At 41.7% G+C, this 72,089-nt stretch overlaps 1 pseudogene; it reads right to left on the reverse strand.

The window, feature by feature from the left end:
* Window positions 1–27,050: 27,050 nt before the first annotated feature.
* Window positions 27,051–48,637, reverse strand: LOC147460050 (uncharacterized; annotated as a pseudogene).
* Window positions 48,638–72,089: the final 23,452 nt, after the last annotated feature.

The following is a 72,089-nucleotide window of genomic DNA, read 5'->3' on the forward strand; positions in this document are numbered from 1 at the left end:
AACTTGTTGATCCAAATGACCTGGAAAGGTATACATATAAGGGTAATCCAATATCTACTTAATTTCATTCAAAAATGATGCCAGAACACATATGACAGAAGATTCCACTAGGATTTTCTCTAAGACGAGAAGAGAGAGCGAGAGATGTCTTTCCCAAAGACCAAAAATTTGTTAGGTTGGTGACTAGACCACAATGACTAAGACCATTTCAAGTGGCACAATGCGTAAAGACAAAATACAATGGGTCAGGGGATCCATATGCTCATGTCTCAGTCTTCAAACAAGTATTGAGAGCTGAAGAAAATGCAAATTTCCAGACTCAATACGACGGATCTGGGTTGACATTGGAAGTCTACCCAAGCTTGATTTGTCCTTTTGAGCCTCCACCAACTTGAAATCCCCTATGTTGCACCAGTCTCTTGGCTAATCCCTTAGATCCACCTAGAGTTTGGCTCTCCCCTTAGCATCACACGATGCATACATGTTAATAAGGGTCAAGAACTACCCTTCCCATTTCACTCTTACCTCGAGGACTCTCCCTAAGGCATGGTCTAGAAAATTGTGGCTCTAGATCCTTGTCAATAATGGAGAGCACCCCACTAAACCCAAGAGAGACATTGTTGTAGAACGCTAGCTTACTCCCTAATGCTTGCTTCTGTCAACTCAAAGTATCAAACCAACAATTCGTAGTATTTTTTCTTACCTCTTTGCAAAACAACGCGCTCTTGTGTGTCGAGTTTATGCCATTCACATTCCAAGGATGAACTATCAGGTCGTCCATCAAGGAGAGCCTTAGAGTGGGACATACTCCTCCACATCTGGTGAGTTGTTCATAGCTAGAACTCTTTCATTATCCTCCTCTATTTCACCCTCAAGACTACCCTTGTGACTAGAGCTACCCTCGTCCTCCACAAATAGCCTGTAAGTAGACAACTCTAAGGTGAAAAGGTCCCTTCGATTTTTGGCCTATAAAGCCTCAAAGAAGTTTCCCAACTTAATGGGGGGCTCCTGACAATTAGGTGGATTCTCCTTGCACTGGAAGTTTCTATGTGCCAATGTTTAAACATTCTTGTGTTAGGAAATAAAACGTAGCTAAATAGATAATTGAGTAGATTACTTAATGGAGAGAGACAGATTTACATACACGAGATTATAGAGTAGAGAGAGAGAGAGAGTACACATGATATACGTGGTTCACCCAATGTGGGCTACGTCCACGGGAAATCAGCCACTCAATGGCTTTAGTACTTCAAAACAAGAAGTAGTTTACAAAGGGATTATACCCTTAATGGAGCTCCCGCCTTGCTTCACTCTCACCACCTCACGCTCACCTTGTTGCATCAACTTTACACTATGAAATGTGTGTAGAAATGGCCTCCTTTTATAGGCCAAAAGCGCTGCCCTCTCTTATGAGAGGCATCCATGTGTAGCCGCCCTTGTGTGAATAAGTCCAAATCGGACCCTCCAATCCGCCCATGTGTGGCCACCCTTGATAAGACAAGTCCGCTTTTGAATTCGGCCACCGGCCATTGAATTTGGCCACCAGCCACCGGCCATTGACTTCCGACCACCGGCCACCGGCCATTGACTACCGGCCACCGGCCAACTGAGGGTTGTTTTCCAACCACTTTCCGGCCGCCGTCCGGCCATAATATTCCGGCGAAAAGGAATATTCCCCTAAAGTTGCCCCTAGTTTTTGACTGTGAAAATTTTGGTTTCCGGTGAGTGATTTACCTTCACGCACGATGGCTTCTCCTCATAATGGGGGCCTTACAAATGTGCGCTTTTACCACAAAAAATTACAAGGGTACATCAGGCTCCATACTTTACATCTTGAACTTAATTACCAAGACTTGTTTCCAGTCTCTTGCAAAGTTTCCAAACCCATTGCACTTGAAACATGATCCAAAGAACATGCCAAATCTAAGAGGAATTAATTTCAAACCTACCCCTACATTAATTACAATGCTTTCCGGAAGAGGTTTATGTACATCCAAATAGATGCACACTTTCTTATCCACGGTCCCCAACTTTTTGTGCAATGGGACAAATAGAGGAATACACAGGGTGCTTGCAAGGTCTTTGAGATTATCTCACAGTGGCTAGATTGGTAGATTGAAAAATTCAACCCACACTATGCACATGTCCTTAAAGGCCTCTAGAGATTCAAAGGATGGGCTCCATGGTAGCATGCAGACGGGGGAGTGGTTAAGGTACAACAGGATTTGTTTCAAGACTTTGCAAGTTTCAATCTTAGTTCCTTGGTATGTAATACAACACATCAAGTGTAAACTCAAAATGTGAAGCTATAATCATATTACATCATGGTGCCATACTGGCAGTTATGTTCTACAAGATTTGTTTGTTTCTTGTTGGTAATTGCGCATAGAAGGAAAAAACATGGACAGAGTAGATTCAAACTCTTGGCTCAATCCTTTCAAAGTCCCTTTACTAACCGCCTCAATGCTTAGCCGACTGTTTTTGCTACATCCAATTTATTCCTTATATCATGTTAAAACAAGGTGAAGATTCACTATGGCCTACATACAGTGGTGCAGCCAAAGTGTGTCGATTCTAGAAGATGGCATGGGCAGATATGTATAGGCAAGCAGAGGCATGACAGAGGAATGGAGCAGCTAATAGAATCATGGGATGGCAGGTAGTAGCGGAAGAGTATGCATGATGCGGCTTATATGCCAGGGAAGGCTCCATAAGGGGCTGATTGGGGTAGCAGGTGAAGGAGATGCAAAGTGCATCCTTTGGGACTAGGAATGAAGAGCTTCAAGTGTTGAAGGAGCAGGTCCAGACGGCTCATCAAACCGAGCTATGGACCCCAAGTTATTGAAGGTTGAAGCTTTAGTGGTTTGCAGATTCTTACCAAACAGGGCAGCTGGGGACAAGTGGTCCAAGTGGGAGTTGAGGTATAGATGTGTAGAGCTCAATTTATGGAGTCTACCCGTCTTTTTGGATTGCGGATCGGAGCCATGGTTTGCAAGATATGATCATTTGAAGTTTCTTCCGGGGTCGGGTCTGAGCCCACTTGGCCGCATTGGAGAATGTGCCATTTGGAATCTTTTGAGCCTCGATGAAGTTCTAGAGCAAGGTGTGCATCATACGAAGCTAGCAGAAAGTGATTGCATGCCAAACGAAGTCCGGAGCGGAAAGATATGAAAGTAAAAAAACTGGGTGTCTTTATCCGAAGTTGATTGCACAGATGATATGATCGGGTTTTCGTGGCCTCGGTTTGGGGGCTAGGAGAGTCATGAAGTGAGGAAAGGTTGGAGGAAGGTGGAGTCGATTCAATGAGGGTTTTGCCGGGTTCGACAGCTCTACAAATGGGCCATCACGGGCCAGTTGTTGGCAAGCAGGAAGGATGGGGGAAGACAAAGGGTTTTTTTTTATAAAAAGGGTGGTTTTGCTTATTTTTCAAGGCCTTGCAGCTTGAGGCTTATGGTGATGCCACGTGGCCGGGGGTAAAACCCACATGCACAAGGGGACAGGCCAAGGGCGCAGAATATTGGCAGGGCCGTGAGGTCTCTATTGGTATCCAAGAGGTGAGAGGGGAGCTCTCCCTCCCATGGCTATGGCGCGCGAGCGCTGGGCGCTGCAGTGGCGGACTTGGTGGCAGTTTTGGCATGAGCCGGCGGCACAAAGAAGTGGCGCGCTCGAGGGGCGCCCGCGTGGTTGGTTTTGGTGATGACATGGCAGGCGGTAAGGGGCGGTGCCCGCGAACGCAAAGGGGCAAATATTTTTGAGGAGAAGCCCCCCCCCCCCCCAATAGCGACATCGCTATTGCCTCGACAAGGGAGGGGTCCCGCTGCAAAGAAGATGCCGACAAGGGCAGTTGAAGAGCAAGTCAAGGCAAGAGAGGCCAAAGGGAAATCGGGCGCCAAATGGACAGGACAAGGACAAATGTGCACACCATGGGATTCTTTCCAAAGAAAAACTATGCCAAGTGTTGGCAATGCAATCAAAATGCTAAAAGAAGCTCTAGGTCAAGGCTACGAGAGGAGAGATTCTTTTTTTTTTTTGGGTCTCCTAGGCACCCCCTTATAAAAGGAGGTTTATGTTCATTTTTTAGGGTCTTTGGACCAGGTGGCTTTTTTGCCTGTGTCTGTGAGGGGAAGCTTGAAGCTTGTGTGTTGTTAAGCTTGCCATTGAAGTTGCATAAATTGATTGTACTACTCCCTATGCAGTAATACCACTCATTTGCCCCAATCCCTTGTGTTGCTTCTCCCCACTCCCCTCCTCTTCTCTCACTCTTCGTGTATTGGCCATTGCTTATAGAGGGTTTGCCTGCAGCTTGAAAGGTGCTACAAAGAGGGCAGATTAGGAGTGTTTTGTGAGTCGGAAAGGGTGAGTTGAGTAGTGTGGGTGCATTTGTGTTGTGAGTATTTTTTGCAAGGTATGAGGTAGTTGTTTTGTATGCTAAGCGGAGTTGTTAGTGCAAATTAGCCAATTTGAAGGTGTTATTTGAGAGGTTAGGGGTGTTGTGGAATCCCTGGGCTATAGAGAGGAAAATATTTTGTGTGCTGGGTGTGTTCCCTATTCCCCCTCTCCAACGGCTATTGAAAAGAATTTCATAAAAGAAGGCATCTTTGTGAGAGAGAAAAACAGAAAGGGACACCAATATTTTAAAACATGTGGTATCACAATAAAATATTATGTTTTTTGAAAAAAAAATGCAAGAATGAACTATTTAGATTACAATATATTTCAAAGGCATAAAAATTAATGCTTGAAACAATACTCAATGTCCCTCTTCAAAGATAGAGGTAGACTAATGCAACACCCACTCACAAGAGGCTAAAAAAGAAATAGACAAATTTTTTTATCATTATATTGCCATGTGGTACCAATCTGTAAGTTTCATCCAATGGTCTAGAGATGCACCCAAAATCCAACCCTTTACTAAGGACTACTTGTGTGGTCCAAAACGTCCACCTACAGCTGCTCCTTGCTGCTTAGGTGCATGTTGCCCTACTGCTGCCAACCTAAGGCCACCTTGTTGGTTGCTCCTCGCATGCCTTGACATCCAATATTATTTCCCCTACAATCAATGAACACCATCATCACGATTTTCTTTTATTTTGTGGCATCTATTCGCGATTTTCCTATCACTTTCTTTTCTTAAATTTAAGGGCACAAATTGTGTAACTTGTTGACAAAATCATTGGGCTTCTTTCACAAACCAGTGAAGTTGCAATCAGATGCAAGGGAGACAGAGCATGGCTTACAAGGATATTTAACCATGGGGAGCTTACAAGGCTATCCCCACTTGCCCTTTCAATAGAAATCTAGTTCATATTCTTTATACACCTTTTTTTTCTCTCTAATAGAACTCCCAAAGTTTTGATGGAAAAAAAGCATTGGGCTTCAACTTTGAGCTCAAAATACCCTCATTACTATGCAATCTCTCGCCTTCCTCCCCTCATTAGATCTTGTCGCTTCACTTCCCTTCTACCCCTTTCCTTACCCTCATTAATGATAACCTCCCTTGCCTCATCGTCCACTTAGCTCCTCACAATTCTCTTCTTTACCCATTCCCCTAGCCCCGCTTAGCCCGTTCTTGCTCGGGGGGTTCACTATGTGTAAAACTACCATATCACGTGCGTTCAAGACATGTTTGTAAACCCCTTATCTGTGAATTTTGTTAAGAATATAATGTACCCTTTTCTTTTAAAATCTGTAAGTTTTTTTCAAATTTGAAAAAATAATACCCTTTTGTATCTATATATCTGTAAGTTTCAAGAACTTTAAATACCCTTCTGTTGAACTCACGTGATAGGTTACATTTTTATTAGGTGACCTACCCGGGCGTTCTTGCTCCTCTCATTCATTTGTCTTACAAGGAACTTGTTGATGATTGGCCCAACCTACCATCACCCTTTACCTCTCTCCTATTTTCCTTACATGCCTCACTTTCCCTCTCTTACTCTCACACCTTGTGCTCTTCTGCATACTTTTGCACCCAACCTACCATCACCCCTCCGCCCCCTCCCTATTTCCCTTACATGCCTAACTTTCCCTCTCTTACTCTCACATGATGTGTTCTTCTGCATACTTTTTCACTCACAACAATAACAACAATGTTGAATGGAGGACCTTACATGAGTTTTCTCAATGTGACCCTTCTTCCATAGAGAAAGCATTCAAGGTCCTTCTTATGCCAAAAAATAGTATGACTTTCACGAGACTTCCTATGCTCACAAGAGTTCCCCCTAGCCTTTAAAGGGCCTAATTGCCTCAGTTTCCCTATAGACTACTTTGATCGATGGTGCCATGGTCACCCACTTTGCAATTGTTACAACAATCAAGGGAGGCACATTATCTACTTCCTTGAATTGCATCGTGAGAACCTCCTCTTCTTTCCTCATGCTTAAGTGGTTCAAAGGCAAGTGTAATTCCCTCCAAAAAAGCGTTGATCGATGCATGGGCCCCCATGTTGTCTTGAAGGATATTCTTCTCCCAAGTGGGTAGTGGTTGGGTTTAATAACGAGTTTACTACTCAAAACTGCCCAATTAGTGTTTTCAATGTTATCAAACTAGGAATTTTGCAAAGGCTTACTCTCGTTGGAGGCCACATCCTTTAATAAATATGAGACTCAATAACAATGGTAGCCAATATAGATGTAGGCAATAACTACTCTTATAGACTCCTAGCTCGTGATGGTAGCATCTATTGACATGGGATGATACGAGATTTGGAGTTGTCGCGGTCACTAGGGTGTCCACACAGATTCCAATGCAAGAGTAGATTATCGTAGGCAATTGGTTTGAGAACCCCTCCCCCGCCCCCCCCCCCCCCCCCCCCCCAAGTAAACGACAAGGGTAGGACCAAGAGGGCACTGCCCTCATTAGGTCTAAGTGACACAGACATGGGAGGGTAGGATCTACAGTGAGGGATAACAGAAGGTGTCCAAAGTAACCTCGGGTACCCAATATTATTTTTAATGCCGCCGCCTTGCACACGTTGATAAACCACTTTTGGTTTGTACAAAATAGTGGTTATATGCATGGAAATGTGTATATAGATAGGTGTTTACATTCATTTTGAAGATTTTCTAATGTGATATTTGGTTTCAAGTATGGTGAACAATGTATATATGGCAAATAATCATGTTGTGTGTCGGTTGTCAGACACACACACATGCTTGGACATGGTATTGAAGCCTTGTATGTGGTGTCAAGTGGCTTCTGTTGGCTATAGGGAATGTTTTTTAGCTTTTTAGAATGTAATAATAAAAGCATCACTCTCATCCCACCTAAGAAGTGCGGTAACTACCTCTTTGAGGTGCCTGATATGTAGCAATGCACGATCCACCCTAGAAGTGGTCAAAAATGGTATGTGAGCATGTGAAAATGAGATTAGTGTATCAAGGACCAAGCTTTAAAAATTTGGTGGATTTTGGAATCCATTTGGTTTTTTTTTTGCGAAACATGCCCGTACAGGGTCAAAATTGGCCAAAATTGGGCCTAGAAAAGTCAAAAAATGGTGTGATAATGGGAAAAATGATGAAGCTATATATGGCTCACTCTACCCAACTTGGTCTGATCTATATATTTGTATCTTATTCTCAATATGAATCAGTATTTGGGAGCATACATGGTGTGTCTCTTGTCTCGGCTCTCTCTCTTTCTCTCTACATCTCAACATGGTATCAGAGCGGTAACAATCTCGTGACGATTCAATTCATGGTGACAAAACAGAGTATGTGTATGCGATTTGCATGTAAGATTTAGAATTGCTACAAATTTTATCATTGAGGATTGACTCTTGTTAATTGTGGTTGTTTTGTGTTAAGAAGAATATAATTAGTGTTTTTGGTGGCGTTTGTTGCTAATTGATATGGTGAATCATTGATTATATTGTTTGGTTGATTTGTCTTTTGACACCCTGAACTTCGTCTCAATTTTTGGGGGTCTTCTGCTCAAAATTTGGAGAAACGAGAAAAGGGCCATGGAGCGTAGCAACACTTTTCAACCAAAACTTGTTAGTCTCCTCAAGCTCTTCGATAGGTTTGTAGCAAACGGAGTTTGCAACACAAAGTTATGTTGTTTTAAGTGCAATCCAACTTGACATAGGTTTTTTCCTTGTGCACCTTCGTAAAGCGTCCATGATTGTTTTTTTAATATTGGCATCAAATTTTTTGAGAAAATTTAGCTTTTTGCTATCCATATGCGATTGTCAATCTTGAGTCTCACATCTCCTTTTTCTTGCTTTTTGGGGTGACATCCCTCACATCATTGGCAGAACACAATCGTCATATTTCTCTCGTTCTAAATTGCAGCCTTCACCAGATATGGCTATGACTATTCTCGTCAACAATTTTACTTCTGGCCAGCGTTTTGTTCCTCCTTTCCAAGGCCAATGATATCCAGGTTGAAAATTAAAGATGTTGTTAATTCATGAAGGTGATGAAAATTCTGATAATGTCCTTGGAAATCGTACATGTCTACCTCAGCCTATTGATACGGATCATGACAACGTGCTTATCACTGAAGGGCTTGTATTTGAAGAGTGGCATGTTGCATTTACGGATTGGCAACGACGTCATAAAATAGCTCATCGGTATATTATTTTTTTTCTTACTGATTCCCTTTTGCTTGATGTGTATGGAATGCCTACTTCCCACGACGTAGGGAAGTACCTTACTGTAAAATTTTAGAAGATATCTATTACAGAAATACTTTATTTGATAGGTTTGCTTAGCAAGTTACAACATGAAGTTGGTACTTCCATGATGGGACATATTGAGTCTTTCTATTCCATTATTAATTAATTTGCTGTTGTGCCGATGATCCTGTTCCACAAAAACAACTGATTACATTTCTCCTTGACTTGATGAAGGACTCTTCTTATGATAACATTGCTACCATTCTTTATAATAAAGATGGTCTTGATTTCGACAAAGCCTACATGTATTTAATTGAATACATTCAACATGAAGAACGACGTAATGCGGTTCATGATGCAGCTATGATTTCACAAGAGGAGACTAAGTCGCAGTAGATTGAACGTGATTTCTATTATCGAAGGTATCCATTTTCACGAGGAAACCGTAGAGGCGGCCATGGCGGTAATTTTTTTCTCGTCCTAAATTTCTTAATAAGAACTGTTCTTACTGCAACAGAAATGGCCATATTTAAGATTATTGTTGGGCACGTCAGTATGATGAAGAACAAAATATTACCACTAAACAACCACGTTTATCTAGAGACTCTTCTTCTCCTTGTGAATATTGTAGACGATTTGATCATACCACTCATATGTGCTGATAGTCGTTTTTCGGCTCTCCATAATTGCCATAGTAAGTTACTCCACCCTACCAAATTCACCCAAACGCTATGGCTATCCCTACCATTTCACTGTACATAGGCGTATGTGAGTTAGGGGGCTTTTTCCATATCTTCTTAAAAACCCTCAGCTAGCTAGTCATTGGGCTAGTTGAGCCAAAAAAATAAAAAAAATAAAAGTATATTATGGCCTCTTTGTGTGTAAATATTTCATTGTATATATGGCCTAAATATAGGGATTTTTTATAATTATTTTGGTATTTTATTTAAATATTTCTACTTAGGTGTGTGTTTTATTAAACCTATGTACACCTTCTTTCATCCTCTTACACCATAATTATATTTTTTGCCAATATGTACATACTCTAACCTCATATTTTTCCTTTATACAAATCACTCCCACATTTTACCCTCACCCTCGTGAAAACAAAAAATTGATTTCTACTCATTGGTTACTTTTATTATATTATTTACTTGCATATCTTTTCCTCTTTCACCCAAAATAATTCAAGGAGGGACCATATCATATGATTCCAATATCTTTCCATATCCATAACTCCTCCATATTTTTATTATTATTTTTACTCATTATTCTAACACCATGTGCTCATTGAGCTATAGTCCATGAATAGTCCACACACTAGTCCCACCATGTATATATTTCTTTATTCACCAATAATCCTCCTCCATGCATGGGTCAAGGGCAACTTGGATGCTTTGTATTATAATATGACAAAGGAGGGACTCACTCTTGGATGCATTGTACAAATTCAACAAAGGAGGGGGCCACTAAAAGACTTTTGCAGGCATTAAAAAAGTCTTTTTGGTGAGAATTTTCGTACCTATCTCCACTCTGAATTTAGAGCGGTGGTCAATAAAGAAATGTAGCCCACGCTCTGAATAATCACCTCAAATTTTTTCATGATTTTTGGAGCTACCAGCGGTGAGATATGATTTTTTGAGTGGACCCCAGTCTGCCCACTTTTCTCACAAGTAGCCCATAGTCTTCTCTCACCTCTTTCCACACGTCTACACACACACACACACACACACACATTCCTCTCAATCCCTCACTCAACCCTGCACCTTCAATGGTTTCTCCCACCTTCCTCACCATTAACCTCCCCTCTTACTTCCATAGCTCTCATATAAGCTCTCCATATACATACACCATCTCTATGCCTCTCTCTATTATCTCCAAAGTACAATTCCATCTTAACCCTTATATATATACATAAATTCAACATGTGTACCATGCTTAACCTCTGCAAATCAAGAGATCTCATCAATGGAATTATCATTTTCATCGTGATAATCAACCTTGGCGGCGGTGGCATAAAGAAGAGAAGACGAAGAAGAAGATCGATAGTCATTTTCAGAACCTACACAAGTAAGTCCAAAACTTCTTCAAGCTTCACCATCACAAGGATTTGCTCACTTCATTCAACCATCCGCCCCATTCTACCCATTGTAAATATATCATTAACTTTCTAGTGATTACTAACGACTAACATACTAACACAAAATAGCATTGACCTAACCATAAAAGACACCTCACCTCAAGACATGTGTATAGTAACTCTCTCTCTCTCTCTCTCTCTCTCTCTCTCTCTCTCTCTCTCTCTCTCTCTCTTACTTACTTTCACCTTATCTACCATCAATAATAATCTCTTTTGAGTCCACACCCATGACTCAAGCATACAAAGAAGGCCCGCAATGTTTTGATATTCAAAAAAATCATAATCCTGATTTGTTAGCTTGTAAATTAGGATTTCCAATAATCTTAATGAGGGGTCTCCAACCTATAAATAGGCCCCTCTCCTTCTTGTAAAACAACCTCCAACATCTCACATAGCACCCCAACACTCTATGCGTGAGGAGAGACTTAGGTGTAGCAACCACTTGTGAGCTTCACTCTTGGTGTGAGAGAAGCCTTCAAGCTAAACATTGCAAGTGAGAGAGCGTGAGTTCCTCAAATCTCAAAACCACTATTGTATATGCTCCTTCATCATCAATAAATTGAGGTTTGGTGCATCAAAGGCGTGATTCGACGTTCAAATCTTCGTCCTTCCATTTGTGCAATACGGTTTGGTGAATTCAAGGTGACTTGTGTATTTTGAGTTTTTATCGGTTGATCTTGATTTTAGAAATTGTTTTAGTGTGTTTTTCATTGCCAGTTTTTTGTCCATTGTAAGAGGGTATTGTGGTGAGAGGTCTCCCACACCCTAAGACAGTGTGTGTATGTGTTTTGGCAATGTTTAGCAATCACTAAGCATTGAGTGAGTTTTGTACAAGCTCTACGATAGCATCATAACAAACCATCTCCATTTGCAAGTCACAAATAAGGTATTACGCAAGATCCTTTTCTCTCTCTCTTCCCTGTTCTCTAGGTCTCTCTGGTCCATTTTGTGTGTGTCTTGGTGTGAGGTTGCTTGTGTGTGTTGTGTGGTGCATCTTCTTGGTTGTGCCAAAATCTCTCTTGCGTCCTAGTTCGCATACCATAACTAGGTGGTGCCCCTATCTTGTTTGGGTTTGACTGTGGGTTTGTTGTTTTGTTGTGCTTGTGGTTGCCCCAGCCCCAATTGAGCAGCACGGGAGCCTTGAGGGGTGTTTAGAGGTCGCCTCTCTTGTTGCCCGCCCCGGACCGCCTCAATTTTGGTGCCCCCACTGAGGACTGACTTTGTGCTTATTGTTTTTGTATTGCATGAATGCTTGAATTTTAGCATAATCAAGTAGATTATATGAATCATGAAAACGTGTATGACCGAGTTTAATTTCAAGGCAACAAAAATTGATCTAGAATATGGTTTGGATTAGCATAACATAAGAAAGGAAAAAAACATTTTCACATCAGAATCTAAAATTCATGTTGAAAGACCTTTCAAAACCTTGTGTATTTAGTTGATGTCATGAGAGAAAATGATTGTTTGAAACTAATCTTTGTGTGGTTCTAGCATTGAGAGACTATGACACGCTATACCTTTGATGATATCCCAATCTTCTTCGGAAATCTAGAAGAAGATGTTGATGATTTTCTTGCTGATTTTAGAATGGTTTGTCGTATCCTTGGTAAAAGGGATGACATTGAAAAAGGGGATTTTCTATTGCTATGCCTTAGAGGCAATGCTGAGAAATGGTTTTGGAGTATGTCTTCTCAGATTGAAGATGGATATATCCAAATTTCCAAAGCTTTGAAGGCCAGATTCTCTAAAGTTCCAACAACGGAGAAAGCATGGGCTTCACTACGGAGACTTCAACAACATGGTGAAGACTACTATGCTTATGAGGATATTTTTTCTCGTCAATGGGAAGGATGTGGATTTAGTTCTACATTTCCAGAGTATGTAAAAATGGATCAATTTATTTCGGGTTTGTCTCCTTTCCTAAAGACTAAGGTTACTTGTAGTGGACCCTCTACCTTTGAAGAAGCGGTCACTATTGCCCGAAGGAAGTTTCACAAGTACTTCTACATCAAAAATGGTTTCCATCATGCTGGAAGAACCAACCATCATGAAAGTGTTTCTATCAAGGAGTCATCTCCTTTGCCATACTTGTCTCCTTCTACTCCGACAAATGTTCAAGAAGTTACTTACATGCTAGCTGATTATTCAAGTGCTAAAGTGTGTGGCCAAGATTCAAATGTGGAATCTCTTTCTTCTACCTTTATCACAAGCATGCGAAAATCGACACAAGATATCTCAAATGGAATTGATGATTCAATAATGGATATATCCAACCTTTGGTGGAGGATCAATTTCTAGTCCGAGCAGACGAAGCTTTTGTGCAACATGACTCTATGGAGAATGAAGACCTTGAAGGTAACCTTGATCTTATGGAATGTTCTGAGAGTGTATCTTGTCTAAAAGAAGAGAGTGAAGAAGAAGATGAAATCATAGGTGGAGAGATCATAGACCACATTGATCATAAAGAGATGATTGTGTACATGGAATGCCAACTCCAAAACAAAGTAGAAGAGTGTGAGTTGAATCCATGTGAGGATAATCTTGAAGAAGTGTTTGAGGATGTTGAAAAGCATTGGTATGACCCATGTATGTTAAGCATGGAGGAACCTATCATGCAAGAAGCCAAATGTTTCACAAAATCAAACAGTAATCCATCAACCTTTGAAGTGGTACGATGTGAGGAGTTACAACCTTGCCAAAGGGGGGGCTTAGAATGGGATGAAGAACATGGGAGAGTAGTAAAAGATAAAATCATAAAAGGAAACTATCAGAAGGGTATCATTCTCTCCAATGGTGTTTTAGTGGGTGGCTCTTCATTCATGGGACAATCTCTTAGCAAGGAAATCCAAGCTTTTGAAGCCCCAATCATCTTCATATTGGGTTTCACCTCTACAAGGTCAACTTCTCCTCTCTTCACATATACCTTTCATCGGAGACACCATACCTTCTTAAGCGGAAGAGGACATGAATACTTGGTGATAAACGGATGTTTCCAAATCTTCTTCATTTGGTTCTTTGGTGTATGGAGGTCGCACGTTGTGATGCTTCTGGTCTTCATCATAGATGAAAAACTTGTTGATTGCTACATGTGGACATTGCATCAATCAGTACCAAAATCTATTCTCTTCCAATGTGTTGGAGGCAATAGAAACCTTCCTCTGTTATCTACCTATGTGGTAAACTATTTGCAATACCTTCCAATAGCAGCTGGAAGCATGGATCAAGCTTTCCTAAATCATGAAGGTCATAGAATTTTTTACTTGTTGATGAGCCTACCCAGGTTGAATGAATTTTATGAGCTACAGTTCAGGAATTTTCTCATACAAGCTCTTGAAGATCGTAGCAGATACATCAACTTTACACAGGAGGAAGAGCAACCAATCTTTTATATCACATTCATAGTGATAGATGCAATGATGGACAACAATAAAATCTACAAGTTTCTTCAACCGAAATCAGTAAGTGATTCCATACCATACATCTCGCTTTGGGAAAGATATTTCAAGATCTTTGATCCTGGGGGGTGCTTATGGAAACTTTCTCAATGGAGGAGGTTTACTCCGTCACTTCATTTATTCTTACTATTGGCTCGGAGAACCTTCCATATCACACAAGGTTTTTTAATCATACAACAAAGGTTCTTCAAAGATAACAGCAGACAAAGACACACGTTACATAATATACATGTTGTATGATCGGATAAATGGTACATGAATGTACCATTATCTAAGGGGGGAGGCTAATGAAAGCCGTTTTTCGGCTCTCCATAATTTCCATAGTAAGTTACTCCACCCTACCAAATTCACCCAAACGCTATGGCTATCCCTACCATTTCACTGTACATAGGCGTGTGTGAGTTAGGGGGCTTTTCCCATATCTTCTTAAAAACCCTCAGCTAGCTAGTCACTGGGCTAGTTGAGCCAAAAAAATAAAAAAAATAAAAGTATATTATGGCCTCTTTGTGTGTAAATATTTCATTGTATATATGGCCTAAATATAGGGATTTTTTATAATTATTTTGGTATTTTATTTAAATATTTCTACTTAGGTGTGTGTTGTATTAAACCTATGTACACCTTCTTTCATCCTCTTACACCATAATTATATTTGTTGCCAATATGTACATACTCTAGCCTCATATTTTTCCTTTATTCAAATCACTCCCACATTTTAACCCTTACCCTCGTGAAAACAAAAAATTGATTTCTACACATTGGTTACTTTTATTATATTATTTACTTGCATACCTTTTCCTCTTTCCCCCAAAATAATTCAAGGAGGGACCAGATCATATGATTCCAATATCTTTCCATATCCATAACTCCTCCATATTTTTATTATTATTTTTACTCATTATTCTAACACCATGTGCTCATTGAGCTAAAGTCCATGAATAGTCCATCACTAGTCCCACCATGTATATATTTCTTTATTCACCAATAATCCTCCTCCATGCATGGGTCAAGGGCAACTTAGATGCTTTGTATTATAATATGACAAAGGAGGGGCTCACTCTTGGATGCATTGTACAAATTCAACAAAGGAGGGGGCCACTAAAAGACTTTTGCAGGCATAAAAAAAAGGCTTTTTGGTGAGAATTTTGGCATCTATCTCCACTCTGAGGTTGGAGCAGTGGTCAAAAGAGAAAATGTATCGCACGCTCTGAATAATCACCTCAAATTTTTTCATGATTTTTGGAGCTACCAGCGGTGAGATATGATTTTTTGAGTCGACCCCAGTCTGCCCACTTTTCTCACAAGTAGCCCATAGTCTTCTCTCACCTCTTTCCACACTTCTACACACACACACACACACACTCCTCTCAATCCCTCACTCAAACCTGCACCTTCAATGGTTTCTCCCACCTTCTTCACCATTAACTTCCCCTCTTACTTCCATAGCTCTCATATGAGCTCTCCATGTACATACACCATCTCTATGCCTCTCTCTATTATCTCCAAAGTACAATTCCATCTTAACCCTTATATATATACATAAATTCAACATGTGTACCATGCTTAACCTCTGAAAATCAAGAGATCTCATCAATGGAATTACCATTTTCATCGTGATAATCAACCTTGGCGACGGTGGTGTAAAGAAGAGAAGACGAAGAAGAAGATCAATAGTCTTTTTGAGAACCTACACAAGTAAGTCCAAAACTTCTTCAAGCTTCACCATCACAAGGATTTGCTCACTTCATTCAACCATCCACCCCATTCTACCCATTGTAAATATATCATTAACTTTCTAGTGATTACTAACGACTAACATACTAACACAAAATAGCATTGACCTAACCATAAAAGACACCTCACCTCAAGACATGTGTATAGTAACTCTCTCTCTCTCTCTCTCTCTCTCTCTCTCTCTCTCTCTCTCTCTCTCTCTCTCTCTCTCCTTACTTACTTTCACCTTATCTACCATCAATAATGCTCTCTTTTGAGCCCACACCCATGACTCAAGCATACAAAGAAGGCCCGCAATGTTTTGATATTCAAAAAAATCATAATCCTGATTTGTTAGCTTGTAAATTAGGATTTCCAATAATCTTAATGAGGGGTCTCCAACCTATAAATAGGCCCCTCTCCTTCTTGTAAAACAACCTCCAACATCTCACATAGCACCCCAACACTTTATGCGTGAGGAGAGACTTAGGTGTAGCAACCACTTGTGAGCTTCACTCTTGATGTGAGAGAAGCCTTCAAGCTACACATTGCAAGTGAGAGAGCGTGAGTTCCTCAAATCTCAAAACCACTATTGTATATTCTCCTTCATCATCAATAAATTGAGGTTTGGTGCATCAAAGGCGTGATTCGACGTTCAAATCTTCGTCCTTCCATTTGTGCAATACGGTTTGGTGAATTCAAGGTGACTTGTGTATTTTGAGTTTTTATCGGTTGATCTTGATTTTAAAAATTGTTTTAGTGTGTTTTTCATTGCCAGTTTTTTGTCCATTGTAAGAGGGTATTGTGGTGAGAGGTCTCCCACACCCTAAGACACTGTGTGTATGTGTTTTGGCAATGTTTAGCAATCACTAAGCATTGAGTGAGTTTTGTACAAGCTCTACGATAGCATCATAACAAACCATCTCCATTTGCAAGTCACAAATAAGGTATTACGCAAGATCCTTTTCTCTCTCTCTTCCCTTTTCTCTAGGTCTCTCTGGTCCATTTTGTGTGTGTCTTGGTGTGAGGTTGCTTGTGTGTGTTTTGTGGTGCATCTTCTTGGTTGGGCCAAAATCTCTCTTGCGTCCTAGTTCGCATACCATAACTAGGTGGTCCCCTATCTTGTTTGGGTTTGGCTGTGGGTTTGCTGTTTTGTTGTGCTTGTGGTTGCCCCAGCCCCAATTGAGCAGCACGGGAGCCTTGAGGGGTGTTTAGAGGTCGCCTCTCTTGTTGCCCGCCCCGGACCGCCTCAGTGCTATAAGCGTTGATTTGACACAGATCGTAATAGAGCATATGCTACTTAACATCGAAACAATATTGTACCAGAAACAAGCTGTAATGGAAATGGCCTATGAACTTTGAGAATAGCGAAATTAAGGGAATTAGAGTGAGCATTTTTGTGAGATTACTTTGAGAACATAGACTCAGGGTGAACTTGATTGATGGTAGCAAAATAAACGTAGTACTTACTTAACTTGGCATGAAAAATACTTTTGCAAGAGAGAGAGTATTAGAGAACATGACAGTAGTTGCGGTTCTCCCTCCAAAAGGAATTTGTATTATAGATTCTCCCATCAAGAGAGAGACTTGGTACAATACAATCTTTGTGTTCCTTGAGACCTTGGTGATGCTATGAAGATGGAAAGATTCATACATAATGAGCTTAACATAAACTTTGCAAAAAGCATTAACTATCACAAGCCTCAGTCCCAAGGCCTCAAACACCTTTGAAGGTGGAGAGAGCTAGCGGGGAATGAGGGTAGGGAAGAGGAAGAAGAATCATTCATAGGAGAAAGAAATAGTTCCTCACTTATCATCACTCTTCTTGGTTAGCATAGCATAATAGCGTAGGAATGAAAATGAAGAAGATGGAAAGCTTAAGCATTGAAGCATGGCTCTTGGTTAGATTTGCATTCCATGGCCAAGAGTGTTGGTGTAGGCTCTCCACTTCTCGACAAGCTTAGAGAAGGAGATGGAGCTCTTGCACGTTGCACTCCACACAATGAGAGAATGTGTGTGTGTGGGAGAGTATACCCCCTCTCAAGCTTGGTCCACCTCTCTCTCTCTCTCTCTCTCCTCTCTCTCTCTCTCTCTCTCTCTCTCTCTCTCGTATTATTTAATTATATCATTTTGATATGTGTCCTCTTTTTCCTCTTTGAGAGAAAAAGCTTAATTATTTATTTTTATGCATCTAAATTCTCATTGGACCCCTTTAAATCCTATCCAATAGGATCCAAGCACATCATGAGGGCCACATGTGGAGGATCATTTTGTTGAGATGTCGAGCTCTACATCTTGAGCTAGCATCCACTGTGGGTCTTGGCCGCTTACGGCATTTACTCACTGGCGCGTTAGGTGACCGACACGGAGAATCTCTGCTAGTGATTCTACAGCTGGACTACACTTATAGTGCCAGCCTAGTACGCTTCTAGCATGTTCACACTTAGTGACCGCATGTACATATGTGCTACTTTTCAGCGTTAGCACTTAGTCATTTTGTACTCTCTTTTCTATGAGAAGAAGACGAAGATTTCCATCTCTGTGTGGCGTGTTCTTGTCTTGTTTAGCTCTCTTGCATCCTCTTTCTTTACATGGTATCAGAGCCTGGTGCAGGCAAGAGAGGCTAAGAGAGAAAGAGCCGAAGGCGCCCCGCGCAGTGGAAAAACTTTTAGGGGTTTTTCGTACAAGTTTCTGAACAGGTCTCCAAAGTGCAGTACACAGAGATTTACTGTGCAAGTACAGTGGTTGTATGTATGCTTGATTGTGGACACTCGTTGAGTGTAGAAAGCGTTACAGGTACCACGATAGCAGGTTTAGCAGATTTGCAGGTTTTTGCAGATTGCAGCTATTTTGTCTTAGTGCTTCCAGATGTCTGACGATTTAAGTCAAATTGTTACTGAGAAGCTTGAGAAAAATAACTACCCTGCATGGAAGTTCAGAATAACAAATTTCCTAAAAGGAAAAGGTTATTGGGACTATGTAGAAAGAGACAATGAAAAGGAACCAGAGATTCATGAGGCAAATGCTACAACAGAACAAAGAAAAGGTTTGAGGGACTGGCAACAAGGCCAGAGCAAAGTGATGTATTGGCTTTATATGAGCATCACAGATGGCATGATGGGCTATCTAAAGGATGCTGAAACCCCCGCCATTGCATGGAAAGACTTAGGCAGAGTGATCGAGGTGAACACCAAGGCCAGGAAGATTCAACTAAAATCGGAGCTAAATCAGGTTAAGAGGAACAACTTCTCCATCAATGATTATGCCTTGAAGATCAAGAGTATCATTGAGGCTCTTGGATCTATTAAAGTCTCAGTGGAAGACGATGACATTGTCCGTGTATGCTTGGATGGCCTAGGAGATGAGTATGTACATTTTAGGTCTTCCATGAATACAAGAGACGACATCCCCGTGTTCCAAGATTTGATTTCTATGCTTATTCTTGAGGAGAAGAACCTTGACACATCTTCTTCTCATGGCAGAAATAATTTTGAACAGGCCTTCTATTCTAACTCCAACAGAGGTAGAGGTAGAGGTCGTGGTCGAGGCCCAAGTGGTTGCAGGGGCCAATTTCGAGAAGGTCAATCAAATCAAAATAATATAGATGGCAAGGGAAACTAGTCTCAAGGCAGGGGGAGTCAAAGAGGTCGTGGTGCAGGATCAAGCAGGCAGCAACATACTGCAGATAGCAGAGAATGTTGGACTTGTGGTGAAAGAGGTCACATGTCACGTGACTGTCCAAAGGGAAAAGCAAGTGGAAAGAGAGAACAGGGCAACTATGCATCTACTAGCAGAGATGCAGATGACAGTGAAAATGAGCGCATGTTTGTTATGCAGCATGTATTGAATACAATGACTGCAGAAAATTCCACCCAAGATGATGTTTGGTATGTGGATTCAGGTGCCTCTAATCACATGACGTCTCGTGGAGAGTGGTTTAGAGATATGCGCAAACCAGATGTGTCAGGCTATGTGCAGACAGGAGATGACACAACTCACCCCATTGCTCATGTAGGGGACATACCTCTAAATACGAAGAGTGGCAAATCAAAGTACTTAGCAGATGTACTTCATGTCCCAAACATTACAAAGAATCTTGTTTCTGTTGGACAAATGGTTGAGCAGGGTTTGCAGGTTCGCTTCAATCCCAATGGCTGTTATGTAGAAGATTTCCAGAATGGTTGTAAGCTGATCATAGAGGGCAAATGTGTGGGCAGAATGTTTACGCTGAATGTAGGCATGCCTGAGGTAAAAGCTGTATTATTTGCACAGGGCACAGGTGTTGTGGCTGATGTTGACATTTGGCAAAAACGCATTGGCCATGTCAATGAGCAGAGATTGCGCAGCATGCAATCAAAACAGATTGTAAAAGGTTTGCCCAAATTCAAGGTGGATGGTATGCATAAAGTGTGTGCCGCATGCCAGTTTGGAAAACAGTCAAAGGGCTCATTTCCACATGAGCGCAATGTATGTAAAAATCCACTTGAGGTGGTGCACACAGATATTTGGGGTCCAACCGATACTGCAAGTATATATGGTTGCAAGTATTATGTCTCTTTCATTGATGCGTAACAAAAGTGAAGTGTTTGGTCACTTTTAAGAATTCAAAGTCATGATTGAGAAGGAGACAGATATGCAAATCAAGACATTGAGGTCAGATGGAGGGGGAGAGTACTTCTCCAATGATTTTTCAGATTTTTTGCGAATGCATGGTATACGCAGGCAGTTTACATGCAGATATACTCCACAGCAGAATGGGGTCGCAGAAAGGAAAAATAGGCACATTGTAGAGGTTGCACGTGCATTGATGAATGAGAAGAACATGCCTCATCATTTCTGGGCTGAAGCTATAAATAAAACTGTGTACATTATGAATAGGACACCTACAGCTGTGGTGCATGATGTAACGCCTGAGGAAAAGTTTACAGGTACAAAGCCTGATTTGGCACACTTGAAAGTGTTTGGCTGCATAGCTTACGTGCATGTACCAGATGAGTTGCGTAGGAAATTGGATCCTAAAGCAGACAAATGCATTCTTGTGGGATATTCCCTGGAACAAAAGGGGTATAGGTGCTACAGTCCTACTACACGAGAATTACGAGTGAGCAGAGATGTAGTCTTTGATGAGATGAGCAGTTGGTACAGTAATGCACATGGCACTATTGGGACTGATGTAAAAGATGATGTGGTTATACAAAATGTGAGGCCACAGTCACAGGTTTTGAGTGGACCACAAGAGTCGTCTTCTCGTGGCTCTGTTGAGAAGCCATGGAATGGTAGACTACGTACGCAGGTTACTCCACCAGCAGGTACAGGGAATGTATCATGAAAAGGAAAGGAAAAGGTTGATGAACCTCCCTTTATGGCTGATGCATCATCAGGTTTTTCACATGTAGACATGGATTCAGATGGTTTTGAACAAAGTCTTGATGAGGAATTTGGAATTCCGGCTGTCAAGACACCTGGTGTAAGGAAAGTACAAGAAGATGCTAGAGGGCAAAGGAGTGACCCAAGACCGCGCAGATCTAACAGAGTCATAAATCCAGTTCAAAAATTGACTTATGATGGTTATCTAGCGCATCACCAAGCCTACATGGCTAAGGTGATACAGGATGTGGATCCCACATGTTTTGAGGATGCGGTTGGAAATGTGCATTGGGATGATGCAATGAATGAAGAGATGGCTGCATTGGAAGCAACGACACATGGGAGTTGGTGCCATTGCCAAGTGGCAAGAAAGCTATTGGTTGTAAATGGGTGTATAAAACTAAGCATAAGGCTAATGGTAACATTGAGCGTCACAAGGCAAGGCTTGTTACAAAGGGTTATGCACAGACGTATGGCATAGACTATGAGGAGACCTTTGCTCCAGTGGCAAAGATGACGACTGTGAGAGCTGTCATAGCAGTGGCTGCATCTAGAGGATGGATTATGCATCAAATGGATGTAAAGAAAGCCTTCTTGAATGGTGAGTTGCAAGAGGAAGTGTATATGGATCAGCCACCTGGTTATGTCCATCCAGGTTACCCAGATTATGTATGCAGGCTTCTCAAATCTTTGTATGGTTTGAAGCAGGGCTCTAGAGCATGGTATGATAGGATTGCCAAGTATCTTGTCAGTATTGGTTTTAGGAGATCTCATGCTGATCATTCACTCTATGTACGTGAGAGTGATGTGGGGATTGTGGTCATTACCATATATGTAGATGACCTTATTATTGTGGGTGACAATGCTATGGAGATTGACCATGTGAAGGGTCTTATCAAACAGGAGTTTGAAATGAAAGATTTGGGCGAGTTGTGCTACTTTCTTGGCATTGAGGTGATCAGGACTCCGGAGGGTGTATGGCTGTCACAGAGACAATATGCTTTGGACATGTTGTCAAAGTATGGTATGGCTGATTGTAAGCCAATTTCTATTCCCTTGGATGTGAATGCAAAGCTGAGTGCAGAGAAGGGCGATGTTGTTGAGGATGTCAAGATGTACAGGAAGATTGTGGGTAGTCTAATCTACTAGACTATCACGAGGCCAGACTTGAGCTACACAGTAGGCTTGGAGAGTCAGTTCATGCAGCTTCCGAGGAAGCCACATTTGGATGGAGTATGACGCGCACTTTGGTATGTGCAAGGGACTCTTGACTACGCATTGTTCTATGCAGCATATGTGCCATTAGCATTGTATGGGTATACAGATGCAGATTGGGCAGGTAGCATTGTTGATAGGAGATCTACAAGTGGCTTCATGTTCTCTTTTGGGAGTGTTGTTGTTACTTGTAGTAGCAGAAAGCATCCTACGGTTGCTTTATCGAGCACAGAGGCCGAGTACAGAGGTGTAACAGGTGCAGCGTGCGAGGTAGCTTGGCTACGTACATTACTTGAGTACTTGGGAGTGCAGGTGGACCAGTAGATTGTCATCCATTGTGACAACCTCAGCAGCATGCAGTTGGCTAGGAACCCAGTGTTCCATGCCAGGACCAAGCACATAGAGGTCCATTACCACTACGTTCAAGAGGGAGTGTTGGCGGGCGACATCGACTTGGTCTACGTCAGCACAGAGGAGCAGATAGCGGATATCTTTACCAAGGCCCTCGGAGCTGAGAAGCTTCGACGTTTCCGGACTATGCTTGGACTCTGCGACATGCAGAGCTCGAGGGGAAGTGTTGAGATGTCGAGCTCTACATCTTGAGCTGGCATCCACTACGGGTCTTGGCCGCTTACGACATTTACTCACTGGCGCGTTAGGTGACCGACACGGAGAATCTCTGCCAGTGATTCTACAGCTGGACTACACTTATAGTGCCAGCCTAGTACGCTTCTAGCGTGTTCACACTTAGTGACCGCATGTACATATGTGCCACTTTTCAGCTTTAGCACTTAGTCATTTGGTACTCTCTTTTCTATGAGAAGAAGAAGAAGCTTTCCATCTCTGTGTGGTGTGTGCTTGTCTTGTGTAGCTCTCTTTCATCCTCTTTCTTTACACATTTGAACATATTTCTTTTATGCTTCTTAAATCATTCGGTTTGAATTGAATACTTCAAGCACTTAGTCAATAAACTTTAGGAAGAGAATGGGGTCTAGGAGGGCCTCTTTATTTTCCAAGCACTTATGGAGGTGATTAACATTTTGACAAAACGGTGGACGCCATGTGTGCAAGAATGGTGGGTGTGTAAGAGATCTGTAAGAGTGGTCAAAGGATGCACTTTACCCCACAAAAGGAGGTGGAAAATTTTATGATTTTTTGGCTTTCCATAACTTCCACATATAATCTTTGATTTGAGCTGAGATCATAGATTTGCAATCTACACATCGAGCTCTTTCTATGGACATGCTACATGATATGGTTTTACTCGCTAGATTTAAAATTTCATTTTGGAGGGAAATTTGAATTCAAATAAACTAGCCGGTTTGTCTATTTGAATTCAAAAGCTATGCTTTGACTAATTTCTTAATACTAAAGGTTTAACTTCCTTAAACTGCCAAATAAAGAGGCCCTCCTAGACCCCATTCTCTTCCTAGTGAGCATGGAAACCGTTGATGCCTCTTGAGAGTCTATATTTGACTTGAACACTTCAAGAACCTTAGTCCTTTTGAGCATAAAAATCACCTCAAGATTTGGGAAATGTTCCCACAAACACTTTAAGCACTTTAGTTAGCAAGTTGAGAAGCACCTCATGCTTGGGTAGGATTCCCACCTCAAGGTCGCCCCTAGCTTGCCTAAGGTCAAAGTACTTTTTAACACTAAATTTTGGAGATCTTTAATGAAGCTAACCCTACGATCCTTAAATCTCCATTAGATGCACGTTGCTCTTTGATAGACTACCTTCTTTTGGACCCCTTTTAGACTACCTCTTTGATAGACTACCTCCTTTTGGACCCCTATTGAGATGTAACCATCTCTCCTCTTGATCCCTTTCTGAGGTAAACCTAGAAGCACTTATTGCACATTGCTCTTTGGTAGACCGTCTCCTTTTGGACCCCTATTGAGATGCTACCATTTCTCCTTTTAATCCCCTATTGAGATAGGTCTAGAAACACTTATCTATATCCTAACTCTTGTTCCCGTTCATCTTTCCATATTAAATGATCAGTTTAATATGAGAAAATCATTTGGTAAAGTTATATATTATATTTTATGACATTACCTCTCTCTTGAAATCATAGTCGTCCTTGACTATGAGGTAGAGAAGATAAAGCCTAGTTATTAGTCCATGTTTCGTAGCGGGTAGAGGATCCCTTTTTACCCTATGACATCATTCCAGAATGGATGACTAATCTATTTGGTGCTCGAGAGACTTAGCTGCCACAAGCATGTCTGCCCTTTAGTCCATATCATGCTTCCAAAGTAGAGTAACAAGTTCTACTTAGTGTTTGGGAGACCTCGTCACCACAAACATGATCCTAAGCATGCATACTTATTAAATTTTGTGCACCATAAAAGAAAGAGAGTGAGGCTTATAAGACAAAAACATTGTTCATTTAAAATTCATTTTCATTTGCTTACTCTAGTGTAGCATTGTAAGCATTGACAAGGTTCATTTATCCTTAAGCTAGGTTCATTGCATCCATCTAGCATCTTTAAAAGGATAATTCTTAAAACTTAACAAGATATCATTGGATAATATTACCGTTTCTTAGTACCTTGTCTTTATGTCGAAGAATTGATTTGGGTTGCAACACCTCTTCTTCATCTTCAATCTCTGGCGGGTCCTTCGTTATTGGTTCTTTTGGTGGCTCTCCTTTATAAGGATTTAGTAGGTTCACATGGTTAGCATTGTGAATGAGCCAATGGCAGGGCAACTTTAACTCATAAGCCATCTCATTGATTGGCTTAAGAATTTTAAAAGAAAGGACCATAGTATCTTTTTGCTAGTTTAGCATAATACTCTTGGTGGCTCATAGGATTCTTGTCCGTAGTATGTCTTATAAGCCTTGAGAAACTTTAGCACGACCCAATCATTTTTCTTAAAGGAGAAGGGTCTTTTGTGCTTATTAGCAGAAGCCCTTTTTCCCTTTGCTTTGAGATGGATATAATCTCTTTAATCTTTGGAAAGATTCTTGTGAGTCTCGGCTATATTCATCACAGCAGCAAAGATCTTCCCATGTACTTTAAGTAGTAAGGGACTTTTAGATCTTCCATCTTTAACTTTGAAAATTGCTTTCCCCATAGAAGTATGTACAATGTCATTGTATGCATACTCTATAAGAGGTAGATACTTCTCTCATTGGGACGTTGATCTACGTTCATGACATAGGCTTTTAGTAGACTCAAGAATCGTTAGATTATTTATTTCACTTTGGTCATCCGTTTGTGGATGATAGGCCAAAAGAGAAGTTTAATCTACTTCCTAGATTCTCAAAGAGACCCTTCTAGAAGTTACTGGTCATTCTAGGATCTTTCTCCTACACTATGGATGATGGCAAGCCATGATACTTGAAAATTTGAGATTTAATGAGGGTTGCCATTTGATGTCCTTTAATAGTTTGTTTGATAGGCATAGAGTGTGTTTTCTTGCTAAGCATGTTAACTAAAACAATCCAAGTTTCTTTCCTCGATCAAATTTTAATTTTTGGTATACCACGCATTTTGAAACATACTCTTGTATGTTTACTTTTCATGGTAGATCAACACAAATACATTTCTACTCCTCGAAGAGTAGATTATGGAATCCCTCTTTGCCCCACATAAGGAGAAGCATGGGATTCACCACAAGAGGTTTTGTGCTCTTGTGACGCTTTTAGCGATGGAAATACACTGGGTTTTTATAACCCCCGGCGTCGCTAAGAGTGTCGCTATTAGCATCGATAAGGAAATGTCGCTATATACGTCGCTATAAGCGTTGCTATAGGCATCGCTATATAGTGACGTTTATAGCGATGCTGTAGGGCCATCAACAGCGACGCTTATAGCGCTGCAGAGCCTAATATAGCGACGCTCATAGCAACGCCTGAGATGAAAAAAATTTGGTGGCAGGGCATTGAATGCCCTGCCACCCATCAACCAGATTGAATGTTTCATTTGTCTATTTACCTTTGAAAAAAAGTGCAAAGGTATATAGGCCCAAAATAGTCACCCACAAGACAATATAATCATTAACTCCATCATCCATAGTACGTATTTTTTGCAAAATAAAGATATAAAAATGACAAGCGTGAATTGATGAAAGTAAACTCAATGACAATTGTACACAGCAACAAAATCACGTGATTGTTAATCATTGCAAATGTAATAGTTACAAACCATTGTCATTATTTAAAAAATATACATGGTTTTCAAAAAGACGTATAAAAGTCGTCTCATTATACATAATCTATGACAGAAAGAAAATAATGCTAGGCTAAACTGACATCGTCTAATCAGACATCTCATTGCGTCGAAGCGTCGTATCTGTCGGATTCTGCAAAAAAAAAACAATAAGATAGCTTTTTGTAAGTATAAACATATAGCGACGTTTATAAAATAATACAATAAATCGAAAAGAATAAAGCCTAATACTAACCATGCCACCACGAGAAGTCAGGATGTCTATAAGGGCGTTTAAGCCCTTCCTGCCTGCGTACTCACGCTCGTACGGTATGGGATCACGTCCTGTAAACGACCACTGTCAAAACATACAAAGAATCCATTATGTTAGAATTTCAAATCCCATAAACCCTAAACTATCGAACATAGATACAAAAACACTTACAAAATTGACCTCAAATGATGCCCACCCGCCACTCCCAAAGTGGTGCAAGCTCCCTGCCTCTACTTTTGCTCTGGCTGCCTCCTTTTGTTCCTTTCACTTGTCAGGATTCTCGCGCGCTTCTTTCTTTGCATGGTTCCAATCTTCTTTGGCCAGCCAATTTGGTCTGCTCTACCCAAGCTTGATTGCTTTTTGCACTTTGGAACGCTTATGCTTGCAGTATTCGCGCATTCGAACCTTCATCACATATTCATTGAAGCGGTCATCCCGTGTTGGAACGGGAAACTCATCATATGAAGCATGCTGATGACTCTGTCTTTTAATTCATTCGATACTTCATTACAGGTGTTGATGGGGGCTTTTCACAAGCCAAGCTCCCATACCCCTCTTCTCTCGTCCCCACCCCATGAAAACCCCCTCTTAGGAAGGGAGTGATAAAAGGCATTGGAAAAAGTAATAAAAAAATAAAGTATGATTATGTAAATATATGAGAAAGGTAAAATTGGCCACCTCATGCCTCCGGGGCAGCCCATCCCCACCTTGCCTCCTTTTTCTTCACTTTTGTCCCGCCGTGTGTCCCTTTTCCTCTCCTCCACTCAAAAGGTCAACCCCCTCTCTCTTCCCCTTGTCCTTTCTCCTTTCTCTCTCCCCTCAAGCTACCCCACCTCTCACCAATAATGTATTCTAACTCACCAATAATGCACCCTAACTCACATGCAACTTATGCTATCTTCCAAAATAGTATACCCCACCCCCCCTTTCTCTCTCCTATCATATCCCATGACCCAAATACCCCCCTCTCTCTCTAAAGGGCACCATGTCTCTTGTCTTGTAGCTAAATAACCTCCCCCACACTCACACCCACTCAGTTTCACTGAAAAAAGGTGCCCACAGACCCATCCCCACCCGCTGGTTACCTGATTTTTCTTATGTCCACACACATCTGCACATAGATTCACCTCTAAACACACTCCCCTCTCTCCCCTCTTGTAATTACTTTATTCTCCATGTCACCTCTCACTTTTTTTTATCAATCCATGTCTCTCCCTTAATCTCTCTCTCATGAGACTGCTGTTCTGGCACATATACAAACAGCCAGACAAGTGGGGCCCACAGTCACATGGCCTATGTAGATAATGATTTCTTCATTTCTAAATTCTAGAATTTCTCCCCCCTCCTCCCCTATATAAAGAGGGGTCACCATTACACTAAACACACACACACGATCACCAAAGAGTACACTATGCACTGTGTGTGCCTAGTGCACACACACACACCCACACCATCACCATCACCGCAATCACCATGCTCATCTTGAGCATGACCTCTACACCCTTGGGCTATGGAAGATGAAGGGAAACTAAATGAAGGATGATGTCCATAACCCTCGTGCGAGTCTTCGCCATCAACTCCCACCTATCCGCCATGTTCTCTACCACGCTCTCCATTCTCATTCCCCTACCCTATGCTCCCCATTTCATCGCCTTATTCTCTAAATAAAGCTTGAGGTTTTGTGAGTATGTTTTCTTGCAATGTTTTGCCCATGTGAGGTGTGCGAAATCGCCACCTAGTCTTGTGTTTGGAGTGAGCTTGTGTATGTGTGAAGGGTGTGCGGATTCGCCATCCTTTTGTGGTGCCTAAGTACTAAGCCGCTATACCCCCTCCCTCACTCTCTCTCTCTCTCTCTCTCTCTCTCTCTCTCTCTCTCTCTCTCTCTGTCTCTCTCTCTCACTTGATCTCATTCCCTTTCCTCTTCATCATTACTCCCAAGCATCCATCTCTCTTGGATGAAAACTTTGTTATGGTGGTGTGTTGTTTGCGTCCTAGCCGGTCAAGCTAGGTGGTGCCCCCTGTTCGCTTTACCGTGACAGGCTCGAGGCGCGCCATTCGGTCCCCGATGTTTTAGAGGCCGTCGGGGGTTCGGGGTTCGCTTTGCTCCCGTCATTTGGTGCCCCCACGGAGGAGGGCTTTCTAAGACCCTTTAGTTTACAATGCTGAAAGTGACGCCCACTATCAATCATGGACGAATGGCTGAAGGAATTTTTTAACTGGAGGACGGAAGAAGAGGAGACGAAGGAGGCACTAGCCACCTTCATTGAGGTGCTACTACCAGGCTGCAGTGTCGTCAGCATTCAAGAGGTAAATTCTCCATCTCGTGTCGCTCGTTCTAAGTATAAATTGAGAGCATCAGGTGGGAGGTCGGTGAAGTGCCATCACTGTTGTCAACCAAGGCACACTGTCAATGAGTGCCAGCAATGAAGGCAGCGAAAGGGCTGAAGTCATCTACATCGACATTCATCGCAAAGAAGTCATTCACATCAAGGAAGGCAAGCAAACGGTGAGACCTCTTTTCCCTAAAAAAACTACAGTCAAAGTTATAACTCCAAAGTGGCCTAAAGGGGCTGCTCGAGACAAAGGCAAGGAGAAGATAAGCCAGTCTGGAAACACATGACCCCGAAGGGAGAAGCATCTGGCCAAGCAAGTGCTTCAAGCTCAGAAAGCCGGGTTGTACTCAGTTTTCCAAAGAGGAAGTCATCCGAAGCTAAGCGGCGAAAGGTCGCCTACGGATTTTCACGACGCATGCGAGTGCTACCAATCCACTTCGACAATCGGGAAGAAGAAGTGGTAAGAAGATTCCCATGTCCTAGAGAAGAGTGGTTCGGCTACTGCTCTCGCTATTTTGGAAAGAGAGTGGAGGATCTTCCTCCTCTCCCTGTACAACTTATCCTGAAGAAGCTCTCTACCACGGGAGAAACCCAGTGGGCTGGGGACGAGTTGCAACTGAATGGAGTAGAATTCATGCAACACGCCGACTATGGAAATTACCTGCAGTTGTTGTTAGCAAAGAGGCTGGGAGTGGTCAGACGCGTCGCCATCACCCCGTACGTGCTGAGCAACGAAGGAAAGGTAGAGCCCATGAAAGGCGACGACCTCTTGTGGATGTGCCGACTCATCAACACTGGCACGATAAGAGTATAAGTAAGTATTTCCTCCTCTGTGCATGATTGAAAACGGGCCAACGGCATTCCCGTTCAGATTTTTGCAGCATATGCATGTGAATATCTATGTAGATAGGAAAGTCTTCTACCAACAGCAGATCGTACACCTATTCGGTGCGACGGTACTAGGAGAAATCCTCAATTCCCTGAACCCTATCATTCTCCCCATATTAGATTACCATCATTCCTTTAATGTTTATATCTTTATCTTGTTTTAACCTATCCACCCATCCCTGTAAAAAAGCTGCTATGAGCCGCTACTGTTAATGTAATGTAAAAAAAAAAAAGAGGTTTTTAATTTCCTAAGTCACTACCATGGCAAGTGTTTCTTTCCCCACGTTCAGTGGAAAGAAGGGAGAGGATCTCACCACCGACTTTTTGGATGATTTCGACATTGTTTGTATCGTCTCCAACAAAGATGACGACGCTTCACGACTTAGAATTTTTCCTCTACTGATGAAAGTAGAGGCCAAGTCCTGGTATAATGCATTGCCCCAGGCCACCAAGAATGCATGGGATGTGTTAATGGCTGCTTTTGTAAAGAGGTTTGGTAGAGGCACAACCTCGGAGAGGCTATGGTAGTTACTGACAGAATTAAAGCAAGGAGGACTGCTGGAGTATGCCACCTACGAGTCTAAATTTGTGGACTTATGGGAGAGATGGGTTGCCTCACTGGAGGAAGGTGAAGGAGCGCCTAATTTCCTAAAGAAGGACCGTTTCATTGCTGGTCTATGGTCGTCGCTTAGAGAGAAGGTAAAGGGAAGGTTTCCTGCAACATATGAGTTGGCAGTCGAAGTAGCCCGCCTTAAAGACAAGAAGCTACGCATGTAAGCAAGAGTAAACGAGTCAGAGGAAACAAGCTCGGCCCAACCAACCCCAGTGACTGCAACAGCCAATCATAGAGTCCAACCACAGGAGGCATCAGAAGAGCAAGACCTGCTGAGTCGCATCACCACCCAACTAGAGAGTTTATATGTGCATCTGGTGCAGCAAGGGCATACACCTGGTAGGAACCCAGAACAAGGAAGAGGACAACGAAGGCAGAACCCAGAGTACCACTATTACAACTACGGGGAAGATGGCCATAAAATGTACTACTACCCACACCCGAGGAGGCAGAATTTCAATAGAGGGGGGAGACAGAATCCGATCTCTCCACCAAGAGCAAGACCTCCGCCACTCAGGCAACCAATCCCACATGTTCAAATCACACCACCAGCGGTGCAACCACAGCTGGCCACACCAATTCGACGCCAATCACCAATGCAACCACCACCACAATCACCACTTACAATCATCCTACGCCCACCATCAATCGGTACCCGCACAACAAGTATCATCAGTCTTGCAGAAGAGGTCAAAATGAGTGTAACAGAAGAAGGATCAAGTAAGAAGACTATTCAAAGAACTCAAGCAATAGAACAAGAGGTTAAAGAATCAAAAGATGCTACCCAGGTGGGGGAGGTAAGTCAAGAAAGTTGTGTTACAAATGTGAGTACATCTTTAACCTTGAATGAAATAGGCACCAAAGCGATCAATCGACAGCATTGGGCAGTAAGGATAAGAAGGTGTAAAGTGTTGATTAGGCCTCGTCAGAGTAAGAGGAATGCAAAGGTCATGAAAGATACAAGAGAAGAGGAAAACCAGCCTGTTAGCAAGGCTTTGCAGAAGATGGACAACATATCAAGCAAAGGGGAGGGCTTTGAAAACGGAAGCCTGTGCACCAGCATGGACCCAGGACAGTGTAGCAAGCTAAAGGAATCTTGCATCAAGGCAGTTTCACTTGAGGACCATAACGAAGAGGTAAGTATGACTGAAGGTTTGGAGTTGGCTATTGCTCCACAGGCTTGGTAGTCGAGCAAGACTTTATTGTGTAGTGTTATAGACTTGGAGATGGGTAATGCCTCTAGTCTACTGAAGGGTGTTATAAACTTGGATATGGGTAATGCCTCCAGTTTATGTGAGGGTGTTCAGAGTAAGTTTGATGATCAATATGTTGCCAACCTTTTAAGGATGTTCCAAACTCCTCCACAACACAGCATTGTGTTTCCATGGGATGCATCAGACCTATGGCTATGGCTAGCTGCTCTAACATATAGAGAGAAGATCAGCATGGAGATAAGAGCAAAGGAGCCATGGATAGACAAAAGTCTGATAGAATGCAAGAATAAAGACCTCATTTGCAATTTGGTACAATTTTTTACAAATAGTGCATCCTCTCTTTGGAGAAAGGTAAGTGGATTATGCTTGTATTTAAGCCGCAAGGTAGGTGGCTTGCTATTAGCATCAGTAAAGGAAGCTGACATGTTTGAGCACACCCAAAAGCAGCATGATATGCTTGCAGTTTTTTCTAATGGCAGTAAGCAGGACTTTGAAGACAACTTGAGCTCACCACACCAACAAGGCGGCCATATATGGTGGATTCTTGGTACACTCTTGGGAATCATAATTTTCAGTTCTGTCTTTGCAGGAGCCAAGATGCTCATTTCCCCTCTCGCTACTGGTGGTTACAAATTTGATCCAATTTGGCATGCAAATTTTATTGTTCGGACACTGCAAACAATGATCCTATTTTTCACTTGGGATCCACGAGGACATTGGCACAAAGTTCTGGAAGCCATGGGCTTCCCCTTTAATCAACCGACACTATTCCAAGGAACAAGTTATCACTCGGACCTGTTACAGATTCATGAATATCCCAGAAATCTCACCAATGGCCAAATGGAATGGCTAGTTCAGAAGGCAACTCGATATCGGATCCTACAGCTAAGCGGAAGAAGAAACAGATGAGCTAGAGACATGAATGCCTCTATCCAAAAGGGGAGGGCTAATGATGGGGGCTTTTCACAAGCCAAGCTCCCATACCCCTCTTCTCTCGTCCCCACCCCATGAAAACCCCCTCTTAGGAAGGGAGTGATAAAAGGCATTGGAAAAAGTAAGAAAAAAATAAAGTATGATTATGTAAATATATGAGAAAGGTAAAATTGGCCACCTCATGCCTGCAGGGCAGCCCATCCCCACCTTGCCTCCTTTTTCTTCACTGTTGCCCCGCCGTGTGTCCCTTTTCCTCTCCTCCACTCAAAAGGTCAACCCCCTCTTTCTTCCCCTTGTCCTTTCTCCTTTCTCTCTCCCCTCAAGCTACCCCACCTCTCACCAATAATGCATTCTAACTCACCAATAATGCACCCTAACTCACATGCAACTTATGCTATCTTCCAAAATAGTATACCCCACCCCCCCTTTCTCTCTCTTATCATATCCCATGACCCAAATACCCCCCTCTCTCTCTAAAGGGCGCCATGTCTCTTGTCTTGTAGCTAAATAACCTCCCCCACACTCACACACACTCAATTTCACTGAAAAAGGTGCCCACAGACCCATCCCCACCCGGTGGTTACCTGATTTTTCTTGTGTCCACACACATCTGCACACAGATTCACCTCTGAACACCACTCCCCTCTCTCCCCTCTTGTAATTACTTTATTCTCCATGTCACCTCTCACTTTTTTTCATCAACCCATCTCTCTCCCTTAATCTCTCTCTCATGAGACTGCTGTTCTGGCACATATACACACAGCCAGACAAGTGGAGCCCACAGTCACATGGCCTATGTAGATAATGATTTCTTCATTTCTAAATTCTAGAATTTCTCCCCCATCCTCCCCTATATAAAGAGGGGTCACCATCACACTAAACACACACACACACCATCACCAAAGAGTACACTATGCACTGTGTGTGCCTAGTGCACACACACACACCCACACCATCACCATCACCGCAATCACCATGCTCGTCTTGAGCATGACCTCTACACCCTTGGGCTATGGAAGATGAAGGGAAACTAAATGAAGGATGATGTCCATAACCCTCGTGCGAGTCTTTGCCATCAACTCCCACCTATCCGCCATGTGCTCTACCACGCTCTCCATTCTCATTCCCCTACCCTATGCTCCCCATTTCATCGCCTTATTCTCTAAATAAAGCTTGAGGTTTTGTGAGTATGTTTTCTTGCAATGTTTTGCCCATGTGAGGTGTGCGGAATCGCCACCTAGTCTTGTGTTTGGAGTGAGCTTGTGTATGTGTGAAGGGTGTGCGGATTCGCCATCCTTTTGTGGTGCCTAAGTACTAAGCCGCTATACCCCCTCCCTCACTCTCTCTCTCTTTTTCTCTCTCTCTCTCTCTCTCTCTCTCTCTCTCTCTCTCTCTCTCTCTCTCTCTCTCTCGATCTCATTCCCTTTCCTCTTTATCATTACTCCCAAGCATCCATCTCTCTTGGATGAAAACTTTGTTATGGTGGTGTGTTTTTTGCGTCCTAGCCGCTCAAGCTAGGTGGTGCCCCCTGTTCGCTTTACCGTGACAGGCTAGAGGCGCGCCATTCGGTCCCCGATGTTTTAGAGGCCGTCGGGGGTTCGGGTTCGCTTTGCTCCCGTCAGTGTTTAGTATGTAGTGTCTAAACACCTAAGAGCAAAGACCGCGCATGTGCGAAATCACCTTCTTGCCGTCATCATCCAAGATGATGCCGCCATTGAAGTCGACGGAGTATGACAAGACCTCTTGCCGCTGACGCGTGAACCTGGGTGTCTCAGCATGGGTCGCTAGCGGCGTGTCAACAGGGGTACGGACGCCAGGTGTCTCCAGTGGAGTCTGAGCCTCGAAGCGACAAGTGTCCACTGGAGTGACTCCTGGAGGAGTAGCTAGTGGTGTGTAGCTACGGGGAACGGGAGTCAGCCGCGCAAAACCTGGTGTCGATGGCGATGCCGTGGGTGGTGTCGGGACGGGCAAAGAAGGGGAGGGTAAAGAGCCTCATCGAACACGAGGCGGTGTCGAGGCATCGGTGGCGCCACCCCCAAAACAACCACCACCGCCACCACTAAAGCGCTGGTTCCTAGACGAGTGTGAAGATCATCTCGTCGACACCGAACCTTCGGAGCGCACTGAGGACTCTGAAACAGAGGGAGATGCAGATGGAGTAGGAACGCGTGATGGTGCGCCAGAGCGATGACGCTCCACGTACCACTGTCTCTGTTGGGGGCTGAAGTGACAAAGAAGAAAGAAACTCCTCACCTGAGCATTCTGAGCATTCTGTTAGTCCGGGATAGTCATGCATGGTCCACATTAGAATGCCTCTGATCAAAGCATTCCGTCGACCTGTGTGTCGGCTCATATCCACCACCTCTATGCCAATCCACAATTGTTGTAGCTCTTCCAATAGTGGACAAAGATACACATCCATATTCTTCACTTTATATCGCCCCGGCACAATCAAGCTTAGCCACAGGTGCCCCTTCTTCGTAGTCAACCATGGGGGAATATTGTAGTTGACGATGACAACGGGCCATACACTGTAAGATGTTGATCTTTGACCAAATGGATTTACGCCATCCATAGCCAGGCCTAAGCGCAAATTTCAAGCTTCCCTGGCAAAATCCGACCATGTTCCATCTATATATTTCCAGGCTGCACAATCTGCAGGAATCCGTATCACACCATCCAAAGATTTATTCTCCTCATGCCATGATGCTAGGGCAGCCATGGACTTACATTCGAAGAAATGCTTGATGCGAGGAAGCAGAGGAAAATGTAGCAAAACCTTTTGCGGAATTTTTGTTCCGTGGAGATCTACTCGATATCTTTCGGAATCACATTTCGGACACTTCTCCATGTCTATGTATTCCCCTCTAAAAAGAATGCAGTCATTAGGACAAGCATGGATTGAATTGTAATCCATCCCCAAGTTTCGCAAAATCTTTCTTGCTTCCTCTCGAGAATCTGGCATCACATTATCAGCAGTAGGCTGGTAGTATGTGCTCTTTGAGCAATCTACACAACATAAAAATACGGTACAATTGTGTAAAAATCTATCAGATCATTATACATTTAGAGTTTTGTTAAAGTAAACTAATTGTAATAGATCACCTGAAAAGCGTTGTGACGCTAGTGTCACTCCATCCAAACTTTGTCTGCATGTTAAGAAGAACCAGGAGCGCTTTCAATCTAGACACACGTGCTCCATTATACAATGGCGTATCGGCTTCACTTTTCATATCATCATAGAAAAGCCTTTCTGAATCCATGATCGTCTCGATCATTTCATCAATCTCGGGCTCAAACATTGCCTCGTTGGGAATGTGGTATGCATGATCATTCCCCGAGCTGTCAGAGGCTACATTTTGTGGCCTCACATATGCTGCTTGAACAAAGCGCCTGTGAACACGTCTATTGGGTTGCAAGATTGCTACATGTTGGCCAGCGTCAGAGTTCGACGAGTTATAATTGGCAACAACTCGATCTATAATAGATGGATCGAACTCGCCAAATTCGCGACATGCTGAAAAGAAACGCCTCTCGTCCGTCACACAGCATACTTGCAATGGTTACAAGGATATAAAATCCTCGTTGAGAGATAGGTGTTTCGGTTGGACGGCTCCACATCCTCATCACTACTCATAATGAGGGTAAAAATATTATAACTTGGACAACAAATTTAATCCTTTTTTGGCTTTCTTCGTCTTTTATCTCTCTCTCTCTCTCTCTCTCTCTCTCTCTCTCTCTCTCTCTCTCTCTCTCTCTCTCTCTCTCTCTCTCTCTCTCTTTGTTCACACTGTAAACTACCTCACATTCTCTAGTCATGTCCAATCCCCACACACCTCAGTCTAGAGGTGCACGGAGATCAAAACCACCGGGTTATAATCTCGTCTTTATTGATCAATGCCTATATTTGTGGGTACAAGAAATCTACACACCCACGTCTACATGATACTGCATGTAGTGGAAAAAACCCCTTTGCCTCTTCTCTAGCTATAGCATTTCACAGCATCTTAACATCTTACACTAGATCTTTGTTTGTAGCATGCAGGTAGGCCATTCTTGCAATGTAGCTGATGTCTGATCAAGGCACTTAATTCTTAATCTAGATTTGACGAGATGTGGTGTGTGTGTGTGTGTGTGTAACCCTTGGAATCGTCATCTTGCATCACTAATTTCTGTGTAGGCTCAATTTGCTCTTCCATCAGCTGAACATGATGGCTTATTGTATGGTAGCAGCAGTCGAACATGCAGGTGGAATTGTTGGTCCACATGGACTGTTGAGGCTGTGAGCGAAGGAAATTTTCTCGCCATTTCTTCTAACCTTAAATAACCTAAATCTAATCTAATATAACATAAATAAACCTAAATTAATAAACCTTAATCTAATCTAATATAACGTAAATCTAAATCTAATGTAAATAAACCTAAATCTAATCAAACATAAATCTCACTAAAAATAAACCTAAATCTAATCTAATTTAACTTAAATAAACCTAAATCTAATTTAACGTAAGTCTATATCTAACCTAATCTTTAACGTCTTTTGGGATAGTTTCCTACAATGTTAAAACTCTCTTCTTCTTGTGGGTGTGTGTGTGGGTGTGTGTGTGCCAATAAAAAGAGAAAAATGGTATAACCTTTCTATCACCCAAGTGTGGTAGATTGGTTATGCCATTTTCCTCTTGAATAAAAAGTCTTGAGTTCAACTCTTCGTCGGCTAGATTTTTAGGTCTCTTTAATTAGTTTCCTATGACGTTAAATTAAACTCTCTTCTTCTCGGGTGTGTGTGTGTGGGTGTGTGTGCATGCCAATAAAAAAAGGAGAAAATGGTATAACTTATAACTTTTCTATCACCAAAGTGTGATGGATTGGTTATGCCATTTCCCTTATGAATAACATGTCTTGAGTTCAACTCCTGTTGACTAGAAATTTAAGATCTCTTGGGATAGTTTCCTACGATGTTAAGACTCTCTTATTCTTCTTCTTCTTCTTCTTCTTCTTCTTCTTCTTCTTCTCTCTCTCTCTCTCTCTCTCTCTCTCTCTCTCTCTCTCTCTTTCTCTCTCAATGTGTGTGTGCATTCTTTGATTATGCATGTGTGTGTGCGCGTTTTTGGTTTATGCATGCTCTCTCTCTCTCTCTTTTCCTTTCTTAATGTGTGTGTGATTTCTTTGTTTATGCATGTGTGTGTGCGTTTTTTGTTTATGCTTGTGCTCTCTCTCTGTCTCTCTTGTTCTATCTCTCTCTCTCTCTCTCTCTCTCTCTCTCTCTCTCTCTCTCTCTCTCTCTCTCTCTCTCTCTCTCAAACACAATGTGTGTGTGTGTGTGTGTGTGTGTGTGAGAGAGAGAGAGAGAGAGAGAGACAGAAGGAGAGAGAAAGAGGGGAAGGGACCATGAGAGTGCGAAGAGGGAAGGAGCATACCTAGCTCTCCTTCCTCTCCTCGTGTGTGTGTGTGTGTGTGTGTGTGTGTGTGAGAGAGAGAGAGAGAAGGAGAGAGAAAGAGGGGAAGGAAACATGAGAGTGAGGAGAGGGAAGGAGCATACTTGGCTCTCCTTCCTCTCCTCGTGTGTGTGTGTGTGTGTGTGTGTGTGTGTGTGTGTGTGGAGAAGAAAGAGAGAGAGAGAGGGAGAGCGTTACCTTCTTGCTTGAGCACGCGTTGAAAACTCAGATCTGAGATCTGAGTTTTCGGACGCTCTCGATCATTTTTTTTTAACCCTGACGGCGTCGCTATATGTGTCGCTATGAGCGTCGCTATGTTACTTGTAATATAGGAACGCTCATAGCGACGCCTATAGCGACGCCGTGCTTTTTTATTTTTGAGCGTCGCACTATAAGCGTCGCTACTATTAAGCACGTCTTGTAGTGATTCATACATGAATTTCTTATTGTATTGGTGAGTAACACATAGCCTATTGCCGTTTCAAAGATAACCATCCTTCAAGGTGAATGGCTCTTTTTTTTTCTTCCCTAATGCAAAGGCTGTAGTTACGTACTTAAAGTCTTGGTCAGTAGCATACTCATTTATCATAAAAGCTAGGTCATTGTGAGCTGCAATAGACACCACACTTACCCTTGCTCATTGTGAAAGTTGATTAAGCTTGCCAGCAATGTGAGCAATATGAAATTTAAATTGCGAAAGAAAATTTATCCACCTCATTTGTTTTTCGGAAAGCTTGGTTTGCGTCATGAAGTTCTGGAGGCTTTGTGATCCATGCCTAGGATGAATGGAGCCTCCAAGAGATAGTGCTTCCATGTGTCTAGGGTATGTAGAATAGTGAGGCGGTCCGGGGCGGGCAACAAGAAGAGTGGCCTCTAAGCACTCTTCTAGGCTCTCGTGCTACTCAATTGGGTTGGGGTAGAAAAAAAAACAACAATCACACTCCCTAACCCTACACCAATTTGGGGCACCACCTAGTTTTGGATGCGAACTAGGACGCGTAGAGAGAGAGAGAGAGAGAGAGAGAGAGAGAGAGAGAGAGAGTGCTCGGGCTGCTTTGAAATGTATCGGCAATGATCAAGCAAACACAATTTTATATGTAAGAAAGAGAGAGAAGGGGGAGGGGTGCTTGTTGCATTAATACCTTCTTACAAATCTGTCATGACCAATCAAAGTGAAATTAGTATTTCTTCAACATAGCTTGAGTAAATGACACCACAACACATCACAAGAAAAGCCACCCCAATCACTGTCTTAAGGCCAGGGGAGTCCTCTCCACCCTGTCTCCCTCTTACAATATGTGGGATTTATGGCTAAATTGATGACAACACCCAAAGACAAGCTATCAAGAACTTAATGAAAACACCAAGACACTTACACATCATTGTTGTCCAATACTTCATGTTGGAAGAGAGACAAACTATCCAAGCTTAGTCCAAATCCACCCTCAATTGTTGGGGTTACACTAGTAAAAGAAATGATAGATTTCCTACTCTCAATTGAATGATCACTCTCTCTTACAATGTCATAGAGCTCCCTTACTAATCACCCCTAATACAACACATGCATATACATAAGACAATGAGCTTCCACTCAAGAGCTCCTTCTAGAGAGGTTGAGCTTGGCTGCTCAAGCTATAGCATAGTGCTCTTGCTTATGACTCCCCCCCTTTTGTGCTAGCTACACCCTCCTTTTATAGCAATTTTGAGGGCTAGGGTTACTCCTCTAACCATGGTTGGGTTAGATTTTCAGCACTTATCTAATTTATTTTGCTTGGAATTATCAAGAAGTTGGTGTGGATAGATGAAGAAGAGAGAGAGGAGAGAAGTGGAGATGATATGACTTTTCATAGTAGGTTGGTGTTAGTAAATTAGTAGAGTTAGTATTTTTATTGATTTACAAATGGAATTGGATATTTACAATGGGAGTATCCAAGTAGGATACAAATAAGGAAGAAAAAACTCTTAATAGGTAAGAAAATATGGATTTCTTACAATGTTGATGCTCCAAGTGTCTTGAGTAGGGTCAATTTTGACGCTTGTTGACGGTCCACTAGCTTTGATGGTACGTTTTTTCTCCACTCTTGACCTTCCTTGGGAGCCAAGGTAAGTGAACATGAGTAATCAATCACCATGATGCTGTCTTTCAAGAGAAGAGGCTAAATTTTGTGGTTTTTTGATAGATATGGGTAATATGGATGAGGAAAAATGATACTAGGTGGTCAATTTTGGAATGGAAGTGTGTGTAGGAGACATGAGCTCACCATGGTTTCTCTTATTCTTCAAGGTTGAGAAGAAGGTGAGTAGGGTGCAGAGAGGAGTGGTGAGAGAGGTGGGGATGGTGAGTGGAGAAGTGTGTGTGAAAGAGGAAAATGATAAAGTGGAAGAGGGAGTGTGGCTGCATAGCATGGGCAAACTGGCGTCCACCAATAAAATCATAGCTCACAGCTCGTAGCTCAAAAAAATATGAAAACATTTGAGGTGAAAGTTCAGCCCATGAGCTACAACGTTTGTTTGTATCACCTTTTCAAATTCGGAGAGCATGTGATCTTTTAAAATTCAACAAAACCGACTGTTTTTTCCACTGCACAAAGTCCTTGTGAGGTCCTTCTTTGGATGATTCTTTTGAATACCTCCAAGAGTGAGCCCCCCATGGTGCATGCATGCATTCCACATACCCTTGACCTTATTTGGTAGGTCTATAATTGAAGATATTATTGAGATCATGATATAAGTGAAGAGTACAACTAAGAAAATCAAATATTGAGGGGTCTCAAAAAATATGTACATGTCAAATATAAATAATATAGGTGGAAAAATATAAAGGGGTCAAAATAAATCTCTCTCATTATAAGTCTACCATAAAAAGATGAGTATTTTTGGTGGTCTAATTTATGAGAGTAATAGGGAATAGATGTAGGAAGGAAAAAATCACAATAGTGAAAAAATATACACATAAATAGAACTAGTTTTTTTGGATTTTTGTTGGGATGAAGTTACACCAAAAATAAGAGAAGCTTGCATGAAATTATGTTTATATGGAATAAAGAGTATGCAAAATGGTAAGAAAAAATATGGTAATGGTGAGTCAATGTACATAGCATAAATAACCCACCCTAGGTAGAAATATTTAAATAAATACCAAAATAATTATGAAAAATCCTTTTATTTAGGCCCTATATACAATAAAATATTTACACACAAATGGGCCATAATATACTTATAATTTTTTTATTTTTTATTTTTATTTTTTTTTTGATTCAACTAGCCCAGTGACTAGCTAATGGAGGTTTTTTAAGAAAATATGGGGAAAGTCCCCTAACTCACACACGCCTATGTACAGTGAAATGGTAGGGATAGCCACAGTGTTTCGGTGATTTGATAGGGTGAGGAAGTAAATTTACTATGGCAATTATGGAAAGCCAAAAAATGGCTATCATTAGCCCCCCCCCTTAGATAATGGTACATTCATGTACCATTTATCCAACCATACAACATGTAGATTGTGTAACGTCTGTCTTTGTCTGCTCTCATCTTTGAAGAACCTTTGTTGTATGATTAAAAAACCTTGTGTGATATGAAAGGTTCTCACAGCCAATAGCAGGATGTAATGAAGTGGCTGAGTAAACCTCCTCCATTGAGAAAGTTTCCATAAGCACCTCCCAGGATCAAAGATCTTGAAATATCTTTCCCAAAGACAGATGTATGGTATGGAATCACTTACTGATTTCTGTTGAAGAAACTTGTAGATTTTATTGTTGTCCATTATTGCATCTATCACTATGAATGTGATATAAAAGATTGGTTGCTCTTCCTCTTATGTAAAGTTGATGTATCTGCTACGATCTTCAAGATCTTGTATGAGCATATTCCTGAACTATAGCTCATAAAATTCATTCAACCTGAGTAGGCTCATCAAGTCAAAAATTCTATGACCTTTATGATTTAGGAAAGCTTGATCCATGCTTCCAACTGCTATTGGAAGATATTGAAAATAGTTTACCACTACATAAGTAGATAATAGACGAGGGTTTCTATTGCTTCCAACACATTGGAAGAGAATAGATTTTGGTACTGATTGATGAAATATCCACATGTAGCAATCAACAAGTTTTTCATCTATGATGAAGACCAGAAGCATCACAATGTGCGACCTCCATACACCAAAGAACCAAATGAAGAAGGTTTGGAAACATCCGTTCATCACCAAGTATTCATGTCCTCTTCCACTTACGAGGGTATGGTGCCCCCGATGAAAGGTATATGTGAAGAGAGGAGAAGTTGACTTTGAAGAGGTGAAACCCAATGTGAAGATGATTGGGGCTTCCAAAGTTTGTATTTTCTTGCTAAGAGATTGTCCCATGAATGAAGAGCCACCCACTAAAACACCATTGGAGAGAATGATACCCTTCTGATAGTTTCCTTTTCTGATTTTATTTTTTACTACTCTCCCATGTTCTTCATCCCCTTCTAAGCCCCCCCCTTTGGCAAGGTTGTAACTCATCACATTGTACCACCTCAAAGGTTGATGGATTACTGTCTGATTTTGTGAAAACTTTGGCTTCTTGCATGATAGGTTCCTCCATGCTTAATATACATGGGTCATACCAATGCTTTTCAACATCCTCAAATACTTCTTGAAGATTATCCTCACATGGATTCAACTCACACTCTTCTACTTTGTTTTGGAGTTGGCATTCCATGTACACAATCATTCCATGTACACAATCCTCTCTTTATGATAAATGTGCTCTATGATCTCCCCACCTATGATTTCATCTTCTTCTTCACCCTCTTCTTTTAAACAAGATACACTCTCAGAACATTCCATAAGATCAAGGTTACCTTCAAGGTCTTCATTCTCCATAGAGTCATGTTGCACAAAAGCTTCGTCTGCTCGGACTAGAAATTGATCCTCCTCCAAAAGGTTGGATGTATCCATTATTGAATCATCAATGCCATTTGAGATATCTTGTGTCGATTTTTGCATGCTTGTGATAAAGGTAGAAGAAAGAGATTCTACATTTGAATCTTGGCCACACACTTTAGCACTTGAATAATCAGTTGGCATGTAAGTAACTTTTTCAACATTTGTCAGAGTAGAAGGAGACAAGTATGGCAAAGGAGATGACTCTTTGATAGAAACGCTTTCATGATGGTTGGTTCTTCCAGCATGATGGTGTTGGAGCCCCATTGGTCCAACTATTGTAATGAGCCCATCTTGTAAAGCATATCAAATTCCATTTTTTATGTCAAAGACGTCTTATCGTTTTGATCCATTCGTCTAGATTATGTAAATATTAGTCAGTTAGTTAGGACTCAAATTTATTCCCACTTTGTAATCATGAGCAAGAGAACCCCATGTACATTTTTGAGCTAAGGTGACTAAAGTATAAAAGTCACCTTAGAACCATTTTTTGGAAAACATTTTTTGAATATTAAACCTGTGTTGTACGAGTCTGAGAGGGAGAGGGAGAGAGTGAGTGTGTCTTATCCTCTTCGCTACGCACTTCTCCCTCACCGGATTCATGACGCGACCACACCATCGCGGTAGTCTCTCCGAGAGCTACGCGCCCACGCCACTCATTCGCCGTTTCGAGTTGATCGCGATCGATTCTTCCTCGAGCTTGTTTTGCTTGTAAGTAGCACAAACGGTGTCTGTTTTCAATAATCAATTGCTTCATGGAATGAGAAAGAGATTAGCTACACATATATATTGATAAACTTAAGTTTCGCCCACTTTTGGATTATGACATGTTGGTCTATCGCGACAGTATTCGAGATAGCTAGGGTTCAAATCTGGTGAGATTAGACTTATAGGTAAGTATGTCCTAGTGAGAGGATGATGCCTAGTAAGTTTGATGCGATTCCGAGTTCATTGGACGTGTAAACGGTGTTGTGAGCGTTTAGGGATAGAGTGGGTTGCATTCTACCAGGGTTAGTGATTGATGCATCATAAAAGTGCGTATGTGTAGATTGGTCTCAGCCTGGCAAGCTAACGAGATTGCCTACGTGCACCTACGGGTTAGTCGTGTCATCGGATGATAAGTATGTTGCCTGTGTCGTGCTTGTGAGTATGAACAGGGGAGTAGTTTTGCCCTAAAACATTGGCGCCGCTACCAGGGACACAAGACCTTAAGTAGGGAGATCTACATCACTCGTGTGATGGTTAGCTTATTTTAGTTTTGACTAGAGAGAGCTTAAACTTTTAGAACAAGATCCAAGATAGAGTATCCTGAGGTCTAGTGGATAGCTAGGAAGCTTGTGTCTTGTCGAAGGTCTGTGACTAGTTAGATTTAGTTAAATAGGATAATGTGGAGTTATGGTTTTTGGTTTTGAGTGCTTGTTATATTTGTGAAGAAATAGAGTAGAAACACGCTATAAAACCGCAAAAAACAAACAAAAAAAAGAAACAAGTGATTGTCATATGGAAACACTAAGTGAACCTAAAGAGGCCAAGATGAGATATAACCATTAGCCAAGGGTAAACTGGCTGTGTCATGAGGTATGACTGATGTGCACAAGTTTAAGATGCAGTGTCATCAAATTTGCATCACTTCAAGTGCAATGGAGTTGTGAATTGTCAGAGAAAAGTGAAATTTGTGAAGTGATTGAGTTTGAGGTCAAAATAAGTCCAAACTTCACAAAACTTGGGGGATAGACTTATATGGACACAGGGAACAAGACTATGCAAAAACAGACAAAAATTAAGTCCCCATTGCTCACTGCCTGGTCTATCGCGATAGACTGGTGAAGGTGGTGTTTGTCTAGCAACAAGCAAAAAACCCTTATACCACAAGCTTAACACATCAATACAAGGGTACTCACAAAAATTGAGTGAATTTGAACACCAATTTTGATCCCAAAACTTCAAAACTGGTGTTTGGAGTCTGAATTCAGAGACAAGGGCAAGAAGTCTTGGACCAAATGTCCAAACAGTGCCAAAATTGGTCAATGATCTACACAAGGGGAGGCTAAACCAACGGTGGAGAAAACTTTGGAAAAAAAGCTGAAAATGGAGAAAGTGCTCAGTCTATCGCGATAGACCAAGGAAATTTATGCTGGTGAAGTTTTCTTTCAAATTTTCCCTAGGGAGAGCTTTATCAGGGCCTAAATAGCAGACACACCAAAATTCAAGGCATTTAGATCACTGAAGGTCAAGCTGAGGGTCAAATAGAGAATCAAGCTCCGAGTGAAATACTAAAATGGGACCAAAACCCAACCCAAGTGTCCAAACTTCACAAAACTTGGGGGATAGGCTATAGAGGGTAACTGGAACTCAAGGGTAAAGTCACAATTTTGAATTGACTTGTGCCAGAGCAAACTGTCAGTCTATCGCGATAGACTAAGGAAGTAGTGAATCAGACACTCTTTGCAATTTGTGACTATACTGCTAGGACATACTCTCTATATAGATCCTAGCCGTCATTTCATAATTGAAATTGGACCACCAGAAGACTGACCAAGTGGTTGCTGTATATACTTGAAAGATTTTTTGGTAATTCAGGGAAAACACTTGTGAACAGACTAACCATCCTTGTGTAGATCCCAGAAGGAGGTCATCACAAAGCTATACAGGAAGAAGGAGTCCAGGTAAGCTTTAAGTTTGCAACAAAACTTTCATTCTTATGTATTTAAGGTTAGGAGCCTTTGTTAAGTCGGGAGCTAAAAGTGTCAAAAGTCAAATTAGCACCACATCCACAGAAGAGAGTGTAACTCAGACGAGACTAGACCCATTGGCACCAATCATTGAAGAGGGTAGTGATACTGACACTTCGTTGGAAAAGTCCTTCTTCATGATGGGGAGTCAACAGCTAGTAGGTTTCAACGGTGAAGGACCAATTCCAGGAGGGAGCACCTCCATACATCCTTTAAACGAAACCCAATTCACTATAATCTTCTTGGAAGGAACTAACTCGAGGAGAGCCGTAGTCTATTCTGACTATCGGGGACGCAAGTGTATTTGTATTGAAGAAAGACCGGCTCAGAGACTAGAGATAATTCGAGTCTACGATGATGGAGACAGATTTAGAGACGAAAAGGGAAACCACTATCTGATAGTGAGTAACCCTGACGATTACAACAGATATGGGGATAACGTGGCAAAAGGGAAAATGGTTTCAGAAACCCAAGAACCGCCTCCTAACATTGATCGACCTGGAGCGCTTTTTATGTATGATAAGAAAACAACCAGGGTCCCAACCTATAATGATAATGTAGGGATTTACAAGCACGAAAGCGAGGGAATATTCTCTTACTTTCGATGCAAGTAACCCTACCCAAATGAATTAAGCAAAGACAAGGTTCTTTACTTATTTTCTTATGAAACTGCTATGGGGAAGGATATTGTTTTTGTTGACAGATACGGACGAGAATACAAACGTATTCTCCCAGAAGAGGTTGAAAAGGCAACAGTTCCGGGAGCATCAACCTATGGCCCCAACGAGGTACCAAGAGCCACCTACACCCCTAGCAAGTTGACTAATCCCTTTTCAGAAGAGTATGATGTTACCTCACATTCTACCCGACCACCGACGTCCAACTACCAGGACCAACCAGCTACTCAGCCATCACTACAGGCATGGCTTTGACAGAGTGCTACATTAGAACAAGACCGAACCCGATTGGGTTATTAAACCGCACGAGGGTTAAGGGATTTACAAGAACCACCACTCTATGCACAGTATCAAGGAGAGAGTAAGCCAAAGACTCAGGGGTCAACTGAGCTTGGAAGAACACCCCGAGAATGAGTTCGGAGAGATGAACCATCTCTCACGAGAACTGCTAGAAATTATGGATTAGGAGCACCATTGGGAGAGGAACCTGGCCACTACAGGAGACCAAAGGAGGTATATCGACTAGGATTAGGAGCACCATTGGGAGAGGAACCTGGTCACTACAGGAGACCAAAGGAGGTATATCGACTAGGACGGGGATTAGGAGCACCATTGTGGATTAGGAGCACCATTGGGAGAGGAACCTGGCCACTACAGGAGACCAAAGGAGGTATATCGATTAGGACGGGGAGATCCCATGATGAGATTTGGAGACCATCGTAGAATTAGACCTTCTCAAGTGCAAAAATGGGTAAACAAGAAATATACGAGAAGCAGGGATCCAAGAGATCATGTAGCAACCTTTGTGTGTGTAATTAGAGCTGAAGAGGTGCTAGACTTTCCTACCCAATTTGCAGGATTCGGTTTAACCTTAGAGGATGATGCGGCTACATGGTTTGACTCGGTGGAGCGAAGAGACTTTGAGTCTATGGAGGAAGTGTTTGACGAGTTTATCGAGGAATTTTCACAAAGGGGGATAGCTCATAATACAGTCTCGCAAATCTATAAATTCAAACAGAAAGATGGAGAGTCCGTGCAGAAGGCCACCCTCCAATTAAAAAGATATGTTAAGTTCTATCCCGTGGAAGAACTGCCAACTCAGTCCAGACTTATGCTTATATTTATCCAAGGACTAAGGAATGCAGATCTTCAAAAGGACTTACATATGAAAAGGAGCACTACGTTGAATGATTTAACCAAGGAAGCTCTATACCTTGTGGACAATTGTGCGGTCTACAAAGAGGGTGAGTTCAAGGATCTTGACGATGATTCTTCCTCACAACAAAGCGGAGGCAAGTCTACTAAGACAACACTGAAGGGGGAAGTAGCGGTAAGCCAAGAGCAACTTGTAGAGGAAGTGCTTAAAAAGATTAACTAGTATTCCAAACCACAAGCTAAACAACCAAAATGGTGTGCGATTGAACAAAAATGGACAAACCATGGGACGGAGGAGTGTTATTATAACAAGGGGTATGTGAGAGAACGACCATATGCTCCGCAAGCTCAGGTGACATCTCCTCAAGTCCCACCGATGCCTAGATATCAAACAGGAAACCTACCAGGACCTGTAGGCATAGAAAGACCACAACCAGTGTTGGGACAACAACCACCTCTACCAGGATTACGACCAGTCAGCATAAGATACGCACCCACGATAACTGAGTCGGACGAGAAGGCTTTGGTACCTATGCATGCATACTACGACAAGCCCAATGGATATGCAGCGAACTCTGTCTATTATCCACCGGACGAACCACCTACACCAGAACCATGGAGCATGATAGGAAATACAGGACCACCAACTGCTGCACAGGAAGCGGGAGAAGGACGATATAGCCTGGATGAAAGAACACTGTTGTTCATAGCCAACGGAGGCATGAGCGGGCAAAGACTTGCACACCAACAAAGAGGAGCCCCATGATCACCTCAACAGCCGAAAGGACCATGCTACAAGTGTGGAGGAGACCATTGGCTGAGGGGCTGCCCTCATAACGAAATCATTAGGGTCAATGCATATTGCACGGAGTGTGGAATTACTCACTTGATCCCTGATTGCCCTAAAAACTCGAGCAAAGGAGCAAAAACTACCTTAAATATATTGGGAGCGCTACCATCCAGTGGAGGGTCAGAAAACGAAACTCGGATTCCTGTTAAGGTCTTGACGAGAGCCCAAGCAAGGAAAAATGACAATCAACCCAAGAGTAACGATCAAAATCAAGAAGAAATCAAGACTGACAAGTCTAGCGTCAGTCGTGATAATCCTTGGAAAGAACGAAGAGCGAAAATGAAATGGTGCAGGATTGGGGGTATGATTATTTGTATCTAAGACATGCTGAAACTACTACACGCGTAAACATGAAAAATCATAGCTACCATGATGTCACGAGAACCCCTGTGGAAGAATTTGACTCAGCCACCATTAGTGGATCAGAAGTCCCAACGTGGCTTTGTAAGAAAAAAGAGATATGGATGTGTGGAGCATCTCAATGTAGTGAATTTGACCACGATGAAAGGACACTAGAGAGGGTCTTGAAAGACGATGCCTATATACGAGAACCTTTTCCTGAAGAGAAGCTCGAACCCCTAGAATGGTCTCAAATTTTGGCTACATTGGATGTATGCGTCAATGAAGTCACTCTCACCAAATTTTGTGATGAGAATGGCTACGATATCATACCATACTACATGTTGAGCAAAATTGTGGAGGAGGACGAGGACGAGGTAGATACTGAGAATATGAGGATCCATAAAACAAAAACGAAACTTGAGATTAAGATACTGGGCTATGTGGACATCCCCACTAAAGAAATCAAGCAGGAAGGAGAAGAATTTTATGATTCTTCTGATCAAAGTGAAAACAAGGATAACGCGGATGACGAGAAGTCAGAAAATACAGAGGGAGACGACAATCAAGATCAAGACAATGACGTCTTCTACAATTTCCCAAACCAAAGTGAGAGACGCCAAAAAAGATACAAGAGTAAACGACACCACATCAGTACACCAACCAGGTTGAGACCCATGCCAGAGTTTAAGGGTAAGACACATTTCCTTATGAACATTCATGTTGTTGATTGTGCTAAGGATAAAGTGTCAGGAAGATTTCTTAAGGTTGCTGAAGACTCAGGATTTAAGTCCAGACTGTTGAAACCTAAGAAAACCAGCAAACCAAAAAAAAGAGTTGCAACAGAAAAAATGAATGTCTGTGGTAGTCCGATTATGACGAAAATTGAACGGAAAATGAGATACAATGAGTTGAAACAAAAAATTAAAAATGTATGGACAACTGAAATGGAAAGTAGCGATGGAACAAACGCTAGTGATGGGAGTAAAAAGATAGATGTACCTCCTCACTATTGTAAGTACACCATTCAGGAAAGAAGATTGGTGGTTCAGCAACCAATGAGGGAGCCTAAATCAAACGAGTCCTACGATGGGCGAGAGAACGCGAAGAAAATAGACTTAGCAGAGCCAGAAGAAAATCCTCGACCTGCTTACATTGCCACAGATCTAGGTCGAGAAGAAGAGGACTTACTGATCAAAACACTTAAGGAATTTCGAGATATATTTGGATGGTCGTACAAAGATTTGAAGGGAGTGGATCCTAACATTTGTGAACATTCAATCCCTCTGAAGTCTGATGCAAAGCCAAGCAAACAACGCCCCTACACGTATAATGAGACATTCGCCAAAAGGATAAAAGAGGAGATAGACAAACTTATGGAGGCTAAATTTATTTATGAGATAGAACACACGGACTGGGTGTCCCCGATAGTGGTGGTACCCAAGAAAAATGGGAAATTACAAGTGTGTGTGAATCTCAAGAAGGTAAACCCAGCAACAATAAGAGACAACTACCCTCTTCCTATCACTGAACACGTCCTAGAACGAGTGGCAGGCAAGCAAGCCTATAGCTTTATGGACGGATTCTCTGGTTATAACCAATTGGGGGTCAAACTAGAAGATCAATACAAAACAGCATTTGCAACAGAATGGGGCATATATGCTTTTAGGGTAATTCCATTTGGCTTGACCAATGCTCCAGCCACATTTCAAAGATTAATGACACACGCTTTTAAAGAATACTTGCGAAAATTCTTGGATATTTACATGGACGACTTGTGTGTCTATTCTCTATTGAGAGAAGACCATATAGATCATCTGAGAAAGGTATTCGAAAAACGCAGAACGTATAGGATTTGCCTCAACCCAGAAAAATGCGTATTCATGGTACGACAAGGTAAAATCTTAGGCCACATAGTGTCGGCTAATGGAATTACCACTGATGAAGACAAGGTAAAGGTGATCATAGAATTGCCAAGACCAAACAATGTACGAGAGGTACAATCATTTATGGGACATTGTGGATACTACCGACGTTTTATCTACATGTACGCGGTAATCGCAAAACCCTTGTATAGTCTAATCACGCTCTTCATTTGGACAAATGAATGTGAGGAGTCATTTCGGAAACTAAAAGATGCACTGGTATCTGCACCAATTCTAAAAGAACCAGATTGGTCAAAGATCTTCCATGTACATGTAGATGCTTCGGCATTTGCAATAGGTTGTATATTAGCACAACCAGATGAGGGAAAGACGGATTTTCCAATCAGTTATGCTATTAGACAACTCAACAGTGCAGAAAAGAATTATACTACCACTGAAAGAGAAGGATTGGGTATGATATATGTTGTAAAGAAACTTTGGCATTACTTACTCGCAAACAAATTCACATTCTTTGTGGATCATCAGGCACTCTTGTACTTAGTAAACAAACCTTGCAACACGGGACGAATTGTAAGATGGTTCATTGTGTTGCTGGAGTTTGATTTTACGGTAGTAGTTAAGAGAGGAAAAACTCATCAAAGAGCAGACCACCTTTCTCGATTACTACATGGTGAAAAAGCTACCGGAGTAGATGGTGATCTCCCAGACGCATACCTGTTTAATATAGAGATGGTACCGAAATGGTCAGAGCAAATTATTCCGTTGCTGACATATGGAATGAATCTTGACGACAAACACACGGTAGAAGACATTAGACAAGCACAAAATTACACAATGCTTGCGGGAAGAATGTACCATCATGGAAACGATGGGATTCTAAGGTTGTGTATAGGCCCAGAGGAGTACGAAGCGTATCTAGAGGAGACCCACACACAAACAGGGGGATTCCATAGAGGAAATCAAATGATGTATGAACAATTAAGAAGACTTGGAGTGTATTGGCCAGGAATGGCAAGCGATGTAGCAAATTACATCAAGAAATGCGACTTTTGCACATCCAATACCACTGTGGATTATGCCACATTATACCAAGTAACAGTAGCACCCGCATGGAGTCATGCTATTGTGGATTATTTGACTAATAAGGAGCTACCAGGAGATTGGTCTAAAGCCAGACAAAAGGCTTTACAAATCAAAGTGAATAGGTATACCCTCATTAGTGACCAATTGTACAAAAGAGGAACTGATGACCAGCTGAGGTTAGTTCCTCATGAAAATGACTACTTTCCATTATTGGAACAGGCTTATGCAGGCATAGCAGGTGGTCATTTTTCAACAGAGAGAACCGTAAAAATCATTATGGTTGCAGGTATATGGTGGCCAACCATGATTCAAGATGCAGCAGAATTCGTGAAAAGGTGTGATGAATGTCAACGCACTAAGGTACCAGTTAAAAGAGAAGAAATTCCTTTAAGACCAATGATGAGTGCTCGAGCATTTGCCAAATGGGGATTGGACTTTGTTGGTCCTATCACTCCACCAGCGTATCGTTCACAAGCACAATATATCATAGTGGCCACGGACTACATGACCAAATGGGTGGAAGCAAAAGCCACAACGAAAGTAGACGCTAGAACCAAAACACAATTCTTATATGAATATGTGTTTACACGTTATGGCCTTCCAATCGAGCTGGTGAGTGATAGAGGGACACACTTTGTAAATGAAGTTATCCAACATCTCTTAAATGAGTTTATGGTAATTCATCGCAAATCTGCACCCTATCATCCACAAGCCAATGGCCAAGCGGAAGCGACCAACAAAATATTGTGCACGGTTCTTATGAAACTGGTTAGTGAAACAAGAATAGATTGGGATCAGATACTCTATTCGGCATTGTGGGCCTATCGAGTTTCATATAAAACAACACTCAATGCTACACCATTTAATATGGTATATGGGTTAAATGCAATATTGCCTATTGACTTTTTAATCCCCACACTAAGGGTAGCAAAACAATTGGACTAGACGGGGCATGAACTTTCAGAACGGTTAGAGGACCTTGAAAAATTAGATGAGTTACGATTTAATGCTGTAGCGGCCATCTATGAAAAAAAAAGACAACAGAAAGAGTTTTTTGACAAACATGTCAAGAACAAGAACTTTAAAACGGGCGATTATGTCTTTAAAAAGAGCTAAAGAAAAGGGGCATGGGGCCTTATTTGATCCAAGAAATATCGTCCAGCGGAGCAATAAAACTGTCGACACTAGATGGAAAAGAAATGCCGAACTAGATTAGTGGGTGTCATTTAAAAAAATATCATCTACCTTCAACATCGGAAATGTTGTTTCAACTGCATTATGGAAAAACCTATAGATAGAAACAACAAAGAATTCAGGACCAGGCACAACAAGAAGCAAAGGAACGGATTGCTAAACGAAAGCAGTTTCTCAGGACAATAAACATGGTCACCCCAATGATGACTGACGAATATCCTCTTTCAACATCCCAAACAATTGAAGCGGATATACAAAGCGACGAATTAGAAAAGACCATGGCAGACCTTAGGGCTCAGGATGATAGCATCATCGACGACTTGGAAGATACATGGTGCAGTCCTTACATAAAAGCTTATGCAGGCACAAAACAAGTTGAAATCTATGCATTACTTGACACTGGGGCAAAAATGAGTGTCATCAGCTTTGAACTCTTTCAGAAACTTGGACCAATGAAGACGATCCCAGAGACACACAGATTGAAAGTAGCATCAGGTGATGAGGTGACCACGTTGTGGTCTATTATAATACCAATCACAGTGCAGGCACACCCGTATACTGCAAAATTCCATGTACTGCCACCAAGTAGGTCAGCAACTCCGTGTATCTTAGCAGTGTCATGGATGAAAGCTAACAGGGTATTCATTGATTTGGATATGAATGAGGCACTGTTCAGAAAGGAAAACTTTTCAAAACCCTTCTTATCATATAACCAATTCATGTCAAGGAGGAAACAAAAGTTAATACAATCGCAAAAATCCGCCCAACAACAAACAAAGTTTACAAGTCCAGCAATGTCTTATCAAAAATCAGCAACCATGCAGGGAACCAGGCAAGTTTGGGTACGGCGTATAGAGCTGACCGAGGCACAATTACATCAAAAGCGGAAATAAAAATTTTGGATAAGGCACGACAGCCTAATTCCTATAAAAAAAGAGTCAGAAGAACAGAAAAAACACCGAAAACAAGCCCAACTTCAAAGAAACATAGTCAATCTGTCAAATACGCAACGGACTATATTGGTATGGCGTCCAAAATTGCCAATTCAAAACGAGCCAACAACACAAGAAGGGCGGACAAAGATGACAATCGTGCAGCTATCTACAACTGTCAAGGTCAAGCAACATCATGCAAACAGCACGAGGAAACAAACAGAATCCACAACAAAAACTACAAGGATGTATCAGACACAAGTCATCAAGGTAGAAAGAAAGAATGTTCCACTAGATACGACAATATCGACTTCAAAGGAACCACATACGCCAATTCAAAACTAGTGGAAAACAATCAAACAACGAACGGCAGAGTTACAACTACTACTTGCAAAGAAAATATGCCAGCCAATTCAAGATACCACAAATGCCAATAAGCGCATCGCTTATACCTTCCTCCTGCACCGCATAAATTCTTTCTACATGCATTGACTGCACATGCATATAGGGCTATATTACATGGCCTACATTAGCACGAGTTCAAACCTATGCACAATACATACCCTTGACGATACCCTGTCGTCCGTGAGGACTCCAATTAGGAGGGGGGGAGGCATTCCAATGCGGACTCATGTCATATATTAGAGGGCAATTTTTGTGAGCAAATTTTCAACCATTTTTGCGTTTTATTGTGTGATTTTGGGAAAAAGAATATTCCCTCATAATTAATCAGAATTGGGGACCAAATCATCATTCATGAGCCCCTAGGGATGCGTATAGACTATAAAGAGAGTCAAATCTGGCCAAAAGCTGTCTAAAAACAGAAAAAAATAGGCCAAGGTTGACGATAATGAGCGAGATTGTACATAAACGAGAGAAACGTGAGCTACAAAGTGTTTTGCTTTTCATTGGTATTTTTCTAGGTTAGAATTGCTATTTTCGGGTTATTTTGGGATTTATTTGCTTTATTTTAACCATTTTCTAGCAAAAATTATAGAAAAAATTCTGTAATCCAGATGGAAACACAAAAGAAGAGACGCCTGATCAGAGAAAGGTAAAGAAGACACGGAAAGAATAAGGACTGCAAAGGTGACAGGGCAAAATGACCACCGTCATGAAGGGCCCTCCAACTCGAGAAATCTGCAAAAGTGGTAAAATTGAAGCAACCGAAATCCAAATCAGGAAATTTTCGAGCCTAAACCGCATCTCGTAAAAAGTTATGGCCACAGGTAAAAGATGGGAAAATTTGGTGTCGGAGTCTCGATTACATATAGAGAGGCTAGGCTAGAAATCCCTCATTTGAGTCATTTTCCATAGTGAGAGAGAGAGAGCTCCCTACAGCAGTTGAGACTTCCAGGAGCTCATCCATCACGCACGGTCACCATATCGACATCAGATATGAGAGGTATGCTCGTCAACACTGATTCTAAGTGTTGTTTACTTCAGTTAGTCGCAAAACCTCGCTGGCATCACAATCACAACCTGTGCACACATACGGTAGAATGGTTGTTAGGGAGACCTAGAGGCCACCAAATGGGACCAAAAGTGAAAGGCACAATGCTTATAGCTTAGGGATCAAGCCTATGACCTCGGAAAGCGTGAAAGAAGCCGCTCAGAAAACCCTAATTTAGCAGGACCTGCAAAAGGGCGACAAAACCAAGGTGATCGAAAATGAGCCAAAATTCATAGACAGCAAGCCAATAACCTCAACAAACCGACTGAAGGGTTAGACTATGAAAAAGTTCATCAAAACGGAGCCTAAAGTCCCTATCTGACGAAAATCACACAAAGCGTCACGATACTCTAACGGGCCGACCAAGTGACAAAATTACACAAAATTCAACAAGGAACATCCAAAGGAGGTCAACTACGAGATGGAATGTGTCCACTCAGGAAAAAATTTCTTCCACTAGGGCAAATGCCAGCAACAGGCCAGAAAGACGTCCAAATGGTCGTTCTTGGTGTTTCAAACACCAAAACAACAACTGACTGCTTGGATGGAAGGTCAAAAGGAAGTAAAAGATAGCCGGAATCATACAAAGACCAAAAGGAACCGCGACCATCACCTAAGTGGTCTACTTTGACTTCAAGACCAGCTAAGTGCTGCAAACAGGGAGTACATTCTGCTAAATTGATTAAAACTTGATGTGTGTGTCTAGGAGGGCCTATTAAAACCATGATTGTCAACTAACATCAAAAAACTGGTAAAAATGACAAAGTGCCCAGTCTATCGCGATAGACTTGAACTTACACTTAGACAAGGGAAACTTTGACTTTGGCTTCATGAGGGGTGCTAACAAGGAATGTTAACCACCAATATCAAGTCAAAGTGCAAGAAAAAGCTTTTTTGGCCAAACACTCAGTCTATCGCGATAGACTTGCTACAACAATTATTGGGGGGAAAGACTTTTCAAATTTTTACAAGCTAGACTTGGGGAAGAAAATGAAGGCAGTACACCAAATTTGGTGCCAAGATGGACTCATATGGCAAGCTGAGAAAGACATACAGACAACTCAGAGTCAGAACAGGACATCTCAAGGGCAGACAGGTAAAATTTACATGTGAGGGGTCAAGAAACTTTGCATCAACTGGGAGAAGGCAGACAGATGGTCACAAAGCCAAAAAATGACAAACTGGCACTAAGTCCCAGTCTATCGCGATAGACCAAGCAGAGGGATACTGGACCATCTTATCAAAAATTTGAATTAGCAGTTGTCTTCAACATGATGCAAGATGACCACCCACTAAGTTTGAGCCCAAAACAACACAAAATGAAGGAGATAGACCAACATCTCCTTGAAGGGAATCTGGAAAAATGGGAGTTGATCCAAAAAGGGGTCACTTGACATTCATTTGAGGTAGAAATGGGGTCAGATCATGTGCAAGGTATGGGAAACGAATTGGTGGAGTCACAACTACAAAAAAGGACCCAGATAAAAAAAATGCTAGTCTATCGCGATAAACTGAGAAAAAGTAGCAAATGGACAGATTTTGAGCTTTGGCTTATGGAGTGACCTTACATGCCATGAGAGCATACACCACACAAAATTTCAAGGCATTTGGACTTGTTCTCCTTCACCAACAACATCAATTTGAAGCCGCCAAAGTCACACAATGGAAGAGCTTGTCTATCTGCTAACATTTTATCTTAACTAATCTTGGGATTAAGAAGGCTCATCTAGATGCATGATTAAGTGGTAATCAATTTAGGAGAGTAGTACTATGTTTGTGCACTAACTAATAATTGTGATGACACGATCAATGGAGGCTTCTCCGGGAAAAAGAAAAGGCAAGAACCTGGCAACGGAAGGGGCAGTACCCTATGCACTTCTACCCAATTCTTTAAATCCTGCAACCACTTGGATACCTGCAGATGTGTAGCAGGCAGCAACCTTTCAGATATATCAAGTTTCATATGTGGATGACAAAAGAAACTTAGTGGATACAGTGATGATTCCCAAGGAGGCAGAGAATTACTTGAAAAGATCACCGCAAAGGTCATGGCTCAAAAAAGTCGGCTTGTGGAACTTCGTATCACTACCACCAGTAGGGATAGATTTCAAGAGGGTACAGCATCTATTAGAGACTATCCAAGAAGATGGAACTTGTAGAGTGGCAGGCATGGATAATGAAGTGATGGAGATCCAAATCACCAAAGAGATCATCAAAGAGGCATTGAAATTGTCAGATCAAGGAGCAAACATGAGAGAAAGAAGGAAAAACCTCACAGTTTACTTGCAAAAGTCCAAACTACCTTCTTTCGAACTCATAGCAAACCCGGAAGTAAGAGAACTGACACAGATCTACAGTCAGTGTTTGTTGAGCTACAGCAAAAGGCCGCCAAGATACACTACACCGCACGGGAGCATCTCAACCACACTGACATGGGCTATGGGAATGACTCGTGAGTTCCATATAGATCACGCGTCATATCTGTTTGAATAAATGACAAAGCTAAGGCAGGACAGACCCAATTACATTGCAGGAGGAGAAGTCCTAACCAGAGTAATATACCATGCCATAGGCACGGCAGATCATTTGCCACCTGCCCCTCATCAGAACGATTGGCTGGTATTAAGGGAAAATAGCGAAGACAGATCACAAAGGAAAGTACCGGCATCTATTAACACCATTGGAGGACACAAGCTAGAAAGAGTGACAAGAAGTACACAAGAAAAGATGGAAGAAGAAAAAAGAACTGAAGAGGAAGATGCCCGACTAAAGAAGCGGAAAGCGGAAATGGAAAACAACACCAGGTTGCAGAAGATAGCAAAAATGGAAAGGATGCTAGAAGGGTTTGCTCTAGAAAGATCTCTACGAGGCGATGTAGGCGCCACTTGGAAACCTTCTAGTAGAACTTTCACACTGAGAACGAAGAATAGAAACAACCCAGCTTTTGAGCTGGACTGGTTCGAGAGGTACATCCAAGAAAGAAATGTTAGGGATGAACCAGAATTGCTACTAGAAGAGGAGGCCAACTTCGCATGATCAGGAAACACCACCGCCATCTCCAAGGCTAGATACAAGTGAAAGGAAATCTAGCCCATCTGTTGAATCTACTTCGCATTCAGAAAACTCACATCGTGATGACAGAGTTCACACACCGCCCAGTGAACAGGAAGAAGAGGAAGAAGAAGAAGAAGGAACAGATAGACACCCAAACACTGGAGCCATATCACAAAGTGATAAAGGCAAGCAAAAGGAGGTGGATCAGACTAAAGATAAAGCTTCTTCCTCTCAAGAAATTGAGTTGGAAGCTACTATAGATGAAGATTTGCAGTCAATGGCGACAATACTAAACCGAACAAGACTGCATAGTCAATGGTTAGCTGATCAGAACCGGTCCAACAAAAAGAAGCTACAAAAAACTGATGAGGAAGTTCTGAGACTGCAAGAGCAAAGGGAGGACACTCTAAAGCTGATCAGCATCAGAGATGTTGAAATATTGGGGCTCAAAGGCACAGTAAATCTTCTCAAAGACAATTTACAGGAGTCGGAAGACTTCAATGCCATATGTGAAGATACAATAAATGTATTCCTTGAAGATGTCAGTGACAGAGACGAACACATCCAAACGTTGGAAAAGGAAAAGCAAGATGCGTTGGAGACCATCAAAAGTTTGCAAGTCTTCATCGATGACTTACAAATTGAAGTCAAAGATTTGAGAGCAGTAACAGATATCCAAGCAAGAGAAATCGAACGCGCTAAGAAGCAAAAAACGTCGCTACCAACAACACCAGTAGTCCACCCAGAAGAAGAAGTGGTTGCACTAAAGAGGGAGCTGGAGTTGGAAAGAAAACAGCGATTAATGATTGCTGAAAGTGCGCTTAGAGCAGAAGATCAACTACAAAGACAAATTTCAGACTTGCAAAGTGAACAACAACAAGGACCATCTCCTGACAGTGAAATGGAAAGCATTGTTTACAAATCACTCAGAGAAGAAAATGAAAACTTGCACATCAGGTTAAAACAGTTAGAGGAATCTGCCGCTAAAAAAGAAATAGAATTTCAAGCTCTACAAATCAATACGAGAACAATGGCCGCACAAATCGCAAGTCTACAAAGTGCAGGGAAGCACCAAGGACAGGTACGAGTGCATATGGAGCCAGCAACAACGAATTTGGTTGGACTCGCCAAAGTATATGAAGGTCAAGATGAGTACGAGGATGATTCAGATGAACAGGAGGCACCAGATACACAGACGGATCAAACCGGCTCCAAAGACCAAGAGACAGAAGAAGATTCAGTCACGAAATTGGAAGAGCAGAGGCTGGCCGAGCAGATGGAAAAGCAAACCGAAATGATATGGTACAAGGCTATGCAAATAAAAAAGGAGTTGCTACAAGGTCTTTCCAGATCGGGCAAAACAACAGCAGAGCTACGGAAGGAATGGAATGCACCTATGTTACCCTATGCTCTGTTGAAGTACAAAACTCTAACACATCAACGGCAGCTCGAAAAAGAAGAACAAGTGCCAGTGTTTGAAGGAGAAGTACAGGATAGGGAACAACAAAACAGAATAGTGGACAGCCAGCCAAAGTGGAGGCGTCAATGGCTATTGGATCACCCTAATAACCTGATCCACTTAGTCAACGCACCGCCTGAGCTGAGGAATGATAGAACGTTTTGCCCCACTCCCCGAACATACACCTACAGCCAACATAAAGCACTACAGAGCAGAAATCTGACATGGCTGAATTATCTAGTAATGCCAGGGCCAGCAGAGGGAGAGAGAATATCCGGTTCTTACATGGTGAAAACCCTGCAGGGCGCCATAGCAGAATTTGGAGGCTCTCCTGACCTATCCTGCAAGATGCTATGTAAGATAGCTCGAACATTTTTGGCCTGTCTCACACTCTTCTCAGAAAGCTGGACATCAGAGTATATGAATACTGAAAGAAGCATCTCAGAGTTGTCATATGATCTAAGTGGGCCACCAATAGAGCCAGTATTGTATGCCTATTTCAAACGGCTGATGTTTTTGCCAAGCTACCATCTCCAAACCTTTGAAGAAGCATTTTACACGGGCTTCTTCATGTACAAGTCAAAAAAATTTGGCCCATTAATGGCAAGTGAGTCTATGCGCTATGATGCCTTTCTACATCAAATGACCCAAGAAAGGCGACAACGACAATGAAGACAAAGACGATCATGTCGTGGTAGACATGAATTAGGAGGGGGGGAGTGTTGGAGCCCCATTGGTCCAACTGTTGTAATGAGCCCATCTTGTAAAGCATATCAAATTCCATTTTTTATGTCAAAGACGTCTTATCATTTTGATCCATTCGTCTGGATTTTGTAAATATTAGTTAGTTAGTCAGGACTCAGATTTATTCCCACTTTGTAATCATGAGCAAGAGAACCCCATGTACATTTTTGAGCTAAGGTGACTAAAGTATAAAACTCACCTTAGAACCATTTTTTGGAAAACATTTTTTGAATATTAATCCTGTGTCGTACGAGTCTGAGAGGGAGAGAGAGAGAGTGAGTGTGTCTTATCCTCTTCGCTACGCGCTTCTCCCTCACCGGATTCACGACGCAACCACACCATCGCGGTAGTCTCTCCGAGAGCTACACGCCCACGCCACGCATTCGCCGTTTCGAGTTGATCCCGATCGATTCTTCGTCGAGCTTGTTTTGCTTGTAAGTAGCACAAACGGTGTCTGTTTTCAATAATCAACTTGGCATGTAAGTAACTTCTTCAACATTTGTCGAAGTAGAAGGAGACAAGTATGGCAAAGGAGATGACTCCTTGATAGAAACACTTTCATGATGGTTGGTTCTTCCAGCATGATGGAAACCATTTTTGATGTAGAAGTACTTGTGAAACTTCCTTCGGGCAATAGTGACCGCTTCTTCAAAGGTAGAGGGTCCACTACAAGTAACCTTAGTCTTTAGGAAAGGAGACAAACCCGAAATAAATTGCTCCATTTTTACATAATCTGGAAATGTAGAACTAAACCCACATCCTCCCCATTGACGAGAAAAAATATCTTCATAAGCATAGTAGTCTTCACCATGTTGTTGAAGTCTTCCTAATGAAACCCATGCTTTCTCTGTTGTTGGAAATTTAGAGAATCTGGTCTTCAAAGCTTTGGAAATCTGGGTATATCCATCTTCAATCTGAGAAGACATACTCCAAAACCATTGCTCAGTGTTGCCTCTAAGGCATAGCAATAGAAAATCCCCTTTTTCAATGTCATCCCTTTTACCAAGGATACGACAAACCATTCTAAAATCAGCAAGAAAATCATCAACATCTTCTTCTAGATTTTTGAAGAAGATTGGGATATCATCAAAGGTATAGCGTGCCATAGTCTCTCAATGCTAGAACCACACAAAGATTAGCTCCAAACAATCATTTTCTCTCATGACATCAACTAACTGCACAAAGTTTTGAAAGGTCTTTCAACATGAATTCTAGATTCTTATGTGAAAATGTTTTTTCCTTTCTTATGTTATGCTAATCCAAACCATATTCTAGATCAATTTTTTTTGCCTTGAAATTAAACTCGGTCATACAAGTTTTCATGATTCATATAATCTACTTGATTATGCTAAAATTCAAGCATTCATGCAATACAATAACAATAAGCACAAAGTCATTCCTCCGTGGGGGCACCAATTTGAGGCGGTCCGGGGCGGGCAACTAGAAGAGTGGCCTCTAAGCACTCTTCTAGGCTCCCGTGCTGCTCAATTGGGTTGGGGTTGAAAAAAAAACAACAAACTTACTCCCTAACAAGTGCAAAGAGGCCATTTCAAGACCGGCCAAGCCAAGGGAAAGGTCAAGGTAAGAGCCGGGCCAAAAAAATGCAAATGAGGGGAGAGAAAATAAGAGAGAAGTGGCAGGAGAAGTCGGATAGAGAGGGTCAAAGTTAAGCCAATGGTGCAGTGCAAAGCTAAGCTCCCCAGCAGAGGTAAAAAAGTAAGAAAAAAATAAAAAAATAATAAGGAGCCTAGGGGGCAATAGCGACCTTACTAATGCCCCCCCCCCCCAAGTGAAAGAGAGAGTAATCAAGCAGATGAAGCAAGGCGGTTACCTCCTTCCAAATATGCGAAGTTGAGATGCCAAATGGACCAATAAAGAGGCAATTTCCAAAATTGAAGACCCCCCCCCCCCCCCATAAAAGTCAAATTTTCATCAAATTAGGGGCCTTTTTTAGGATTTTTTGTGCCATTTGAAGCATGCAAAGTGGAGCTCTTTGACAGAGGAATGTGCCTGTGAAAGCCCTTTGTATTTTCTTGTGAAAATGGCCATGGTGATGGCAATGTAAGCCTGTGTACATGTTTGGTGAAGTGCAATCAAGCCACTATTGCCACGTCTTGTTGTTGTTTCCCCTTCGCCCCTTCTCTTTCTCCTGCTCTGGTGTTTCCCCTCGGTGCCGGCAGGTGGATGTGTGTGCCCCCCCGGACCGATGGTATTTTGTGTGAGAGAGTGAGATGAGAGGCTGTGTGCATGTGTAAGGGTGGAGACAAACCGTGGCAGTAGGTGTGCTTTGTGTGGTGGATTTGTGGAGTGTATGAGCAGTGGAAATTGGGCAGGTGGTGGTCTGCTAGTGTGAAGTTGTGTTTTCAAAGGTGTTTTCTGAGAGGATAGGGGTGATGTGGATACCCTGAGCTATAGAGAGGCCCTTTTGTTTGTGCCGGGCGTGTTCCCCCATTCCCCCTCTCCAACGTTGCCGATCAAGGGCATCACCCTTCTGGTCATGGACAAGGTCCATCTCTCGATTCTTTGCGCTCTCTCACTGCAAAGGAGGTGGACGAGTTGTTGAAAAACACCAAGCCACCAACTTTTAAGGGAGAGGACTGAGATCGCAATAAGGGTGCAGTGAATATAATTCTCAACAAGTGGGATGGAATTCACGCCTTACGACGTACTCCGAATGCGGTCAGAGCACTGCAGACAAGTCTAACTCTAGAAGGCAAGGCCTACAAATGATGGATGTCTCTCAAGGAGAAGAATATCATACCACGAAGTTGGGCAGCCTTTAAGGCTATGTTTCAAAAAGAGTTTCTACCCACGAATGAGGCAGATAGAAATTGGACGTCTTGGGACACGTGTTCCATGCTCCAACACCCATCATTGCTTGAATATATCTCTCATTATCGGGATGTTATCCTCAAGTTGGAAGGGCTAGACACCTTTCAACAATTTTGTGGGTTTATTCATGGTCTAACGCCAGAGCTTAAGAAGCATGTCAAGACTTAGGACCTTAAAACACTTGAGGCGGCCATAGTGAAAGCACATATTCATGATGATCCAGATGAAAAGAAATCACATAATAATCACTTGCCTACTAATACACATGGTAATGCACGCACATAGTATGGAAACAATAAAAGGAAATTTCTAGTAGCCAATCCTGAAGCAACTAAAAAACCCAAGGGGTCTCATGGTCCTCTCTCTCCTGAGGAATTTGAGAAGGCTAAAAAAGAGAAGTTATGATTTCAATGCTTGGGAAGTGGCCATGGAAAAAAGGATTGTCCCAAGGGGAAATCTGTTGCTCATAGCAAGGAGAAAGCAGTGCACACGGTGCAGTTGTTGCCTCTTGAGTCTTCCTCACGTTTCTCCACGGTGGAGGTAACACACACCGAGGTGGTGTGTGAATGTTGTATTACAGCTTCCATGTGCCAACACACCTTTGGTCTACATGCGTTAGTGTGTATGCATGGATCTCTTCAAGGGCACAAGGTACGTATCTTGGTAGATGACAGTGCTACTCATAGTTTCATTAACTATGGATTAGTGAAGAAACTCAAATTGCCCCAAACTTCGAGTTCCCACCGCTACAAGGTAGCAATGATAAATGGTTATGATGCTGAAATATGGGATACTCAAGTTAGAGTTGTACAATTGGAAATACAAGGCTATTCCACATCCTTGGATTTCCAGGTTATGAATATGGAGAGGGCAGATGTGGTACTTGACAGGGAATGGTTGCATAGCCTAGGACCATCGCTGTGAAGCATAGCTACGAGCACAATGCCTAATGTTTGAATCCCATGGCACACATGTGTTGTTGTTAGGAGAGAAGGATGTGCCTTCCTCACCCATTAATATGTACAGCAGAGCTTATGAAGCTCATCTTTTATAATGAAATAGATGATTTTTATTTTTTTTGTTACTCATTGTGTCAATTTCTTTCCATTGTTAAATTTATTGAACATTCTCAACACAGCATGCTTCTATTCCATCTCTTCTAGCAATGGCTACTTCTCAACAAGCAAAGGTTGCTAGTAAATTAAAAAATTTATCAAAGGAATTTCACAATGTTTTTCCTAGTGATTTGCCATCAGGTTACCGCTGACACAATCTGTGCAACATGGCATCGACGTGGTTGCAGGCAGTAAACTGTTGAGATGTCAAGCTCTACATCTTAAGCTGGCATCCACTACGGGTCTTGGCCGCTTACGACATTTACTCACTGGCGCATTAGGTGACCGACACGGAGGATCTCTGCCAGTGATTCTACAGCTGGACTACACTTATAGTGCCAGCCTAGTACGCTTCTAGCGAGTTCACACTTAGTGACAGCATGTACATATGTGCTACTTTTCAGTTTTAGCACTTAGTCATTTTGTACTCTCTTTTCTGTGTGAAGAAGAAGAAGCTTTCCATCTCTGTGTGCTTTGTGCTTGTCTTGTGTAGCTCTCTTGCATCCTCTTTCTTTACATGGTATCAGAGCCTGGTGCAGGAAAGAGAGGCTAAGAGAGCAAGAGCATCACAATCCCTTCGTTCGCAATCCACGACCAGATATATCGTTTCAGTCAGATTGTTACTGAGAAGCTTGAGAAAAATAACTACCCTGCATGGAAGTTTAGAATAACAAATTTCCTAAAAGGAAAAGGTTATTGGGACTATGGAGAAGGAGACAATGAAAAGGAACCAGAGATTCCCGAGGCAAATGCTACAGAAGAACAAAGGAAAGCTTTGAGGGACTGGCAACAAGGCCAGAGCAAAGTGATGTATTGGCTTTCTATGAGCATCACAGATGGCATGATGGGCTATCTACAGGATGCTGAAACCCCCGCCATTGCATGGAAAAACTTAGGCAGAGTGTTCGAGGTGAACACCAAGGCCAGGAAGCTTCAACTAAAGTCGGAGCTAAATCAGGTTAAGAGGAACAACCTCTCCATCAATGATTATGCTTTGAAGATCAAGAGTATCATTGAGGCTCTTGGATCTATTAAAGTCTCAGTGGAAGACGATGACATTGTCCGTGCATGCTTGGATGGTCTAGGAGATGAGTATGTACATTTCAAGTCTTCCATGAATACAAGAGACGACATCCCCATGTTCTAAGATTTGATTTCTATGCTTATTCTTGAGGAGAAGAACCTTGACACATCTTCTTCTCATGGCAGAAATAATTCTGAACAGGCCTTCTATTCTAACTCCAAGAGAGGTAGAGGTAGAGGTCGTGGTCGAGGCCCAAGGGGTTGCAGGGGCCAATTTCAAGAAGGTCAATCAAATCAAAACAATACAGGTGGCAGGGGAAACTAGTCTCAAGGCATGGGGAGTCAAAGAGGTTGTGGTGCAGGATCAAGCAGGCAGCAACATACTGCAGATAGCAGAGAATGTTGGACTTGTGGTGAAAGAGGTCACATGTCACGTGACTGTCCAAAGGGAAAAGCAAGTAGAAAGAGAGAACAGGGCAACTATGCATCTACTAGCAAAGATGCAGATGACAGCAAAAACGAGCGCATGTTTGTTATGCAGCATGTAATGAATACAATGACTGCAGAGAATTCCACCCAAGATGATGTTTGGTATGTGGATTCAGGTGCCTCTAATCACATGACGTCTCGTGGAGAGTGGTTTAGAGATATGCGCAAACCAGATGTGTCAGGCTATGTGCAGACAGGAGATGACACAACTCACCCCATTGCTCATGTAGGGGACATACCTCTAAATACGAAGAGTGGCAAATCAAAGTACTTAGCAGATGTACTTCATGTCCCAAACATTACAAAGAATCTTGTTTCTGTTGGACAAATGGTTGAGCAGGGTTTGCAGGTTCGCTTCAATCCCAATGGCTGTTATGTAGAAGATTTCCAGAATGGCTGTAAGCTGATCATAGAGGGAAAATGTGTGGGCAGAATGTTTACGCTGAATGTAGACATGCCTGAGGTAAAAGCTGCATTATTTGCACAGGGCACAGGTGTTGTGGCTGATGTTGACATTTGGCACAAATGCATTGGCCATGTCAATGAGCAAAGATTGCGCAGCATGCAATCAAAACAGATTGTAAAAGGTTTGTCCAAATTCAAGGTTGATGGTATGCATAAAGTGTGTGCAGCATGCCAGTTTGGAAAACAGTCAAAGGGCTCATTTCCACATGAGCGCAATGTATGTAAAAAGCCACTTGAGGTGGTGCACACAGATGTTTGGGGTCCAACCGATACTGCAAGTATACATGGTTGCAAGTATTATGTCTCTTTCATTGATGACCATACAAGTAAAGTATGGGTCTACTTCATGCGTAACAAAAGTGAAGTGTTTGGTCACTTTCAAAACTTCAAAGTCATGATTGAGAAGGAGACAAATATGCAAATCAAGACATTGAGGTCAGATGGAGGGGGAGAGTACTTCTCCAATGATTTTTCAAATTTTCTGCGAATGCATGGTATACGCAGGCAGTTTACACGCACATATACTCCACAACAGAATGGGGTCGCAGAAAGGAAAAACAGGCACATTGCAGAGGTTGCACGTGCATTGATGAATGAGAAGAACATGCCTCATCATTTCTGGGCTGAAGCTGTAAATACAGCTGTGTACATTATGAACAGGACACCTACAGCTGCGGTGCATGATGTAACGCCTGAGGAAAAGTTTACAGGTACAAAGCCTGATTTGGAACACTTGAAAGTGTTTGGCTGCATAGCTTACGTGCATGTACCAGATGATTTGTGTGGGAAATTGGATCCTAAAGCAGAGAAATGTATTCTTGTGGGATATTCCCTTGAACAAAAGGGGTACAGGTGCTACAATCCTACTACATGAGAATTACGAGTGAGCAGAGATGTAGTCTTTGATGAGATGAGCAGTTGGTACAGTAATGCACATGGCACTATTGGGGCTGATGTAAAAGATGATGTGGTTGTACAAAATGTGAGGCCACAGTCACAGGTTTTGAGTGGACCACCTAATATTGTCATTGATGAGCCCACAAAGGAGGTAGAGTTATCTGAGGCCTCTCTTATTATTCCAAGACTTTCCTTCTTTTATATTAATGGAAAAGACTATATCCCTCTCCACCATATTCAATGCTAGCTTCATATCAGGGAGGACTATTGTATTGCAACCATTTCTGAAGTTTTTGACGTGGCCAAAGACTTCATTGATATAAAATAAGAGTAAAAAATGGAGTTTTGGCACTTGATTTGCAGACATCTGATAATTTATTTCTTCCGGCTCCTGATGCACTTGCTCTATGCATGAAAAGAATGGAAGAGGAGAAAGATTCTCTTAAAGGAGGATTTTGACAAGAAGCTTGTTGAACTTGGTATCCAATATTTTGGCTGAAAATTCAGTTAAAAGAGGTAGAAAAGGACGTTGACAAAAGAGAGATGATTGGATCATGTAATATCCTTCAAGAAAAAGTCTCTGCCGAGGATGAGTTGCAAAAGGTATACTCAGGTTCACCTTGGTCTCCCTTTCTACAATCTTCTTTTGTTTTAAAGTTTTTATCATTATGTCCTACTTCTTGTTTTGTAGATTAAACTCACTGACAAGGACAATTTTCTTGGGAGAGCTAAAGGCTCCAGAGAGAAAGCAACAGAGGGAACTTCTAGAAGGAATGCCTCCTCCCTCATGCACTACTTGCCTACGTTGGATAGTGCCACCTTTTGTGCTTTCACATGAATTATTCTGAAGATCTTGGGTTGCCAATATTTGCTCTGAAGATATTGCCACGGTTTATGGGGTTTATTCCCCTTCAAATCAATGCAAACAAGGTCATGCTACTTGCGAGACATGCATCACTTAGAATATTTGGGTATGTTGAAGGATTCAATGCATCAAGAGCGGGATACTTTCTCTGCTACTCTAGTTATGCAGTTGCAGCTCAGGAGTCAAATGCTAACCTCCTTGGGACTATAGAAAAAGAAAGGTTTTGAGATATACGGGTGACATGCGCAGAGATACCAAAAGAATCAAAAACTGATGTAAAATCAACAATATTTTGCGTAAAGATCTATAATTTTTTTGAAGTTGGATCTTTTTTTAAAGAGGTACAAAGTTTCAAGGTGAAGCATAAGTCTCCATTTGTGGTTGAGCAACATGGTTGTTTGATCTCATCCTTTGTAATTGCCTCCTAGAGAACCAATTGAATAATTCCTTTAGTGCATTGCTTCTTCTTTGCCCCACTCCCTTTCTCGTACATCTAAAAAATGAAGTCTTCACTTGATAGTGAGATTTTTCCATTCCTTGAGTATTCCATGTTGCAAGGGGTCCTTGTTTTGCAAAATATGGTCCATGCAAGTAGAGAATACTCTAAAACAAATAAAATTTGTTAGTTGACTCATAAGATGCAATGTGAAAAACTATCCAGACTTTAAGAAGTAATTGAATACTCACCAAGTAAAATGTGATGTCTTTTTCTCTCTGAGCATCTGTGATAGCAGTTATTAAAAGCTTTATTGCCTTCTTAAAGTCATTTGCATAAGTAGTTGAGCTAGCTTGTTGTCTCAAGACTTTAAAAAAATTTTCGGGCTTCTTCCATACTTCCATACATTTGTTGGCTACATATGGTCTACTTTTAACATTGGTTATTATGACAAAAAGATCCTTCCAGCAGTTCCACATAGTGTCGACTTGGTTGCTGTCATGGTTGCTCAAAAATCTTTTGGCTTTCTCTCCTTTCGTTGAAACATCTTGCAAAACATCACCTGTCCCTTTAAAAAGAGTAAGATCTTTTTTAAGATGCACTTGACCACCATGGAAACCCATTTGAGAGAGCAAAGCCTCACATTTTTCTATGCACTCGTTTGCAAGTGTACTCGGCTTAATGGAATAAGCATAATCAAGATGAAGTCGAAGCAATTTGTCCAAGATTCTAATCTTTGCATGCATTGAACATATACGTGCATTTTTTAAAATCTATTGCTAGAATTGGATCCCAAATAACAAAAGACGATGGGTAGTCAATGGCGTTCACATTATGCCTCGATGGTGGTTTTCTAACCTCATGTTTTGTAAGCCATCCTTTCGTTCCAGTGTTTGCCATATAGTACAGACATGGATACTCGGTATAAGCACCTCCACATACAACAAACATGCACTTCAATGATCTAAGGTCAACACTCAAGTATCATTCTACAATGAAGTCACACACGCTATCTACATGGAGTTGTTCACCTGCATTTTTGGTCCTGTATAACAGAAGGGGTGTCGATTTGCAAAAAGAGCCATTTCAATGTGTCGTGGTTTTCTTAAGCTGCTCCAATCCACCATAGCTCCATTTCTGGTCGAGTTTTGTGGTGTGGGGAATCTAGCTTACCCTGGCTATAGTTCAATGCTCTATTCATTAGGGATATAGATACTCTTTCCATTTTTTGACATTTTTAAATTTGAGCCTCATCCAAATTCATAACAAATATAAGTTTTCCTTTACAATCTATTTCTCGTATTTTATAGTGTCTCACCATAGCAGATTGAAATTTTTTTATACTCATCCAAATGCTATTAAAAACATTCTACACAAAAGAAGATTTCCTCTTCTATTTTTCGTATGCATCATTCCCTCTACATGATAGTATTCTCCAAAATGTTCGGGTATTTCTTCATTTAACAAAGTCCTTACTTTTTCAACATTGTGAGGCCTAGACAGGTCAAAAGCTTTAATCTTGTAATACTTAAGGACCTAGAACGAGGTTTTAGAGATGGCCCTATAACCCTTTCTACTCACTTCCCAGTGTGTCAAAACTTCTTGTGTTTGAGAAGGTTGGACCAACAAATCCATATCTTTTAGTAAATTTTGAAATACCAATTTCTTTTGGGTTCTATTTTTGAAAATTTTCAAAATGCCACTCTTGTTCATTACCTCATTCAAGAATCTCACCCTTTCTTGAGGATTGGACATATCAAATCCTAAGAGGCTGGCCACATGTTCTCTAGTAATTTTCAACCTTTTTTTTTCTTTGTCCACATCCTTCTGTTAAGTTTACTACATCTCTTATTCGTTTTACTCGTGCTCTTAATCCTATTGGGGTTTCTTTTAAGGTCTAAAGCTGATGATTTTCTTGTTTTAAAGAAGTTATTTGGTTTTCAAGTTCTAAAATTCTTGTTCCATTCGAAGACAAAGAAGTTTGGAGATATTGAATGTAATGTGTATGATTAATGTGTAAATGAGATAGCTTAGAACTATATCCTAGTAAGTCATCAACCCGACCTCCAACAAATTTCATCAAATCATGAGGTCTGTGAAAAGATGGATACCTTTTAGTACTCGGATCCGCTGGATGCAAGTTTCTATCTGTCCATAGGTCAACGTGCTTCTTTCTATCCTTGCAAACTTGTTGTGCTTCATTTGCATTTGTAATTGGCCTTTGATAGACACTCCGCGTAGCAGCATCTTCTTGGCTGAGCTTAATGTTCAGGTGAAATTTGCGATTATCACCTATGGAAGATGTATTACTCATTGTAAGTAGCGAAGAGCACACAGAAAGTATAATGGAGATAATGTAGTAACAGAGATGTTAGCATTAGAAGAGAAGAGAGAAAGCTCGTGAAAGTAAGCGAGAAAAAGGAGGGATTGAGTCATTCAAAAGTGGAAACAACAATTTTCCGCCAAGTCAAGTGAGTAAGACAAAGTTCGCGGTGAGCTGCAAAGGAATGGTTTGAAAATGATATATTTTTTAATATTTAGAGATATGTACCTAGATACGCTTTAAATAGCATAGATATGCTTTAAATAACCAAAATAGCCAAATTTGGAGCCGTTTTAACCGTCAACAGCTCTGCTAATTAGCAAGTTAACCAATTTCTTACATAGTCCTTTTTGAGTCGTTTTTGGTCCTAATGGTTCTCTCTCTCTCTCTCTCATTAAATAAATCACATTTATTTATTTTTATTGGTAGCGAGTTGGGAAAGAGCTTTGTGAGGGTGTTATAAGGTGAGGAGTTTTATGCAAGCGATATCCTGTGGAATATTCGTTGTTGAGCTATACTCTCTCTCTCTCTCGGATGAACATCAAAGAGGAAATATCCATAAGCTTTATTTCACTTCAATAATCTTTAGTCCCCATTTGTTTTGCTCGCCATTCTCTTTCATATATGTGCAATGTATATGAAGCAAAATATTCTTTAATTTTATATGGATTGACATCATTTGTTTCGAGATGCCTTGTTATGGGCTATATGTGTGGCTGGCAGCACCTCCTCTTTTGATGTGCGCAAAGCGCGTGATAAGGGTCAAAGGGGCTTATAATTGTGCTATGGGAAGGCGATCTTAGG

The sequence above is a fragment of the Adiantum capillus-veneris genome, chromosome 4 (genome assembly GCF_014529385.1).
Source record: "Adiantum capillus-veneris isolate H3 chromosome 4, ASM1452938v2, whole genome shotgun sequence".
In the NCBI taxonomy this organism is placed as follows: domain Eukaryota; kingdom Viridiplantae; phylum Streptophyta; class Polypodiopsida; order Polypodiales; family Pteridaceae; genus Adiantum; species Adiantum capillus-veneris.